The sequence below is a fragment of the Copadichromis virginalis genome, linkage group LG5, assembly GCF_057382275.1.
Source record: "Copadichromis virginalis isolate Kocher_CV1m ecotype Utaka linkage group LG5, C_Virginalis_male_GT1.1, whole genome shotgun sequence".
NCBI classification, from domain to species: Eukaryota; Metazoa; Chordata; class Actinopteri; order Cichliformes; family Cichlidae; genus Copadichromis; species Copadichromis virginalis.
In genome coordinates, this window is record NC_140622.1 from 31778904 (window position 1) to 31850254 (window position 71351).

At 39.7% G+C, this 71351-nt stretch overlaps 4 protein-coding genes across 11 annotated transcripts in view; all 4 read right to left on the minus strand.

Annotated features, from left to right (window-relative positions):
* LOC146710087 (protein SSUH2 homolog) overlaps window positions 1-5352 on the minus strand; it is an 18136-nt gene extending 12784 nt beyond the window's left edge. The window contains exons 1-3 of one of the 3 annotated variants that reach the window (XM_085457349.1): window positions 5275-5352; window positions 4887-4983; window positions 3066-3146 (exon numbers count right to left, since the gene is read on the minus strand). In XM_085457349.1, the coding sequence (XP_085313475.1) occupies window positions 3066-3146; window positions 4887-4899 (94 nt within the window). In that variant the 5' untranslated portion in view covers window positions 4900-4983; window positions 5275-5352. Of the gene's footprint in view, window positions 1-850; window positions 987-3065; window positions 3147-4886; window positions 4984-5165; window positions 5231-5274 lie in introns of those variants that run through there. The other 2 variants (XM_085457348.1, XM_085457350.1) reach the window with 2 other exon arrangements.
* Window positions 5353-15040: 9688 nt separating this feature from the next.
* On the minus strand, window positions 15041-25899 carry rem1 (RAS (RAD and GEM)-like GTP-binding 1). 4 transcript variants are annotated; one of them, XM_085457352.1, is made up of 7 exons: window positions 25738-25899; window positions 25266-25658; window positions 24146-24262; window positions 21354-21733; window positions 18131-18213; window positions 15903-16122; window positions 15041-15797 (listed from the first exon to the last, which is right to left on the minus strand). In XM_085457352.1, exons 4-7 carry the CDS (start codon window positions 21697-21699, stop codon window positions 15520-15522), a joined length of 927 nt encoding a protein of 308 aa, XP_085313478.1. In that variant the 5' UTR covers window positions 21700-21733; window positions 24146-24262; window positions 25266-25658; window positions 25738-25899; the 3' UTR covers window positions 15041-15519. The 4 variants fall into 4 exon arrangements, with proteins under 4 accessions (XP_085313478.1, XP_085313477.1, XP_085313479.1 ...); XM_085457351.1 differs by having other exon boundaries at window positions 25266-25899; XM_085457353.1 differs by having other exon boundaries at window positions 25262-25899.
* A 5619-nt stretch (window positions 25900-31518) lies between these two features.
* On the minus strand, window positions 31519-35499 carry LOC146710089 (uncharacterized). Of its 2 annotated transcripts, XM_085458084.1 has the most exons (5): window positions 35438-35499; window positions 34689-34852; window positions 32380-32660; window positions 31844-31927; window positions 31519-31730 (listed from the first exon to the last, which is right to left on the minus strand). In XM_085458084.1, the coding sequence occupies exons 2-5, from the start codon at window positions 34802-34804 to the stop codon at window positions 31600-31602; spliced, it is 612 nt and encodes a 203-aa protein (XP_085314210.1). In that variant the 5' UTR covers window positions 34805-34852; window positions 35438-35499; the 3' UTR covers window positions 31519-31599. The 2 variants fall into 2 exon arrangements, with proteins under 2 accessions (XP_085314210.1, XP_085314211.1); XM_085458085.1 differs by lacking the exons at window positions 34689-34852; window positions 35438-35499 and adding an exon at window positions 32965-33057.
* Window positions 35500-37176: 1677 nt separating this feature from the next.
* LOC146710090 (purine nucleoside phosphorylase-like) lies at window positions 37177-57163 on the minus strand. Of its 2 annotated transcripts, none has more exons than XM_085457356.1 (7): window positions 57103-57163; window positions 41876-42039; window positions 41118-41221; window positions 40158-40333; window positions 39706-39896; window positions 37831-37910; window positions 37177-37709 (listed from the first exon to the last, which is right to left on the minus strand). In XM_085457356.1, the coding sequence occupies exons 2-7, from the start codon at window positions 42003-42005 to the stop codon at window positions 37557-37559; spliced, it is 834 nt and encodes a 277-aa protein (XP_085313482.1). In that variant the 5' UTR covers window positions 42006-42039; window positions 57103-57163; the 3' UTR covers window positions 37177-37556. The 2 variants fall into 2 exon arrangements, with proteins under 2 accessions (XP_085313482.1, XP_085313481.1); XM_085457355.1 differs by lacking the exon at window positions 57103-57163 and adding an exon at window positions 43878-43956.
* Between the last annotated feature and the right edge of the window lie 14188 nt (window positions 57164-71351).

Here is a 71351-nt window from a genome sequence, read left to right on the forward strand (position 1 = left end):
CGGTGTAACACAATTTCACGCATCACTGAATGCAGGCAAAACAGAAAATACCTCGACATTATAAGTACAGTGTTGACTTTGGCCACATCTTAATTTTTTGCCATCTTCACACAGATTTTTCCCTTTCTATTTATTTTTATTTGGAATTATTAATTTTAGAAAAATGATTATATCCATCTATGGGAATATCAGTTCCTACTGACATGACATCAGAATAATGGCTCAGAAAATTAAGATTACATTTACATGACACTTTCCCCTTCTAAAAGACTCAAAACTTGCCAATGTTCCTAAAATTTAGTTCCAATGCTTTTGAGTAATTTTGAGTAAGCTAGCATAATTTTAACCTCAAAGGGGATTTTTTTCCTTCATGTTTGTATACAAGAGAAACTGCTTAATAAACAAAATCTATATGCGTTTTTTGAAAGCTTTTTACAACTTACAGACTTTGTTCAAATGCTTTTGCATATTCGTAGTGTTTCCTCCCTTAAATGAAATATCTACTTTTCAAGTATTGCAAGTTGCCCTGTTGTCTTCCGTTCTCGTAAAGTATAATCAAACTTTTTAGTGTTTGAGCCGCTTAGGCGCCGTGGTATTGCCCCTATCAAGTCAGTGAGCTGGGAGTTTGCTGTTCTCCCCGGTTCAAATATTTGAAGTTTGCACAGCTACATTCTCGCCTGAAAATTTGTTAAAAGTTTATTTTGCAACCCAGAAAGAGTAATAAGAGGGGCACTGAAATTCGGGATTGTCCGAGAAAAAACGGGAGGGTTGGCATGTATTACCTTGCATAGCCTGTAACGTTATTATGATGGACAGGTTTTATGAGTGAACTTGACTTTAAGTCACTTACAGGTTTCTTTGGAAAAATACTTTCTTATATCCAGGTTCTTTTTGCTGCCATCCTCCTCTCCTCCTTGCAGGTCCTCGCAGCGCAGGATTGCCGCTGCTAAAACTAAACAGAGCTCCCTGAAAGGCACAGCCAATCACATTGGCTATATTTGTCACATGATATAGGACTCCAGTAGAGAACGTAATTTAACTCTTTCTGCACCGCTGGGTGAATGAGAGGTTGACAGATCGCTTTTTTTATTTTTATTTATTTCTATCGGTTTTGTTTTTCTTTACTCAAAGAGATCAAATTATTGGTGGGGACAATTCAATAATCGCTGGATATTGGTGGGGACATGTCCCTTCCGTCCATGCCAAATCTACGCCCTTGCATGAATTAAAAGGAAAGGTATCATATTTCACATTATCTTCCTTCAGAAGACTCATTCATCAAACTGGTTAAACAGTGACAAGGTGGAACATGACAATTTTTTTAGATAAACTTCAGTTCATACAAAGTTACATTATGTGTGCAGCTGAACAAGCCTGATCCTGCAGAGAAATTTGTGGTGCGAATGAAAGAGGGTTCTGCCCACGCTAGCGTTAGCTATTCCAGTAAGATTAAAACCAGCATGTTAACCTCACACCCAAAAATGGTGACAGAATATTGTAATGCATCTCATTTTACTTTTGATATTAAAATTTGACCCCCCCCCCCCCCTTTTTGTTGTTGTATTAACTGTCATGTTTAAGTCAAATAAATGTAATAAATAAATAAGTCACCATGAAATCACAATTAAGGCAAAATACAGTTAATAAATTTACATATCAGAACAGAACTGTAACATGTTCTCCACTGCAACCCCGCAGGTTTATTTCTGATTCTGTCATAAGTCAGCTGTGTGCAGGCAGGAAAGGACCCAAACGCACACTCACGTCTCAAGTAAACTCAAAAAACACAGCCTTATTTGCTGGCGTGTAGGTGACACAAAGAAAATAACCTAAACTGGAATACTGGAACCTAATCGTACAAAGAGACACACAGGGAAATACACAGCCATGGATGAGGGAGATTGCAACGCTGGACAGAAGAAAACAAAGTGCTTCAATTCACAGGTAATGACGAGAGAACAGGAAACGCACACACACGCAGCTGGGGCTAATTACACACAACGAGACAGAGGATGCAAAGCTAAACATAAAACATGAGATAAGGTACCTTCAGAGTTAGAGAAGTGAAACAAAACATGGCACACACAGATAAGAGAAAGTAAAACCGGAAGTAATGAGAACATTCACAGAGACGCAGACAGACACAGAAACGTGACTGAATGGGGAAACATGGCAGCCAGGGGAAAACAGAATAAAACATGAGGAGGAAATAAGACACAAGAACTCACACAGCCTATATAAACACAGACACACAAAGAGAGACACAGAGGCCACAAGGGGAAAATACTAAATAATCAAGGAACTAAACAGGGAATATAAGAAACTCAAAACAGGACAACTAGACTAACAAAGTGGACTTCTACATAAATCATCATACAAAATGACAAAAACACAACCCCCCCCCCCTCCCCCAGAGATTCACAGTTTTTAAAGTTTCTATAAGTAGAATGGGAGGCAGAGTTTTGAGCGACAGACACACTCTCTAGTTTTAAGATTAGCTTAAGCACTGATTACTTCTCAACTCTCTTTTCTCTTTCACATACCACTATTACATACGTAGTCTAAACCAGCAGTCCCCAACCCCCGGGCCTCGGACCGGCACCGGTCCGTGAGTCGTTTGGTACCGGGCCGCGAGAGTTGAGGCTCAGGTGTGAAATGTATGCTTTTCAGGATTTTTATCGGTTTTTAGGGTTATTTTGTTATCGTTTTTATCGTTAACTCGGTTTTCCTAGGTCTTTTTACTTGTGTTATGAATAAATCTTCTTTTTTTGGTACCGGTACTAGTTTTATTTTGTTGTATTTATCCGCGACACCTTAAAGGCCGGTCCGTGAAAATATTGTCGGGCGTGAACCGGTCCGTGGCGCGAAAAAGGTTGGGGACCGCTGGTCGAAACTACTCGTTAAAAAGGCAAACATCTGCATAAAACTACAGGCTTCATATAGGCGGAGGGGGCAGGAACTGTCATCCAGCAATGATAAAGATCTTCAAGTTATGAAACAAGCTATAAAAAAAGCAGGTTAGGTCAATGCAACAACATTAATGTGAGGAATTGGGCTTTTCTTACCTCCTGCTGACACATTGCCTTCATAGAATGGGGCATTGCTGAAAGTGTTGGCTGAGGTGGGCATGAGAGGGGTATATGCAGCTGGAATTAAAAGAAATAAGAAACAAACCATTCAAACTAACACAGAGAGAACTCAAATTCATCTAAGTTTTTTTAATGCATTAATTAATTATCCTTTTTTTTGGTGGGGCGGGGGGGATGTTTTTGCTTAGGGTAAGGTGAACACTCAGAGGATGACATCAACATTGAAGTTTATTATGGATAATAAGTATTGTGTAAGCTGGGCCTCAGCAGTTGTGGGAAGGGAAATGTACCGTATGGTCATGTACTCAGGGCTGGTCTCTGTGGCCTTGGTGCACTCTGTTTAAGAGAGGTCTCCCCTTCCAGAGGGAATTATTCCTTTTTCCCTTATCAAAGGCATCAGTCGCATTTGTTACTTTGATGGACTGCCGAATCTTCAAGAATCTGTCTTAGCTTATCCATCCTTTCATGCATCTATTTTCTGCCGTTTTGGTCACTGAAGCAGCAGCCTGAGCAGAGAAACCCAGGCTTCCCTCAAATCAGCTCATCCAGGAGGACACAGAGACACTCACAAGTTAGCCAAGAGATATAATTTCTCTAGCAAGTCCTGGGTTTGCCCTGGGGGTTCCTCACGGTGGGACATTCCTGGAGTCCCAAGTCCTAGTCTGAGCTTCACTTTCCTCCACCTCTTCCCTTGTCAGCAATCAGTCTAACTTCCCTTCTACAGTTCTTAGTATTCTTTAAGATATTATTCTTCTGAGTCATTCTGGTTTGTTTGTTTGTTTGTTTGTTTAAAAGTCTTTCAGCCTAATTTCAATAGAGCTGAATACAACTGAAAGGGCTCCTATTTCCCCTTCTACATGTTGTAACAAGAACACTTCAGAGCCCTAGGTCATGGATTGCTTTTATCTACAATGGACAGTAGGTGGAGTTGCTTAGTCCTTGCTCAGGTGCTTGAATGCAGATATGTATGCGGGCAAAATAGAAGCTACTTTAGCATTATGACTTTGATGTTGATTTTGGTAGAGATTTGTAGATGTTTGTTTCTTTTTCTCTCCCATCTTCATACAGCTTTCTCCCTGTCTCTCACATTCTTTCAATCTTTGTGCCGCCATCCAAAAGATGAATGTTACAGTGTAAGAGAATTACAACCCAATAAAATGCATAAACTAACCCATATCAATTATCCATCCATATCGATAGCTATATTAAAATTGAATGAGGTGGTAATGCTGACAATTAACATAAGAAGAAAAATCATTTTGGCTTTCTTTTACCAGCACCCATTTAAAAATAAAAAAAGAAGAAGTTTATTTTAGAAAAAACAGGTATATCCATCTATGAAAAACAGAGTCATCATTTCTTTCAGGACTTAGGTCAAAGGAAAATCCTAAAACTAAAAAAATATTCACATTGGAATTGTTTCCTCAACAAAATACAACAACCTCTGTTTATAAGTAAAGCTGTTCAAGCACAAATAAATCCAAGAGAGAAAATAAAAACCAAATGATGCAATTAACAGGTTAACTGATATCAGGTCGCCATTTAACAGAAGTTTAGGCAGCAGGTTATTTAATTTCAGTGAATATTAAATTTTTTGTATTTATCTAGTCTCAGAATTAAAAAAAAAAAAACAACAACTTCAAAGAAACCTTAAAAATGCACCTTGCATTTGCTGGAACATATTTGCTGCTGGTAGTCGCGCCGACTACCAGAAGCTCATCCCTGCATCCTTCGTGTGTCCTGCTTGGACTCGGTGTCTGTGCAGGGTGACTGCTGTCCTGCTATTTCACTTCTTACCTGCGCTGTTCATTCTGCTGCAGATCAACCACTCAGTAGACCAGCTCGGTTTTATGGTAACCACACAGGATCCGTTGATTTAACTCCGCCGCGCAACCTTCGAAATACATGTAATTAGGACCTCTTTGTATCAGCCCCTACGTCAAATATCAATATCAATAAACTAATGTTTAAACGACTGTTGTCATTTCTATTCCCTCACCAGCAGATTGGTGGTGGGTAAAGGTCTGAGGGTAAAGAATAAATATAAAGACAGAATTAAAACTATTCTTAGTCTACCTGAAAATTTGATATTGGGTCAGAGAGAAAAATAGCGGCTCTATTGTCTTCTGTCTCCTCTGTGACAGAAAGGAAATGAAGCCCTGCCTCTATCGTATTGCAAACATACCAACAAGTAACGTGTCAGAAGCTGTTTTTTTCTTCTCCAGGCGTGTTGGCACAGCTTTTCTATTCAAGTAAAATTGTTCTCAGGTTAGTAGGAGGCGCCGACATTCCTGAAAAGTCATTTCTCATAATCCGCCCTCGTAGCCTCTCCCCCCTCCCCCCTCGATCCATGTTGGACTTTTCTACATGTTTAAGGAACTTTCGCACATAAAAGCTGTGCGAATATTTCATGCGTATTTTATATTTCGCACGAAATATATATTTCGTAATATTTGTAAGTATTTTTCGGACTCATCTATTCTTCATGCAGCTGTTCACACCGACCAAGCTCGATTTTCCCGATGTTTCGAATCTGAATTAACAGATCTGACCAATCAGAACACTGCATTTGGCAACCAGCATAGCTCAAATCGCGTGCATGTACTGAATATACAATGAAACGGAAATAGTAAAATAATTTTAATAGTAAAAATAGTTTAAAAACAACAACAACTATTTTACCTCAGGCACACAGCAAAATAGGCCTTCTCAGGTGTGTGGTCCCCACTCTGCTAACAAGAGCTTAAACTGCACTGACATCTTGAAATACGTTCAAAAGCGGCCATCGTACAGTTTCAGCTCCTGGATCAAAACATAAAATGCCTTCTCTAAGAATCTGATGAACTCAGAATCTCTGTCTTTTTCTTTCCTGGCTTGGGAACATCAGGACCAAATTGCGCAAAAGCGCAACGTGTTCGGTGTGTCTGTATGATACAGGGCAAGTTACAACCTATAGGCCTACATCAGTGGCAAAGGCGGTGGTAGTTAAGGAAAAGACAGAAAAAATAGATAAACAAAGATAGAAATTAAATGTTAAACAGGATGAGAGGAATAAATACTACAATTATTAGACCCACGTCTTAACTGTGGGACATCTTCAAAATGTTTTTCTTTTGCATTTGCGCCAAATGCAGAAAAGCAAAACTGAGAGGCCATATATGAATAAACATATTGTGGGAGAATGAAAAACATAAAGTAAATCTGACTTCTTTGTTTGTGTATTGCTTTTACAAACTCGTGTATTTAAAGAGAAATGCACCTTTTTCAGTTTAAAGTGTGTAAATTCTTACCACTAGAGGTCACAAGATTACAAACTGCAGTCCACTGATTTCTGTTTTCTTACCGCCTAGCTATAATGGCTCTTGTAGGAAAAATGTGCTTTAGTCAGCAAAAAACAAGAAAACAAGAACAAACAAATAAACAAACAAACAAAAAAATGGACTCAATAGCCATATTTTGCAGTATGCGTTTTTACCCCCAAGTCACCGCAAAAACTGGGGTTCCTCAGATCTGTCCTATCATATTTTTTTTTGTTTAGGTCTGCAAGGTTGTCAGTTAGCTGTTTACCTTAATATGCCAGGTGAGTCTCATCTATTTACTCTAGAGGAGGCTCTAAAACGTTTTAAAAGGAGTCTAATGCCAGTCAAATACACTGTTCTACTTCACATGTTGTTGAGGATATCCTTAAATGTTCTGTTGGTAAGCCCCGCTTTTTTCCACTGTTAGCTGCTGTTAGCCAGCATTACTGAAAATGTCTTTCAAGTGGATCTAACGCGGTTGAACTTGACACTAACTTAATAAACTCTCATACTGTATGAGAATGTGGTCAAACTATTTATTTATCAGAAGGAAAGAGTTATTTTTAGGACACTCGAGTCTAACATTAGCTGACATAAAGTCATAACCTGCTGTGTTGGGGGGTTCTCGGGGCCCTATCCTCGGCTTGCCGCAGGGTCAGTTGCCCGCTGCCTGTAGTCCCCTGGCACTCATGCCTTTTGCTGTGGGAGCTCCATCTGGGACGGATTGATTAGTGATTGATTAATCATCAAGGAACTGACCTTCCAGCCCATTGTTCATTCAGTAGTGCTAGTTTCAGTCACTGTGCAATGTATTGTTTATAAGGTTGGGAAACCTGCAGTCAGATTAGACTAAAGAAGTCACTTGGATGAGTTATGAAATGTTTCTCCCACTGAAAACACTGCATCAAGATGGCATTTCCTTACCTGGATGATTGAGCATGCATCAAGACGTCTGGGACCTCCCTTTCCCTTGGCTTCCCTGGGGTGGACACGTTTGTCATTAGGACATGTGGCCTCAGATCTTCAGCTTACTTGGGGTCCGTCGGCATCCGGTTTCTTGTGGGTCTTTTGTTTCATCCCCCATCCCCTTCTTTTCTGTCCTTTTTTCCATCCCCCCTTTCCCCTGTTGTCTTCTATCTTTTGCCAATCTGGCCTTTATTCCTTGTCTGCTCCAGCATAATATCCACACAGATAATAACACCAATAATAGAAATTAAATAATTAATTAAACAAAAACAATTAAAAACACTATGGTGCTCCTCTTGGGAAAGTAAATAAGTTTGGCTCAACAAAGCATTCAGACCATGATTCTGCTTGCTACAACTGATGGACAGGTAAAAAACAAAAACAAAAAAGATGTAGGGGCGGGGCCATATGGCAGGTTCCAGGAACTGGGTTACATGTATGTCATCAGTTTGCTAGAAGTAATTACAAAACTTTTTTTTATCCCCCCCAAAAACAACAAAAAACCCCAAAAACCAACAACTCAAAAAATGGCTGAGTACATCTTTAAAGAAAACAACATTCAGCCTCCAGGTGGAGCCACAGTATCATGAAGCTAAACTGCAGTCAGTTTACATTCCTGTAGATCTTCATCGTGTCACAGTGAATAAAGAGGCAGAGTTACAGGACTGATGTCTGCACACTGAACCAGAGACATGGACACATACAGAGTGGAAACTGTTCAGTTTAAATAAACACAGGCGAGTGCTTGATTTTCTCTCTTCTGTACTCCATGTCGGCAAATCAAACGCACCTCAAAGGGTCTGAAATGTTTGAAATGGTATTAAGAATAAGCCTGAGGTCAGTGGCAGCGTGTTAAGGTGCAGATATACCCACAGAGGGTTTCTCTCAGTCTGTGACATTCAGGTTTGCCTGTTGCTCAGCAATTAGCCATGTACAGTGTTTCATGATTTTACAGGTAAAAGAACAAAGGGCCGAGCAGAGACTATTTTACTCATCATAGCTCATCAGAGACTTTAAAGGTGGGATGCCTTAGCCACATGTTAACACATTAGATGCCTTTTAGCAACATGTCGGTATGTAGGGTTTAGATTGCGACCCAAAAATGTGATCTTTTCCTAAACCAAAACAAGTAGATGTAACCCACCTAGATGATAAGTGCAAAAGCAATATTAAGACACTTGAGGCATAATATGTGGTGTGCTGGTTCGCTGCACTGTTTCAGCCTCTGTCACTCTGGCTGACTCCTTATGTGGGCGTCATCTGTTTTTGCTGGTGGTGGACCTATTATGCATGCTTGGGATTTCTCCTGTTACAAGTGTAAGTACAAAGATAAGTGTCTACTGGTAGACACTTATCTTAAACATGACCAAAGCTTTAAATAATGACATCAGTGCAAGTACAAGTAATAAGCTAGCTACAGGGAGGGATGCAAGACAGTTTACTTTAAGTGCCGGTCCCAAGACTAGATAAATAAGGAAGGTTACATCAGGAATGGCATCCGTCATAAAATCTTTGCCAAATCAAACATGAGGATGCTAAGATTTTCTTTGGGGGTGACCAGGATGGATAAGATTAGAAATAAGTACATCAGAGGCGAGGGGTCAGCTCAGGTTGAGGATTTTGGAGACAATGTTCAAGAGGGAAGGCTGAGATGGTTTGGACATGTGCAGAGGAGGGATAGTGGATATATTGGGGAAAGAATGGTAAATATGGAGCTGCCAGGCAGGAGGAAAAGAGAAAGACCACAGACAAGCGCCATAGATGTAGTGAAGGAGGACATGGGGAATGTTGGTGTGACAGGTGAGGATGCTGGGAATAGGTAAGATGGAGGCAGATGATCCACTGTAGTGACCAGTGTTGGTCAAGTTACTTGAAAAAAGAAATCAGTATCTAATTAGTGATTACATCCCACCAAAAGTAATCCCGTTACTTTACTGATTACTTATTTTCAAAAGTAATTAATTACTTAGTTACTTAGTTACTTTTTAAAAACATAATTCACAACCTGAATAGGTGATAAAGCAATAGATCTTTTAGCCCAATTCTACTTTTTCTGCATAATCCATCATACAAAATGTAATCAAATGGAAACGTCTCTTTTTTTCCATCTACACCAAGCGGTGCAAGACCAAAGCTAGGAAGATTATGATGGACCTCTCCCATCCCAACAATGGACTCTTCTCACTGTTGAGGTCTGGGAAGCGCTTCCGCTTCCTTAAGGCCAAAACAGAGACAATGGAGCTTCTTCCCCCAGGCTATTCGGGCCCTGAACCAGGTGTAGGACTGGACTCTCCCACACACATCACATCACCACACGCACTCTGGTTTTTCTTCATGCACACTTCCTATAATTTACTGTAAATTTCTAAGTTAAATCTGTAAATTTTGTAAATACTGTAAAACCACTGTCATCTAATGGTCGGGCATTGGATTGCACAGCTACAAGCATTTCACCTCATGTCATACTGTGTATGGTTGTGTGTGTGACAAATAAAATTTGAATTTTAAAACTTGTTTTATTAGTTTTAATCTTTTAACCTCTTAAGCCCCAACGCCCCCTGATACGGGGCAAAAGGCAGGAGATCAGTTAGGCTTGCGGCTTAAGAGGTTAACTTTATGCATCAAGCAAAAATTTAATTATATGCAACATTCTCTGACTTGAAGAAATTAGTTTAACATTTAAACCTATTTTCTGCACATTCCAGCACATAAAATAAAATATTTTTTTTGTGTTTACACTCAGTCTTTCAAATAGATGCAAGTAAAACACAGCAGAAAATAAATAAAATCAAAGACTAGCGGTCCTGTTGCTCTGTTTTCACCTGTAAAGCAGGAGTGGGGTAGGCGGAGGTTTACCCTGGTGCAGGTGTGCCACAGCGGTCAGTGGAAGAATCCGTGAGTTTCTCTGTGAATTCCCCATTACGTGGTAGCGCACTCGAAGCTTGTTTAGGGGGGCTTTTTTCGCTGTAAAAAGAAGTTTTCTTCCCAAGCACAACGGACGCTAATGTTTTTGTCACTTTTTATGGAATCTAACTCAAAGTAAGCTCAGTACTTCCACGCTTCAAACGCTGCATGCTCAAACTCTCTCCTCCACTCATTATATTATCCATTGTTGATCTGCACACAGCTGTTGTCACGAATGTCGCTCTCGCTTACGTCACTGTCATGAGACATTCTCGCAAAAAAATCACGGTTTTAGTAACGCAGTAACGCAGCGTTCCTACGGGAAAGTAACGGTAATCTAATTACCGTTTTTGCAATAGTAATCCCTTACTTTACTCGTTACTTGAAAAAAGTAATCGGATTACAGTAACGCTGCCCATCTCTGGTAGTGACAACTAAAGGGAGCAGCTGAAAAAAGTACATGCACACGTATTCTCTGAGTGAAAATCTTAAGCTTCAGGATACTCAAAGTGCTTAAGTTTTGGACAGTTTTTGTCTATTGTTGGTTCTGTACAATGTAAATGAGTGGGAATATTCGTCATATAGCCACGTGTTTCTCTACTACTCTGGAAGAATTTAGGAATAAAAACTGATGGCGCTAGATATAAGCATAATAAGTCACTTTAAAGTTTCTATTCATAACAGATTCGGGAGGGAGTTGAACTCACAGTTCAGTCTGGTCCTCCTCCACTGAGAGGATGTTTACACCTCATTGTGTGTGTGGTGTGTGTGTGTGTGTGTGTGGTGTGTGTGCGCCTGGGAGCATGAGTGTGTGTATGTGTCATCCGGGTTGAGCAGAGTCATGCATTCTTTCCATTACCCTCATCAAATCAATGTTCAACAGCCCTCCTCCATCTACTGTCCCTGTACAGCTGCAGTGTGCGAGTGAGTGTGTGTATTTGTGTAAATGTATGTCACTGGAATGCTTGATCAATAAACAGATAGGATATTTGATCAGGAAAAACTGGGACGACCGCCCTGTCGATGTGGGTTCCAGATAAACTGCTGTTGATGGAAAGCTGCTTGATGTTATTTCACAGCATGTCGGCTTCAATTCTGTGAATTTTTTAGTGACTGGTTCATTATTCTTACTTTTCTTTGAGCATCGCCAACAGTCTGTGATCTTTAGCTTTGAGAGAAATACCTCAGCAGTGACTCAATAGCATTTTACACCAGGATAAGCAGTAAAAACTCAAACTTGTGTTTAGTGCTAAATAGCAAAGTGCTACACATTCGTGATGTGCGGCATGATAAAAAGTTATGAATAATTAGTCCTCACCATATCTCACAGTACCATATTTTCGGTGCTGTCAGACTACAGGCTTTCTTCTGGTTTCTAGAGTTTATTAAAGAAGGAAGGACGCAGAACTTTCAGCTTTCACGCCCCTCGTCTGTGGAACCAGCTGTCAGGAAACAGACACCCTCTCTAATTTTAAGATCGACTCAAAGCTTTACTTTTTGATAAAGCTCATAGTTACCGATTAGGTGACCCTGAACCCATCCTTTAGTTATGCTGCCAAAGACAGTTTTTTCTTTTTGTAATAATGTTTTTTGAACACTACTTTTATTTTGCAGGATTTTAGCCAAAGGAAAATTTGAATAACAGTGTAGTATGTCTATGCTTCAGGACTTCATGTGATGCACTGATAACTTCTTTTCCCCTCTCCTCACCTCTTCTTTCTCTTGTTTTTCTTTCCCTTCACCCTCCAGCTGTTTGCTGCAGAGAACCCCCCCTCCCTGAGACAGTTATAGGGACTTTTCCTGTTAATAGGGAGTTTTTCCTTCCTACTATTGCAAAGTGCTCAGTCATAGGGTCTTTACCTTATGGTATAAAACAACCAGAGGTGACAGTTGTTGTGATTTGGTGCTGTATAAATAAAACTGAATTGACTTGAACTGATTCAATGAAAATTGCCTTTGGTGTGATAAAATGACCTACTCTAGTGCCATCCTTTTATTCTGGAACACCACAAGAGTAGCTTTGCATGAGTCACAGTTAAAAAATATAACTAAAACCTTCCTTTGAATGGCCAATATTTAGAAATATGACAATGTGTAGCAACCTAATTTTTAAGTTTTATTTTTTAAGCTTAAATCTTTTAGTAAATCTTACAGTAAAACCTGATTAAAGGAGTTGAATATATGTTGCTGAGACGGTGAAGTTCAGAGGTGTCAAACATATGGCCCTGTACGATAGACTTATATCCATCCTGCATGATAATTTCATATGTCAGTTATTAATGACCTGTCGGTATCTGGGAACCGAATCTTCAGCCCTGCTTTGAGTAGCAGAGATGCAGAAATGTGTGCATGTAGCACAGAGCCATGGCTCAGTGTCTGAGTGTTTAAATGAGTCTCACAGGCCTGAATGTGCGCTTGAAGCCATTTTTAATTCTTAATTTGCTTGATCTGCTGCTCACCACAAACAAGCACAACATTTTGGACTTTTAACTGTATTTTCATAAGTTTTCAGCTTTTCCTACTTATAAAAAACTTCCTAATGGTTATTCATACTATTCAAAGTAATTAAGCAATAAACAATTAACCTGTTGAACCCCAATCTCTGTACCTCTCTGAGGCGAGAGGGAGAACATCTGGTTTAACACGATATACTGCTGGATCTGTTATCTAAATATAGACATGTGTGGTATTGACAGAAATGTCAGAATATCAGCTAAAAGCTCACAAAACCATTTCAACAACCGCTGAACAGCTAAAACAGCAAACAATTAAAGTCCAAACAGATTCTACAAAAAGATGTAAACACAAAGTGCGAACCAACAGCAGAAGAAGACCACAACTACACTTCACGTTTGAAAAACATTGTAATGAATTACCTGAATTTGACCATGATAAAAAGTGCACTTCCTGCATAGCTCTCTGTTTGCTTTGAGACCAGTTTTCCATAAGAGATCTCTATTTCGTGCATTATTTGCTTGCTTATTACCACTCTACTGTTGTGTACAGTGATGTTGGCCACTGTTTTTTGTTTTTCCGCCTCCAAAAATGACCTCTGACAAAAGATTTTGCAATTCAATTTCAAGGAAATTTCAACTTTTACAAATTATGTCAAACCGCAAAATGCTTAGCTATTTGAATAATAAAACCTCTGTAACTTTGTGAAAAACAGAAAAATTTCTCTTGTTCACTTTTTACTGTAAAATTCATTTTTTATGAGTACAGTTAAAAAAAAGACGAAAAACAACAACAACAACAAACTGGACAGTCTGGGCAATTAGCTGCAGGAACTATTTCTGTAATTTTATTTTTTTTATTACAATGTAAGTCCAAAGAGTCAAGCTGACAGATGTTTTGATTTGTCACAGCAGGCTTTCATTTATCGTGTAGAAAAAGAGCCCAACTTATGATCAAAGTGGGCTGTATGTGGCCTGTAAAGTGTAAAGTGGTTTTAGAGTTTTTCAGGCCTTTGTCTATGTGTAGTAGCTGTGCACTGTCACCAGGGGGCAGTGTCAAAAATATGTGGGACAACTGATCCCTTAAATTAGCTCCTGAAGTAAAATATTGTTTTTGTCTTTGTTGTTGCTCTCTCTCCATTACAACCTGCTTTTCAACCAGTCAATATATATATTTTTTGGAGGCTTGCATGCAGGTACATCCGTGTTGGTTGCATATTCATAATCCTTCATGTCTGTCTTACTTGTGCTCACAACATTCATATTTTAACAGTGGAAACTGGGAGTTGCTGTAAGTACTGTGTGTTTCCAGCAGGTAGATGTTAGGTTCAATCCCATAAAAAGTCACCATCCCAAACACTCACCTGCTTTATGTCAACCATACAGAGATGTCAAGATGTGACTGTGTCGTCATGGCGACCTCTCAGTAAACAAACTCTTCTTCAATGGGCCACAGCTCACCAAGACAACAGTAAATATCCAGCAGGCCTGACAGTGTGTTTATGTGAAGTGAAACACAGATTTGATCCCTGGGTCTCCTGCAGAGAAAAGATTTTAACTGGAGGGAAAGAATAAATCGGATGAGAATATTTAACTAGTATATTTCAAAATAAATGAAACTGTACACTCTGAAAACAAATATGAAACTGCGTACACTGTGTGTGTGTGTCCTTTGCTTTTTCAAATTTAACCTGTAACCCAACAAAATGTTAGTTAATGTTAGTTTATGATGCGCCAGTGCTTGGCTTACGCTAGTTAACTGAAATTGCTAATGTTAGCAGCTTATATTAGATGAGAAAGCAGAAGAGCCAAATTCTGAACAAATTTCAGGTATTAAGAAGCAAATCCGGAGATTGGCGCTTAAAATGCCAATCATCCATCCACCATTCATGGTGGTTAGATGATTTTAAAAAATCCTTTTCAATTTTAGGGCTTAAAGTTGAGGTGTACCAACACAGGTAATATCTGGTATCTGTTTTCACACCACATCTTCTTATTCAAGTCAGTGAAATTGACTTCTTCACCATGTTTGCAGTGTTGGTGTCCTGTCGGAGGCTTTTAAATTTCCGGTAGAATTGATTGTTGTCTAATAAGACTACACCCTATTCAGTAGGGTGCTGTTGAGTTGGTGAGTGAAAACTCAAATCAGCAGGAATCTACATCTGTGCTATGATGCTACATGTCTTGTGGATTTAGCTTGTTAACTAAGCTGTCTAGCACTCCATTTTCTAACTATGGACATCACTGGTTTCAAAAACCAAGTGACAGTCTGAGTTGATGGCACAGTGGCCACATGCATCCTTTAAAAATAGACACAAAAAGCAGTTAGTAAATTCAAATAATTTTCAAAAAAGGAGTTAACTTGGAAACAAATATGGCATCATCATAAATAATAACATATCAATATCATGTTCTTTGTGAAAAATGTGATTTTGAGATTACAATTCCTTTAAGACTTAATTAAGACTTTATTCTGCACAGTGGGGAACTAAAAACAGTCAAAACCTCAGGAAAACAACACAAGCGACACATGATCCACACACACTGAACACACTATCACAATGAACATTGAACACTTAACTGTTTGGTATCTCAATATTTAAGTCATCTGCTGTTATAGTTCCACAAATGTTAACACCAGATGCTCAAACATGATCAACAGGATCATAGTAACTATGTTACTGTCTGATGTAGTTCACTGCTGAACTTGTCTGGCGCTGCGCGTTAGAATCACCGGAGACTCTAACGTCATTATTATCACGACCAGAGAGAGCTCTAGTGAGTCAAAAAACTTGCTGGCGGACAAATTCACAGAACGGCCAAGTCGTGGCAGCTCTTGGACCGCACTTTCACTGCCATGCGCTGGTTGTTACGTGCCACCAGTCGGTCCAGGAAGCGCCGGGCCTTACAAGTGAGGCTCTCTTTCCGTTTATAAACGGAGCGCCTGCGTTGAATGGCCTCGGTGCTGTCTCGACGAAGGCGGATCTGTCGGACCACGCCCTCAAATAGCTCGGTCACGTTGTGCTGAAGCGACGCTGACGTCTCAATGAATTTGCAATCAAACACGACTGCACATGCTCGGCCCTCTGGGGATAAATGACACAGACATATTAATATAGTAGCAGGAATTCATTATTAGTACTTTTGTAGTTTTTATTTGTTTTTATGTACGTCTTGCACTTGCACTCCACCTTCCACAGCAACTTCTCTCGATCGGACTAAGTCACTCTTGTTTCCTACGAGGATGATGGGAAGGTTTTCGGCCTGGCGGGTACGTCGGAGCGTGATGCGGAGCTCAGCAGCAGAATCAAAGCTGGAGCGGTCGGTGACCGAGTAGACGATGACGTAAGCACTCCCCACCTTCAGACAGTCATTGTGAGAGGGGCCATCCTCCCCCTCCTGACAGGAAACCTAAACACAGAGAAGGTTGAACCCAGACTTTAAATCAGATGTTATCAGCTTCTTTGTGAATACTCACATAATGAATGCCTACTTCTTAAGCTGCTTGTGCTGGACAAAGTTGTCCAACTTTTTTAGTGACTTACACTGCACACATGTCTGTAGCCCCTGCACTGGTTTAACTCATAATCCTCTACGCATAACCAGAGAGCTATGCAAATGGCCACTATAAATTATACTGCTTTGCAGCTCAAGAATCTTTTTTTAATGGTACCAAGGTAGAAAGAACTTTATTGTACAGGCTTTTTAGTACATTTTAGGGCATTTGCAACATGTTTGTTAAATTTAGTCATGAAATTTGCTCCAACAGAACACTTTGTTCTGAATTTCACATTAATGTGAAAAAAACAAACTTACTGACACACGTGTTCATATTATTTGTATTTGTGCACACCTTGAGATGTTTACTTTTTGTGGTAGTTTTTTATCAACCATATCTTATTTCTTTTGGTAAAATTCATTTTGCTGTGTCAAAGCGACAAGTTTATGTTTTAGAGATCCTAAAATAAAACCTTAATCAACATAGGAAAAGTTTGTTTTAAAAAAAAATATTATCATCTCGACACAGTTCCCTACCATTGTTATTGTTTTTTTATGTGGCTGTGAAACCCAGAGATTCAAACACTGTAAATTTCCTGGCCTGCCCTACAGCCTTACTCTGTAACACACGGACACACCGTGGTTTTGAGTTCAGTTTAGTTTCAAACTGTCGCTTAGTTTCCACAATAATTTTTATTTTTTTAAATAAAGTGTAGTGTTTGTAGCATAGTGTTTGTCTGTGAGATTAAACGATTTAAGGAGTTCAGAGCGATCCAAAAAACAACCAAACAATGGAAACATTTGAAACACAGTAATACTGACATCCTCATCTTAATGAACAGATTCACAGAAGCTGGTTGTGCTACCAAATCTGACCCGACTGCAACTAAACACATTTCCTATACATTGCTGGTTTAGTTTGTTTTGTAGGTACACGATGCTATTTTAGTTAGTTTTTGCTTTTTATTTAATTCAGTTTTGTTAATCTCTTAGTTTTATTTTCAGTATTATATCTCTTTTCATTGTGCAGATAACTTTGAATTTTGGAAATCACTGTACCATAATAAGGCTCAATAAGGGCTTTTTGGGTATAGAAAATTGGGATGTCTCAGTTTTCTGCAGCTGAGCTAGTCCAAAACAGAGATCATATTGTTTGTCTCTCCACTTTTAACTGAGAGGTTAAAAGTATCTTTGACTACCCTTTTAATGAAATAGAGGTTAAAACCAATGGAAAAATCTTTTAGAAAAATGTGAAATTCAACAAACAAATCAATGCTGTGGTTAAAAACTTTCTTTCAGCTCAGAACATTCTCCATACTAAAATAATTTTTTTAAACCACTAGATCTGCAAAGGGTTATGCATGCTTTTGTTACCTGTAGACTGGACTACTTTAATGCACTGTATACTAGAGTTAGTCAGTCACTCTTGCTGGTCTGCAATTAGTTCAAAATGCTGCAGCCAGATTAATTACTGGGACAAAAAAGAGAGATCACATTACTCCAGCGTTGGCAGCCTTGCACTGGCTCACTGTGCTCTACAGAATCCAGTGTAAAGTTGCACTATTTATATTTAAAACCTTAAATGGTCACGTGCAGCCATGCTGTATGTGGTAGACATGTTACGTCCCGATCATTAAGCCTACTTCCAGATCACTGGTGCCTTTGCTGTCATTTCAAGACTCTGTAACTGTCTTTAAATATGTTTTTTTTCTCCATCTTTTAGAAACTGCTGATATCTGCAATTTTGGTTAGAGGATATGTTATTTTATGTAAACAGCATGAATGTATGTAGCATGATTTTTTTAGGCTCCTTATTGTTTTTTATGTAAAATCATTTTATTGAAAAGCACTTTTCAATGAGTGATATAAACCAAATGTACTTTCTAGTTTTAGTTACTATATTGATATTAACACACTGTACCAGTTTGTCGTTCTCCCAGTTGTCCATGACGATGAGCGTCGTTTCCTCTCCATCTACTGTCAGTGTCCTCTCATATGTGTCTTCTGTAACATACAATAAATACAAAAAAGACAGGTTTGAGAATTTGCTTTTGAGCTAAACGCTGTGATCGGCATGCTAACGCGCTCACATGTCGGTTTTTATTTTGTTTGGCATTTTAGCGTGTTTGCATGCTGACACTTGCTAATTGGCACTGAAAGTACCGAAGAGCAGCTGAGGCTAAAGGATATCAGCTCCTACAGGGCTGTGAAAAAGTATTTGCCCCTTTGTTGTTGTTTTTTGCTCATTCATTATATTTAAATGTCTCACACCATGAAACTAATTTTAATATTAGACAAAATACAGTTTTTAAAGTACAAAGCTAAACCTATCCAGCCCTGTGTGAAAGTAATTGTCCTCCTTGATAATCAGATTTATCAGTGATTACAGTCAGACCTGTTGACTCAAGAAATTGCTTAAATAAAATCTGTTTAATGAAGTAAAGTAGGCTAAAAGATCAAAACCAACATACCATGCCACCATCAAAAGAAACTCAAGAACACCTGAGAAACAAAGTCCTTCATCTGTCGGTCTAGGAAGGCGTGAAGCCATTTCTAAAGCTTTGGGACTCTATCGATCTGTGGTGAGAGCTAACGTCCACAAACGGAGAAACTTCATAGAAGTGACCGGCCTACCAAAATTACTCCAAGAGCAGATCAGCGACTTATCCAGGAGATGACAAAAGAACCTAGAACAACATCTAACAAACCGTAGGCCTCACTTGGCTCAGTTAAGGTCAGAGTTCATGATTCAAAAGTCAGAAAGAGACTAAAAGACATATATGGGAAAACTAAGGCAAAAACTACTGCTAATCATAGAGAACACACAGGCTTGTCTCACATCTTGATGGTCCTCAAGACTTTGGGAAAACATTCTCTGGACAAAAGTTGAGCATTTTGGCATAAAAATAACAGCATTTCATAAGAACATCATACCAACAGTCAGACAAATGTGAGGGTAGTGTGGTGTTCTGGGGATGCTTTGCTTCAGGACCTGGACAACTTACCGTAATTGATGGAACCATGAATTCTGCTCTCCATCAGAAATTCCTGAATGAGAATGTCTGGCCATCAAGCTTGCGCCCTGAGACTCAAGTGCAATTGAACAGGACAATGATCAAGAACACACCAGCAAGTGTGGCTTTGTCACAGTCCGGACTTTAATCAGATTGAGCTGCTCAGTCCACGCCGGAAAACCCTCTGCCCTCTTTGAAATTAATGCGTGTGAGCAGCAACACTGATCTATAAAACATAATCTATTGGTTGATATTGAATTAAAGGGCAATGCAGGGAATTGTGCATTTTCAGAAATGCTAGTATATAACCTCTCCTCAACTTCATTTTCATTGGATGCGTGAAAAACTGAGCTGTGTGTCTAGGGTGGACAGTTGTTGCATTTTGCACGTATACAAACATACTGAAGCAGCAGTAAAGAAAGCAAAGAGGAAAAAAATGCAGGCAAAAGTTAGATGTTCAATTATTATGTGTCAAGCTATGCTCAGAAATTAGGCTGTAGGTGAACAAGCTGGAGATTCTCCTGATGGTGTATTTTTTTCTTTTTATGTTTGAAGGGGGAAATAAACTCCCTTGGCTGTTTTTCTTTTTCATACCAGTAACAGTTAGTTTGTCCTCTTTGTCCTTTTTGGAACATAAGGCTACAGCAGCAGTACTGCTTCTTTATTGTGTATGGGTCGCACACACTATGCAACATGAAAGGTGGATAGTGTTACCCTAACATGAGCCTGAACCTGTCCCTCAGTCTCAGTGTTGACTGGACTATAGCGAGATCACCCAAATCTAGTCCAGAGATTTTAGTTTGAACCAAAGTGGAGCACTGACAGAAGCAGCTGAACATCTCTGTTAGCCCTAGAGCTATGACTAAAATAATAAACAACATGGTGGACCAAAAAGAGACAACAATAAGGTAAACCCTGACAGCACAACCCACATAAAAATGAAACAGAAAAAAGCCAAAATGTTAATGTTTCAAAATGTTCTGTATGTTTCGTTGGAATAATACTCTGTAATGTCTGTGCTATGAATTACTCAGAAAAGAAGCCTTTTTGCATTCATCTCTCTGAAAATCAAACAATTACGCACAAATTATATGGATGTTGGAGGCAAATAAAAGATCACTTTGAAAAGATAAAAAAAGGCCAATCAGTGATTAACCAACAACAAAAAACAAAAGTAACAAAACAAAACACGTAAACCCATGGATGTATGACCATTCGCATCACGTCAGACTATCACCTGATCGATGCAGCTTATCAATTATGGCCTGAGGCCAGTCAACACGTGACAGATGATCAATCTCAGGCCAGCCAAGGTTGATCTCACAACAAAGTCAGAGACAGAAAGTGTGTGCTGATCCACCGTGCACTGAGTCTGAGTGTGAAAGATTGTGAAAGCATGGTTAAAAATTGTCTGTGGTTAAGGAATCCTTTTGGCTAATTTCTATTTATACAGAGTCAGTTGTCAGTTAACATATCTGTGGCTTGTGCTAAAGCTTTGCAGCCACCATGAAAAGAAACTCAAGAACAGCAGAGAAACAAAGTCCTTCATCTGTCGGTCTAGGAAGGCGTAAAGCCATTTCTAAAGCTTTGGGACTCTATCGATCTGTGGTGAGAGCTAACATCCACAAACGGAGAAACTTCCTAGGAGTGACTGGCCTAACATATCTGTGGCTTGTGCTAAAACTTTGCAGCATTTTTGATTTGACATTATGGTATTGCGCAGCAAAGGGTAACATACATCTCCATTTGTTCTTATGGGGCTGAGTTAACATCATGAAGTTAGTCTGGGATCATATGAAGACAATGAAAACAAAGAGACTGCTTGAATCCTCTGACAAGTTCTCCAAGAAGACTAGAGGAACCCTACCTGTAAAATACCCTGAATATGTGCACTGAACTGAAATAGTTTATTTTTTTACAATATTGAACAGAAAGAACATCTTTCAAGGTGTTAAGTCCATCATTTTTCGGGAAACTTTAACCCTGTCAACTAAATTAAACAACACCTATACTACTACTACTAATAATAATAATTAACTATCTTAACTAACTAAAAACTATGAGTAAGTGTGACGATTTAGATGTAATGACCACCAGGCACTTAAAAAACAAGCACTCATAATGTCCCACCTCCAGGTTGTTCATCCTTGTCTGTTATCCCGGCAAAGATTCCTGCGAGGCTAGTCTTTCCGACTCCATGATCACCAAGCAACACTACTCTGTAAACACAGTCCGAATCACTCTGTGAGTCATCATCAGAGTCTGAACTCCACTGGGCACGGTAATGGAGGGACTTGTCTCCAGGGTGGTAGGACGCTGACTGTCCCAGAGGGGGGTGGTTGCGCTGGGGACGGGGCTGCTCTGGGTTGGGTTGGGTGCTGCTGGGGATCCAAGGCGGTTGCTGGTAAAGGGGATGAACTGGAGTGCTGCCTCGCCTTTGGAGGGGCTCCTTCTCTCTCTGGGTGTTGAGGGTCATGTTCCTACGGTAAAGGCATTAGGACAGGATGGGCCTGAGGGAGGAAATAAGACTGTTAATGGTTCAGAGGAAAATCTGGTCCAAAAAGGTCCTTGCAAACTTTTTCAGAGAGGCAATTTGTTGTCTTTCCCAAATAACCACCTCTGTTTTTGCCACAGTGATGTAGAAATGCGCTCTGTTTTTAGGTTTACACCAGAGAAGGTGGAGAAACACAGCAAGACCTTCATTTGTTTGCTAAAAGCGTAGTCTATTTTTGTGGCATAATGTTAACTACTCTACACTATAAAATGCATAATAAAGCACCAGAGATTTCCTTGTTAAAAAAAAAGGTTAAATAAATAACAGTATTTCAAAAGGAGAGCGTGACTGTGTTCTCCGGATTTCCTGCCTGGTTTTATAGACTGACCTCCACAAGTGTATCCAGAGGGATTGTGGCAGAAACCCTGATTCACCGGACAGGAAAATGTTATTCCAGTCTTTTACTCTACAACTTTGGTGAACGTGTGCAAATTTTAGCCTCCATTTCCTCTTCTTAGCTGACAGGTGTGGCACTTGGTGTGGTCTTGTGTTTTTACAACTCATCTGCTTCAAGATTCAACGGGATGCAAATTTGCATATCATTATAACCAGTGTTTATTTGAGTTGTTTCTCCTCTGACCTCAGACATTAACAAGGTATTTTTGTCCAGAGACCCACAGCTCACTGCATAGTTTCTGTTTTTCAGACCATTCAATCCCTGTAGATAAGTAGTCTCCAAAATACTCAAACTAGCCAATCTGGCACCAACAACCATGCTGCATTAAAGGCACTTAAATGACCTTTCTTCTGATGTTGACTGCTATGTGATTGGCTGATTAGATATTTGAGTGGGTGAAAAGTTGTACCTAATACAATGGACAGTGAATGCATAGAAAGAGCCTACAGATCAGAAAGGTGATGCCAATTCATGAAAACTTCATATCTGGATTTTTTTTTTAATGGCCAGCAGTCACCACTGCTTTGATTTTAAAAAATAAATCTGATTGTATGCTGTATAAAGTGCAGGAGAAAATTAGTTTGCAGCTTACAACATGTGATGATGACAATTTACTTTAAATTAGCCACTGAGCTAATTTAAAGTCTAATTTATGGCAACATGATTTTCATTCAGTAAGTTTTCAAAAGTACTTCGTTCGTTCTCAGTGACGTCCACACCTCACCCGTGACATGTGGTTTAAAAAAACCTATGATCATGGCGGCCCAAAAGCTCACCTTGTTGCTTAAAAATAGGTGTCCACAAATTAGTGAGTGACTTTATAGTGACTATGTCCATCATTTATATACAGGCTATATGTCTGCGTGCAGGTAAATTAAAAGCTGAAAGTACAGTTGATTATTTTTAGGGATTATTAAAAGATTGCAAGGCCATAGAAGGACTCAAAATGTGATAACTTTGCTGTGGACAGATAGCTGCCGAGCTAACCTTAAATAGTGTTTGTTTTAAAGTAGTTTTTTTTTAGTTTTTTTTTTTAATAAATGCATTTTTGAAGTGGTGTCTGAGTGACCTCACTCACTGATTTATGTACAGGAGAAAGCACTTTGCTAGGGAACAACACAACAAATAACATGCCCTTGCCAATTAAGAAATTTGTGAACAATTTGTACAGTGATTGCAGTTTCAGACAAAATTTACACCTTCATTACATTTCCATGTATTCTGTGGTATCACGTATCACTATCATACACAACACTTCATGCATTTCATTCAGTCATGTCATTCTTTGTTAAAAATGAGTTAAAGAAACCCAAAACTTTGTTTAATTTGATTTCTCTGTGAAAACAAATGCATTGAGACAATTAATACTATTATAACAAACATCACAGATGGGAATCAAAATTACAAACCTAAAAACATATAAACTCAAGAAACCTTCTGGAAAATGTCAAACTTAGGTCTCAAGTCCAAAATCTAGCTAGAGATCAAAGAAGGAACCAAAAGCGACTTCTCCTATGCACCAGAGAGCAGAGACACACAAAAACCCTCCTATAATGAATAATTAACACATTTGAAGGTGCCAAGTACAACAGTTAGTGGTGGTGAAGGCCGGGCAGACCAGGTGAAAGCTGTTGGTTGCAATTAAAAAGTTACAGCATCACCAGTCCCACAAAACGGATAAACTTGAAGCTAAGGATGAGCAGTAACAAATCGCTCATGTAATACATACAATATACAGACCAAATAACTGTACTTGACTAGTTAATAAGAGGTGATGAACAACATTATTTGGTTTTACTTAAAGCAAACCAAACAAACTGAAAGAATGAGAACTATTTCAAACATGATTTTAGCTCTGAAAGTGAAGTTTTTTTGAATGAAATATCTAAAACTCGTTTATTATATGACTAATAGCTAAAAACAGGACAAAACACACAGCATGTCTATAGATAGATAGATAGAGAGACTTACCATATACACTCCATGCACAGCTGCTTCCGTCCAGCTTCAGTAAACAACAGAACTGAACTGAACCCTGTCTCTCTGACTCTGTCAGTGTAACAGTACCCTGGTGCCACAGTAACCCGCCTAGAAAAAAAAAGTTCCACAACAGCGTTAAAAATTCAGCAGTGGAATCACGGTTATCTACCTCCTCCAGTGTGTGTGTATGTGTGTGTGTCTCAGAGTGACAGCAGAGGAGAAACAGATATCTGAGGAGGGAGTGTGTGTGTGTGTGTGTGTGTGTGTGTGTGTGCGTTTGAGAGAGAGAGTTTTATCAGTGTGGAGGGCAGGCGGTTTAGGAAAACATTTTGGTCACTTCCTGTTTGACCTAAAAGACACAGTCTGGAGTAACAAAACAGCTCAGTTGGAATAGTCTAGTTTACAATTGATATGACAACTTTTTTTAAAATTCTGGTTACATAGAAATAAAAGATACAGACAATACTTGCTCTAATTTTCTCTCATATGTTATAATGGTGGACACTTATATTAAACATGTTTAATCCTATGATTGAAATAATAATTTAAGGATGCTAAGGAGACCAAATATCAGGCTTATTTTTACTCTGCTTAGGTTTAGATAAAACAGACTTACAAAGTGCTTTGAGTGGTCAAATTGAGTAGAAAGGTGCTATGTAAGTACCAGTCCATTTACCAGTTTATTAATGGCAATTTATCAGCTCCCTAACTACTGAAGATATAATTTTAATGCCTTTCTAAGGAATGAAAACAGCTGATTTTTAGGTTAGCAGAGAAATATTTCAGCTCTGAGGCTATTTTTTTTCCCAGTTAATACAGGTAAAACCACATGTTGTTGTGGCATTGTTTAGTGTTTGCGTGATAAAATGTTGATGTCACAGCTGAAGAATTTCGTCACGTGTAGTTTGAGGCAAGACAAGTTGCATGTATTGACCAAATACAGGAAGTTCATTCACAGTAGGAGCACAAACTGTTAAATATGTTTTGAGACACCACCCTGTCGACGTACTAACACTAAGTATAAGTTGTAGTTTGCTCCATTGGGGGTAATTTCATAATGGAAATATCCAAATTGACATGGAGGGGACAAAAATAACACATTATTACCTGCCAGTTGATGAAGTCGCCAGTTTTGTATGGATTAGTAGCTAGTAGTCCTGGTGAGTTAAAATGATGAATTAAGACTTAAGGATATCTCTGCCTTTCGCAGATGACGTGGTTCTGTTGGCTTCATTGGGTAATGGCCTCCAGCTCGCACTGGAACAGTTCACAGCCGAGGTCAGAGACGCGTTCCTGCCCCAAGTGGAGGAGTTTAAGTATCTCTTGTTCCCGAGTGACAGGAGAAGGGAGCAGGAGATCGACAGATGGATTGGTGAGAAAAGTACTTAAAGACGTTCGGGTTTCTAGGACCTGACGTTAGCTGGCACGACGTTAGCTTATATTTATGTTGTTGTTTAGCTAGTTCTTGTTAGCTGTCTGGAGATGGGAGGGTCGCATGTCTGATCTGAAATGATAACCAGACCCAACGATATTAAGAGTAAATAAGCAAGTTCATCTAGGATTTCTCATGTTAGAACCCTTACTAGTTCAGGAAGAAGTTGAAATGGAGTAGTAGCGGAGGATGCAGATGAACAAGATCAAAAGGAAAACACTAAACACCACACTACAAAACTTCTGTACAAACAGACCAGAGGAGTCGCCCCCTGCTGGTCAGTGGGAAACGAGCAGGTTTAAGGCATTCAGTGAAGGCTTAATTCAGATCCAGAAGTTAGAGTAGGCTAATAACAATTGTCCTGCTTTTTGCTTACATTTTATTTGAATAACCCAAAGTTCCTAGAAAAAGTTATTCATGATTTTGTTACTTCCTGTCTGGACTACTGTAATTCCCTGTGCTTTGGTATTGAACAGTCATCTTTACGCTGCTTGCAGTTGGTCCAGAATACAGGATGCCGTTATACGATCTTCCATGTAGAAATGAAAGAATCATTTTAAAAATGTGAAGCTTTAATAGCATGCCAAAGTTGGGATAAATCATATTCAAATTAAATATTCAACATGAATATTTTCATATTCATTATTCTTAACTTTTTATACCTCTGGTAGAAATGGATTCCCACAGTTTACACATGAGCTGAGATGGAAAATTCACTTCCTCTGTGTCAGTGTGAGTGTTCTGACTGAAACTCAACACATCGCAGATGTTTAGCTTTTGTCCACCCCCTCAGGTTAAGAGTTTGAATATAAAAGGAGGAGTTTCTCTGTGCATTCCCATTTGTTTGAAATGTCGTTTCCTAAACAGCACAGTCTGGCACAGTTGATTCATAACTTTATCAGTCAGCTAGTCCATATCTAATCGATTTCTGATTTGAGACCAAAACAACTCTACCTTTCTACCCCCTCTTTTTGATTTTGCCATCCGCTGAGAACTGCATCTGGCTTTAATCAGGTGTAGACAGCTCATAGAAGACTCATGCCATCATTAGTTTTATGAGCTGGTTGAAAGCTTTCAGTGTTTCCACTTGTTTTAAAAACAAAAAGCCTTTAAAGGGCTTTAAAAAACAAATTTAATTTGCAGGCTTTTATCAAAATAATAGACTTGCTTTATACAGTACAACCTTTCCTTATGTTGTGGCTATTAACCTTCTCCTTTTAAAAGGAAAATTTACCAACAATCAACAAATAAACACTAAAAATCTAACAGTTCAGACTAAAAACAGCAGGATATCAATTAACCTGTTGTGCAGATTCTATGGATGTACACAACAAAGCAGAGTACCCCAATGACGAAGTGCCCCATTTTGAAGTCAATGGCCAGACTTAGTCACATCAGACCATGTACAAAATTCCAGTCCAGAGAGGTCGATTGAATCCACCACCAGTTGCCAGATTTAATTAAATCCCTCAATATTGTCCTCTAAGGTGAATGTCAGTTTTTCCAGGGGAAGAATTCTCAGAATCTTGTAATACAAATCGTCCATTATGGGTACATACCGGGAGGTCCAGTATTGAATCACCAGTCTAGCTATGTAAAAAAAATTACTATAACATTAAATAAACATTATTTTTAGCCACATCGAATGACAGTATACAGTGGATGGAGGGCATGTGCAAACTGCACCATGTCAATATGTTTTTTTTAACTTCTTTTCAGAAGCTTTAGATCTTTGAACAATCCTAAAAAAAATATGCATGTTCTAGATTTTATTGCACTTCGTACAGAGGGTTTGTGTGCTGAGACTGCCCCACAGCAGTGATATGCCGTGCAGTCTGGATTATTTTAAACTGGGTTTCCCAGCCATCATTACTGTTAAGCATGGTCCGGGAATTTGTTATATGGCAGATCTCCATGCCTGATCATCAGTCATGTGTCTCATGTCCTTCTGCCACTGATTTGTGATATGTAAATAGAAAGTTTGCATGACATAAATCTGTCTCATAGAGGCTGAGATATGATTTCCTATAAGCACAATGTTAAAGGCTTTTTAAGTTTATGCTTATATTGAGATGAAACAGAATCTAGCGTCAACATCGTCACACTTGATAATGCTCATGAAAATATGGAAATAAAGACGTGGCATAAAAAAATAGGAAAATACGTGCTATCTTGTCAAAATGTTTACTTAACTAAGACACCTCTTTGTCATTTAAAACTCTGTTTCAGTTTCAAAGTTACAGAAAAATAATCCACTAAAGTTCCAAGAGTTACTGGGAACTCTTAAAGAAGAGCTACTAGCTGTAAAAGCAAATAAAGTACATCTATCACAACCTAAAAAAGAGATAAAACTATTTAGTAGGAAATGAAGTTTATGTTAGAACAAACATACGGTTCATTTTATCACCCTGATTTTTAAGCTCTTATGAGAGCTCGATTTGCACTCCTTTACTGAAAATCTGTAGAGGGCGACAGGCCTGCACTGCAAGGTTTAGAGGTTTAGTGGACAGCCGATTCATATCAATTTGTCTCTTTTATTTGCAGAATGTGAAAAAAACCAAACATTTACCGTAAATGGTAACATACATTAAGGACATTATCATACCTGTAATATACAACTCACTCTATTACACACAGTTTTTTTTATGGCATTTTCTTGTCTTAAGTTTCTTATTTTACTTTGTGTATTTTGGTTTTTGTATTTTTTATTTCTATGTTTCTACAATTTTCTTCATATTGGAGCTGACAATAAAGCTAACTTTAATTTCTTTCCTTTTGTAAAAATCTAATCCAAATGTCAAATAACAGTTACTGCCCAGTGATCCTAACCTTATACTTTGAAATCATCCTATGTGAGACATTTTGTAAACCTTAAAGTAATCATCAAACATTTCCGGGAGACAAAGTGAAACATGTTGAATGTTTTTCTGCTTTCATTTGTAAGTTTAAAGCTGCGTTTTGTTTATCATATTGAATTGTTTGGCTAAATTCCTTTCCTTTGGTTAACGAAAATTCCAGATAGAGTCTGTATACATGTAGATTAGTTCCACTAAACAAGCTGTACATATGTTTCACTGACAGTAGTATGAGTATTAGTAGTAAGTCAGATATTGAGTTCTGCTGCCACCACATGGTCAGAGGAAGTCAAGCAGCGGAGAGTTTTTAAATATGTTTCTTCAGTTGCACAGTGAAAATCAAATTATAGTAAATATAGCAAAAAGAAAAACTAAAAACTGTTCTCGGCTTGTACCAGGGTGGCCAGTCTCTAGCGGGGTCGACTGCCTGTTGCTTCTAGTCCTCTGGGACTCTGAAGCTTTGTCCAAGTGTGGCCCATCTGGGGCGTCCTTGCTTCTCCTGCTAGGATGGACATGCTGTATGCTTGTTTTTTTTCTTACAGGTGCAGCAGTTGGTGATACACTCTACATGTCTATTTGTATTTGTGCTCTGTCCATTTATTATATTTTTCCCCATTTTCTCCCCCCTTTCCTTTTTCTTACCTGCCTGTCCTGTCTCAAACATTGTCATACTATGCCACATATAATGTAATTACTGAAATAACAATTTCCAGCTGTCTTTTTGTGACCTCAAGCTGAAGCGCACTTGGGTTCTGTGAGATTATAATATTATTTTATGCCATGTTAGACCCCTAATTAAAGATTGAATTATTATGTAGTTTGAGTTTGCATTATTCTCCTGAATTAGAAGGTGATAACTATTACATTTGTTAAACTGTATTACATTAGACTGCTGATTTATTGTGAATGAATGATATTGTTTTATGATGCATTATACTGCTGAGTTATAAGAAATACTGTTCGCAGAAAGTCATCGCCTTATTTGTCTGATTAGAAGAGAACAGAACATACTGGAGTTTTCTGCCACATCTCAGCAGGAGCAGATAAACAGGGAGCCAAGGTCGTAGCTTAGGCGCCGTGTGAGAGAAAGAATGTGAATGTTTAGGCTTTTATGATTAGGTGGGGGCCACTAGAGGCTATAAGAGTTTGATCAATGCTCCACCATTTTGAGATCTGATGCTGTCTGCGTACGGTGTCCATCTCCCACGAGTGTGATCATTAAAATCATCGTTTGACTCAACCCGGCCGGACCAGTGTTGTTATTTTGGTTTTTCCTCTTGTATCCATCCCCAATATTTGAATCCGTAACAGTTCTGCAGTAGGACAATGATCCAAAACTCTCCAGCAAGTCCACCTTTGAATGGCTCAAGAAAAACAAAATGAAGACTTTGGAGTGGCCTAGTCAAAGTCCTGAAATGAATCTGCTTGAGGTGCTGTGGCATGACCTTAAAAAGTCAGTTCATGCTCGAATACTCTCCAGTGTGGCTGAATTACAACAATTCTGCAAAGATGAGTGGGCCCAAAATTCCTCCACAGTGCTGTAAAACACTCATTGCCAGTAATGCTTGATTGCAGCTGTTGCTGCTAAGGGTGACCAAACTTGTTATTAGGTTTAGGGGGCAATTTATATTGCCTCCCTGGAGCTTAGATTCTCTTTATTATTTGACTTTGTTATATTTATTTGGAGCAAACAATTTAAAAATAGTTGTATTCTTCTATAAGCATCTTAAAGTATGACACCTATCCTGTACTTGCTCATCTCACATCAAATTTGTACATAGACCAACTTGTAAATATAAAAAACAGATTGTAAATAATCTTCCAAACCCTTAAACATCTCTGAGTCTGCAGCTGGGAGAATAAAAACTAAAACTGTCAGAAGGTGGCTATGCTGACAAACTCCTTTATTAAACTGTGGGGCAGTATTATTTAAGCTTCAGTGTTTAAATGGGTCTGTCACCTTAGAAAGAAACAGTAACATAGAGAGCGTAGTGGCTAATTAAGCTGAATTTAAATTGTTATCACTTTGTGTGCTAAATCACCAGATTAATGATTTTCTGCAGCATTCATCACATTGTCTGTGGAGGTTCTCAGTCATCCAGGTCAGAGTAATCTAAGGAGCTTGGAACGAAAAGCAACTGGAAGTTTCTTGAGAGGTTTCTGTGTTACACAGTTTCTGTGTAGGAGAAGTCATCTGTTCCAGAAAATGCCCCTTCTAAATGATCAGACACTGCAACACCGCCCCTTTCATGAGAATATGCAGGAAAAACCCTGGGTTGCCTTGGCAAGCTGATAATAGTTTCATGTGACTGCTTATAGCGATTGCCAGTGTTAATGCCAGTTGATACAGATAATGGAAATATACCCTTGGTATGTTGAACTTGCTTTGTAGTTCAGGGCCCAGAGTTACAAAATCCATAAACTGAAATGGCAAAAAAAATCCAGATAATTCCATGTCAGCAAACACAAAACGATGATAACAGATAATTAAAAACACAAGACGACTGACTAATAAAGTAAAACAGGAAGTAAGCAACGAAAACTAAGCAGAGAATCACAGATGTAAAAGTAAACTTAACATGGGGAAGAGACAGAACAAGAAAACTCAGTGTGTCCGAAACCCAGGACAACATTTCCATGCTGCGTTTATGCTTCAGATACATTCACACACATTGATTTACAAGTGATAATGATCTCATCATTATTGTATTTAAAATGCATTAATGTATTTTAGTCACACTTTAGTTTTTATTGTATTCTTTTTAGATTATGATTTAGTGTGCTAGGTTACGCTTAACGTTTTGGCTGCTGTAACACAGAAATTTACCAACTTTATTTATCCCAAAAATTGGTATCATATTTGACCATATTTTATGTATAACTGTATACCATGCTCACTTTTCTGTACTCGGCACCTTTAATACTGCTGTACATTATTCCAAATTAGTTTTCTAAATGATCATTTTAAAAGAAAGACAACTGATATTTATAGATTTTGGTGTAACTCCTTTAACTTCAGTAAAGAACAAGAATTCTTCCTCTAATGCTGCGTGTTAGTGAGGTCGCCAACATGACTGTTATATGCTCTGCTGTTTTATTTGACAGATTCTTTCAGAATCTGATCAGTGTTTGTGTTTCTGATCTTCTGTCCCATCGTGCTACTTGTCTTCCTCTGAGGATGCAGTGGATGAAGGACCCTTAGATGAGGAAGAGCCATGCTGGGATTCATGGGACTGCTGCGAGTACGTGTTGTTGGTTTGATCCACAGAAGATGTTTGATGGGATGCAGCTGGAGTGAAGGATATTAAAGCAAAAATAAGCATATGAATAAATGACACTTAATATGTGGAAATATAATAACAGCTGAGTTTTTGATTTATGTAATTTGGATTTCATACAAACTTTTGAAATGTCTTTTTTTCTCATGTTGACCAGGAGCAGTCACCTGGAACCACTGCTGCAGTCTGTTATGAAGAGGATTCACAGCTGCACGAGAGAACAATCTGGATCAGTCTTCAGTCAAAATTCATTTCTTATCTGAAGCATTTCAGTATGTATTTCCAAATTAGTCAAAACTGTAAAATCTGCAGTTCCCTTTAGTTACAGGAGGTGGCGATGCTTCCACACTGTCAATAAGGAACAACTAAAACTCTGGAAGAAATTAACCAGTATTTGTACTACACCAAATCACAGATTTAATTCAGTCTGACTTAATTCACTGCATGCCAGTTCAAATGCCTATTTCAGGACTATTGAAGCTATTTTGGGGTTTCAGCTCGACTTTGAGACACATTTTAGTTTGTGTTATTCAGATGACTAAACATATATTCCTGACTTTTTAAATGTAATTATCATTTTTTAAAATGTATTTATATTTCTGGACTGCATATTAACTACTTATGACAATGAAAAAGTGAAGTGAATTTGGTAACACTTACCTCTTTGAGGATGAGAAGTGGATGTTGAAGCTTCTGGGTATGATCCAGATCCTTCTCTAAGGTTCTTCTGAGGTTCTAATCCAACTTCCTTCTTGAATTCTCCTCCAGTTTGTGATTCAACGTCCGCTGGGGATTCTCCTCCAGATGCTAGTCCTGCATTCCCCTGGAGAAACACTCTGTCCAGCAGGTGGTCCAGCAGCTGGTCTGCATGGTCGGGCTTGGTTCTGACAGTCAGTTTACAACTAGGTTGTTCTGCTGAGATCTGCATCTCGGTGATGTTTCTGAGGAATCAGATCCAACCGATTATTTACACCTAATGAGATGATCAATATTTGTGGTCTCTACATCGTTGTAGCTATATTCCCTAAGGTCTGAATGAGAGAATTTGTTTCATCTTGGAAAAAGAAACACAAGAACTAGCTCTGTCCTCTGGATCCATCCAATCAGACTATACTAGTATAAAAATCCCATTGAAGGGTAATTACACCTTCATATTCTCCTTGAATCCTGCCATCCAGTAAGAGGCTATTTAACACACAGCAAGGTCAGTGGATATGGGAGAGACTAATCACTGCTCAAAGTTACTTTTTGGGTCCTTTTTTTCTCCACTGAACACACAGCCAGACCTTTATGGCCCCTTGAGTCAGTTCCATGTTGGTATCTGTAATGTTACAGATTTTTGTAATTTGGACTATATTATCCAGTAATACCAACAGTAAGATACTATAAAAAAGGTTATAAAACATTCATTGTAAAGGGAAAATCATTTTGAGAAAACATGGGCTCACTAACTTCACTACTTTCATTCATTTTTACGCTAGTAAACCAGCCTGGGAAAAACTGACCAACAGCAGAGGAGATTTCCTTTAAAAGTCATAATTTTAACCTAAAATATCATTTAACCAAATACTTAAATCTATTTAATATCCATCCATTCGATATACTGGCATTATCCTGCAGAGGGCTGCTGTAAGCTGGAGCCTACCCCATCTGATGAAAGGTTTGCCTGAGACTTGAGCAGATCACCAGTTAGGCTAACACATAGAACGAGACAGTCTCAGTTTAGATTCCTCAACTGTGGGAGGAAACCACTGCACCACCTCAACAAGTCTTGAAGTGTCTACACATCTCCAGTATGCAAGCCAAAGACTGACGTCACCAGACTGGTCATGATTGGGTCAACCATTACATCTGCTGAATTAATGTCAGGCTGCCCTACTTACCAGGGCTATTCATTTTCTGACTAAGGCTCGGCCTCAGTGTGAGCGCTGAAGGGATAAATGCTGCCTGCAATGTCACATGTTATTGAATTGAATTTAAGGCAGACACACAGATCCAAACAAATCCTCACCAGGTGTGCAATCCAGTTTCAATACAAAGACCTGGGTATTGTTAGAAATAACAAGTGATCATAATCAAAGCTGAAATTATAATTTGGTCTAAGTAACAGCATTTTCATACAACAGCTCTTGTGCTGGAACTGCAGTAGCTGGGACATAGGCTCAACTGTGACACACGAATCATGTCGATAGCCATATGTACTACAAAGGGATGTCTTTGTGTGCCATGTCAAGTTTAAAGTCAAAGTGTCGCAACAATGGCTGTTTTTATTCTTTTACCTGGCTAAATATCCATGATAAATTATGCTGAACATATAACTTGGTTGGGAGCAGGTAGCCATAGTAGCCACATCTCTCTGTTACGTGTCCTTTAAAGACCATGGGTTAAATTTCCTGTTTGCCACCTCAGTTATAAGCAGTCACATACTTTGGGTCTAACAGAGATGTATGAATCTTATTTACACTGTAATACTCCTATGACTCCTGTTTAGAGCTAGCTGCACCATTGTAAGAAATGCACTAACTGGGAATTAAGTCAGCCAGTGTTGTGGTTTTAATGCTTAGCATGGTAGTTGTAATATTACATACAAAGACTCTAGTGTCTTATGTATCTATTATTGTAGGATCTACTGTACAACATAAAGCGCCTTGAGGCGACTGTTGTTGTGATTTGGTGCTATATAAATAAAATTGAATTGAATTGAATTGAATTGTGCCTTTGTCAAAAATAGGAGAGCGAGTTTGGCTAATCTGAAATGTTAAAATCAATGCCAAAGTTGTATCAAAGCAGTTTATACAAACATATGTTCTTGCAAAAAGAACCACGCTAAAAACACCAGAGATTATTGATAATTGAAGGTTTAAAGTGACCTCTAAAATAAACATAGAAGAATAGTAGTTCAGTGTAAATCTAAATAACTCTGAATTGCAGAATTGAGCGGCTGATTTTTATGAGGCAGCTGCTTTTACCTGTTTCTGATTTGTTTGAGGACGCAACAGAGCAGCAGGAGCTCAATCACAGCCAGCACCAGAGCTGCCAGGGATAAACAGAAGACTTCGTAGGTCACCTGCTCAGGCACTGTCATGGCGATATTTGGAAAGCAGGCAGCAGCAATGTGATGCAGATCTCCACACTAAACAACAGTTTGAGAGGTAGAAAAGGTAGAATAACACTGAACATGAACATTTTTTTAGATCTTTAATTCTTAGGACTAAATGTAAAAAGCCCTAAAATCAGAAAGCTCTACAATTTTTCATGACATGTGACGACACTTTATCTGGTGATGAAGATCATCTGATTCACCTGAAGGCCTTATGTTAGGGTGTTTTGGTTAAAGATTTATTCTGTTTAAGGAATCTATGCCCCAAATTACTTTTTTATGGGAAAAAAGTAATTTTTTTCCCTTTCCTCTTTTAAAGCTATCAATTTCATCCTCATGAGAAAATGTATAAAATTTTAATGGTGACAAAAGCATCAATGTGACTGAAAAGAAAGCAAAGACACGATGAAAAACATACAAAGATGCTTCAGTCACAGGCAGCAGTAAGAGGGGAGACACACTTTACAGTCTTAGTTCACTAGCCACTAATAGCCTGTAGTTGTTTTGATGAACAATGCACACTTCTACACTTGTAATCTAGTTTAAAATAAATATATTATCACATGTACACATATCAGTCACTGCTGTAAAGCATTTTCTGCTAATCTGTTTACGTACCAATGTCCGTTGTTGGTATTCTGCAACTGAAGTTTTTTCTGTTGCTTAGAAATGAAACTGTGCCATTCTTAGAAAGTTGAAAGTAAACATTCCCAGGCCAGGACTCTTCTGATAGTCATGGTTAGTGACAATGATAATCTGCACATGGCTAATGTGAAAACATGGAAAAAAAAAACATGACTCCGAGGCATACTGCAGTCTCCACGTGTTACTGTTTGCAAATTTTTGGAGCACTTGTTGTAGTTTTTGGCTTTTGTTTTTATTGCAATAAAAGAAGCTGTGATTTGGCTGAATTACACACACGGGTGTAGTTTATTAGTGCAGGTGTGAACATACAAATACCAAAACATCAGAAATGAGAAACAGCTTTGTACCTTTATCCCAGTTTCATGAAAAGATTCACTAAATGAAAACTAAAACCAACTGACTCATAGCAGAGAATTGCTTGATGGCGAACTTGCATTCAAAATCTGTTAACCTCTTTTATAAAGTATTCATAATCATAAAGTAACTTTTCCTTTCCTTTCCTTTTATTTTTTTATTTTTTTTTACATTGGTCTGTGTACTCCCTTTGACTAGTGTTCTTCTGGTTAAAATGATTAGAGCTTAAAGGGGAATGTATCTGGAGTGGTTTGAGTCACATGTTTGGTCTGGAGTCATTGTTAAGCCATTCGAAGGAAGCAGGGCAGAAGGATTATTCAGCTGAAAACTCATGCTCCAGGCAGGGTGTTTTGATTCAGTTATAAAGCCAGGGCTGAATTGGTGTGATGTGGGCCGAGTGTTGATACCTATTTTTACCCTTATTACAAAATGCCAAATACATGTAATGCATTGGAACCTGACCTTGCGTGTTATTTTGTCATCAGTTGTTGGTGAACTAGGCTTTGTGTGTTTTACAAGTAGTTTTGCTTTATGTGAAATTGTTTTTATCTGCTTTTGGTTCACAATAATTATGATGGCCATAAAAGGATTCTGATATCATCAACAAATAGCTGTTTATTTTCTTGATGATTTCCAGGTTTACTGCACTTTATTATGCATATATATATATATATATATATATATATATATATATATATATATATATATATATATATATATATATATATATATATATAACACTCTCCTTGTTCCAAAATATAAGTCCTGGCCTTGATGATCTTATGATCTTATTTCTGCAAAACTGGTTTCCAGTTTACGTCATTTCATTTAGAGCTGGGATGTCAAACATGAGGAGCCAGACTCCATTCTGTCCCACTGGTTGGCTTTGGAAAATGTGAAGCAGGGCATACATTTGGGACTTTTGTCTGTATTTCCATAACTTTTGCAGCTTTTTCTGCTAATAAAAACCTCCCCCGTGGCCTTTTATAGTATACCAAAGTAATAAAGTAATAACATTAAATGACAGAAACATTCCTGTTTTTTCAATATCTGCTATAGTAATGTATGTGTTGTGTGGACCAGTTTTTCATTTAGCAGCAGCATTTCTTTATCATGTAGAAAAACAGACATACTGTTGAAATTGAGCGTCTTTGTCTTAAATTAATATATCTCAGGGATTAAATGTGTATTTAAACTTCTGGGCAGTTTCACTGATCTGGTCTTGATGTGTCCTGTGGCCTGTCATGTAAAATATCCTTGATTTACAGGTTTATTACAGTAGCATCTAGTGGACAATAGAGGAACTGCAGCTACCCAAACGAGCTAATCACAATAAGTAGGAAACGGAAAGCGTTAGATGTGGCAGTTTGTTTAATCCGATTAACATCAATCAGGAAATCTGTGACATACTTTACTAATACTTTACATTACATACAATTCTACAACAAAAATGTGCAAGACAATAATACAAAAAGAAAACTGTGTCTCATGTTTTTCATATTAAAGCACCTTCAAACACAGCGGTTATTGGTATATAAAGTTTTAGGATTTAAAGTCAAATATCATAAAAGAATACTTACACTCTGATTTACCCTGATGGAGAATATTAGGCACCATGTTGATATAAATAAAGTTTAATTACAGCAAAACAAAACAGGAAGAAGTGCTAAAAATGTTGTGAATGCACCAGTGAAATATGTACACAATCTTCATGTGTTTTTGTGTGATTGTACGTTTTTCAGATAGATTTATTAGGGTTGTCGTTGTTATTGATCTCCATCCTGTCGATCAGCTCAGTCACCAGCTGCTGCACGGTGTGAGAGCGCAGCCGGCCGATCTCCAAGACGCCCTCGTGGTTCACGCTTTCCGTGTCCTCGTAACTCTTCACCACCTGAAGCAAAGTGAGATATCACAGAGTCTTTGTAACAGAGTTACTTTTGTAGCCTGCAGCTTTGTAAATGATCACAGTTATAGCTAATCAGTTGTTGATCAGTGACTCGGATGTGTACTACCTTGTTGGTGATCAAAGAGAGGCCAAAGACTCTCAGACCGCAGTGAGTTGCCACAACCACCTCAGGAGCTGTACTCATACCTAAAAAAAACCCCCAAAACAGACCAGGGGATGTTACTAAAACTAGTGATGAAACAACTGATGATAATACTGATGCTACTGCAACAAATTTTCCCACTCAACCCTATAAATAGCGAGCATTTTAGTTAAGATGGCAGATAACAGGAGTGAGATTATCTGATTTTAGTGCAGTGGGATCAGGGAGGGAGCTGATAAGAATTTAGTGATTCCGATTCTGTTATTATGTTGTGGGTCAAATATTTGTGCATGTTTGTTGAGCTATTTCCCACCTTTGTTGTGATCAGTGTTGGAATCGTTACTCAAAAAAGTAATTATTACACATTACACATTACGTTACTTAGTTAGTGCTGGGAAGAAGTAATTCATTCTACAAACTCATTACTCGTTACTTTCATTTTACTCTGTAAAATAGCTGAAACACACTGTCTCATAATCACCATTTAACAATATACATCTGAGACTAAAACCCCACAAATCAACACAAATCCTTAATGAGGACACATATCTCTAAGATCTTTCTCTTAGTAGAATACAAAGCTGACCGCACAAAGCATGTATCGATATAGGTCACATCTTCTCACAAATACTTAACTAATACTGAGGGAAAAAAGCAATTTCATCAGTAAAATCTATATACCTGTGACCTGCCAAGAGTTTGGTGGCTCTGGCCTTAAAACTGTTATGTCCATTATCTAATGACTATCCTGAAAGGCCATGTAGGAAAATCAAGAGTGCTTCCAGTTGTTCCAAAGAGCTGATGTGAGTCATATTTAAAACAGGCATAACAAGAGAGTTGTTGTAACAAATGCCACAACACTTACCAGTGCAGAGAGTAGACTTCTGTGGTTTAGGGACTTGGCACTAAGCATAAATCGAGCCTTAGGGGAGATTTACAGTCTAACACATGTAGGTGTTTTCTGTTCACATCGGAAATGGCGATGTCTGATCTCACCAGGCAAAGCTCATAATGGGCTGGTCCTCACACCTGCAAGCAATTACTCCCCGGAGATTCATCATCCTGTTTACCAGCCGCTTCTTAAGGCAGCAGCTGTGAGTCCTTCGTCGCTGGACTATTGTGCAACATTCGTTAGTGGAATTTTAGTTTTCGAAATATTTTGATTTCTCTTCATGCTTTGTTTGGTATTGACAATTTGTCTTTGTATAGAGATTCTCTGTGCCCCGTCCTGAGACCCCGTTCATGAGTGTGGCAGTTGCAGTGTGGCGTGTGCGTTTTCCGTGTGGAGTGAGCTGACTGGAAGCGAGCGTGTGGAGCTGTGTGCGAGAGTGAGGACCCCGTTCCCCTGTCTTTCCTCGTGGACCTCTGGATTCCCTGGATCCCCTCTTCCCCACCTGTATATAATGCACTCGGTGTCGTGTGAGTAAAGAACTGTTTATTGTGATTCATAGTCTGCGCTTGAGTCCGTGCTGCTCTCAGACATGCTGGGGCTTGTCTTGTTCTTGTGCACACTATAGAACATAAACACTGTGTGTGATATAACAATGATGTGACAATATGACATTTTCATATTGTACAAGTTTATACCAGTATTATCGCAGTTGATATGACCCAGCCCTGACAAAAAGTGCCACTAGTTAAATAATAAATATAACAATGGTACCATTTTCTGAAGTTGTCTTTTTTCCTGTTCTCCACAGAATCAAAACTCATTCCTTTTGTGCAGAAGATGACTCTTGTTGATATTTAAAGATCTCATGGCTGTCCATGCGGTGCTAACCTTAAGTAAAACTTTACATTTTTAGCTTTTCCATGAAAATGTGGCTGTACTGAACGTACCAACAGCGTCCACACCAAGCCGATGCAACAGTCTGGCCTCAGCAATGGTTTCAAAGTTGGGGCCACCCACCATGGCGTACACGCCTTCCTGCAGAACACTGGCCACACCCAGCTCTTTGGCGATCTCCATAGCAAGGCAACGTAGACCTTTGTCATAGCAACCAGACATGGCTGGGAAGCGAGGACCAAACCTGCGAACAAAAAATAATATGAAAATGGACTCGCTCTTATATAGCGCTTCACTACCTAAACCTCATTCACCCCCTGACACCCATTCACACAAGCACTTTTTTCTATGCTTAAATGCTTTCTGTCTAACAGTCACACACACTCACATGCTGATAGTGGTCAGGCAAGGGCCTAAAACAAATTTCACAACAACAGTAAAGAGCAGTAGACACAAAAAGACCTTTAAAACGGTCGCAACAATACATAGCCATCCATGTAATTACTTCTCATCGTTGGGCCCACACAGCGGGTTCAGACCGACCAATCCGGGAAAGTTGATGTGGTCTTTGATGATCATGATGTCTCCAGTCTGGAAGCCATCGGCCAGTGAGCCAGCAGCATTTGTGACAATCAGGGTCTCCACTCCGAGCAGCTTGAAAACTCGAATGGGGAAGGTCGTCTGATGGACAGACAGGAAGTTGGAGCCTCAGTAATGAATTGACAAACACAGAAGCCTCCTGTGAAGCTGTAACTCGCACACAGGCCTCTAGCTTTTAGTGAGCTTCATTGCAGATGGTTATCTAGTAATGGTGCCCAGGAGTGAAATGTGTTTATTGAGAAGCAGCTTAGACAGAGTTCCATTTACAGGAGTGTCATTATTTTCAATATTATAAAAAAGAGAGTGGGTGTGTGTGTATGTGTGTCTGGGTTATAGAGGGAAACAATGACACCATTGAACAGCTAAAAGGCTGCATGTGACCAAACCCATGCATGACTTGGGCCGGCTTCTCACATGCGGGTGTATGCACGCACACACACACACACACACACACACACACACACACACACTACAAGTTCAGTCTCATGCTGCTGATTACAGTTACATGTGTGCATGACTAAGCTTTTTTAATCAGCTCACTATGAGTGTGTGTGTGTGTGCATGTGTAAGTGTGTGTGTGTGTGTGTGTGTGTGTGCGCCTGGTGTATGTGAACTTTATTACGTGCAGTCTGTAAAAATCTGTTTCTCTTTTCAGAAGTTTTTTTTTAAGAGTTTTATAATTTGTGGTTTGATCTTTAAGAAAATGTTAACTTATGAATTGTTGGTTTGGTTGGCTTGGTTCACACGTCTTCACAGAGCTGTCATGGAATTGAGGGAGTTTTGGGGTTCTGGTTTGAATCAGATTCATGAGGTCAGAAGGAAATGCATTATTTCAGCGAGGATCAGTGCATTTGCGTGCATGTACCTTGCAGAGAGAGTGTCCTTCATACATGTGGAAGCGACCCTGCATGCACACGCATGTCTTCCCCTTCAGTTCCCCAAAAACAAGCCGACCTGCATGACCCTGGACTGCAAACACAAACACATACATACAGTAACTTCTGATGTAACTATGCTTCATATATATATTTCATATAGGCAGTTCATGCATTCTTTCCTTGTTCATATTAAAATGGTTTTAACCATTTAACTGCTTGTCTTGGTTAATTTTAGGATTTATTTTCTATAAATCAGCAGGTGAACTTACAAAAAGTTGCTGTTCGACAGTCTGATATTTGTAATCCCACATATCAATTTAATTAAAAAAGAACCTATAAAACAATATAACATATTCTTAATATGTTATATTAAGAATATGATCAATGACCATTGATCAATGGCTATGATAATTCGCATTTTAATGACCATGAAACTGACCTCACAGTGCATTCTTAGTCAGTGGTGCTAGTGTGAGTCATTATGCAAATGTAATGTTTATAAGACTGAAGAAGTCACTTGGATGAGTGAGGAGATGTTTCTCCCATAAAAATAAATTAACCTCCTAACATATATATTTCCACATATTTTAGTTAGTTTGTTTTGTTCAATATGTGCAAATAGTAACTTCAAACTGCCTTGAATCCCATGTTAACATGATTAATATTTAGAAGATATGGGAACCAGTTCTTTTAAACAGAATAATGTAGCATATTTATCAGTCATTAACCTGAATATTCAGTGTACCTGTGCTCTGAGGGAAGCCTGGGATGTCAGAATAAGCAAAGGAGTCTTGACACTTCAGTGTGTCAGCGAGCATGCCCAGTCCGGATCCACAGATGATTGCTACCTGGGGTCGGTGCTTTGTTTGGGCCATCAGCCAGTCAGCTGTCTTCTGGTATTCGTCATGACTACGGACACAAAAAAGAAAGAATAAATATTATTTTGCAACATCATCATGATTCACCTCATCTTGCTGTTGCTGTTGCTGTTTCCTCTCCGCTGGGATCTGTGTAGGCTCAATACATTTTGGATCAGGTCCATAACATAAAGCTTACTTTGGACTAAGTCTGGCCTTTTATGTTCATGTTTTGCAAGACCACTGCCTCACTGTATAAAGTATTTAACAAATTACTTCAATGTTGAAGGGAAATAAAATATGGGTCACAAATAATAATGAAATTGGAGGGAATTATTTTCCAAGTTCACTGAAAGACCTGATATGAGTTTGAGTTCAGTTTGTGGCCGCCTGTCCTGCACCTTTACTGTTTCTGTTTACCCTTGCTGCCCGGCAGCATTTTGAGTTGGAGCAGGAAGCTGTTTTTTTTTTAACTCACTTCTCACCACTTTCTCAGTCCCCAACAACAGATGGAGTCAACTTGTGTAAAAACAGTTCGCACAGCAGATCTGTTACAGCTACATCTCTCAGGGAAATATGCAGGCCACAAACAGAGACTGTTTGTATTTCTCAGATGGAGAAAAACACGACTCCAAGTGACTGACATTAAGCAACTGTTTGCCAACAATTTCACAATATTTCTTGAGAGCTTAAAAAGAAGACAACCTGACGTCTTTAGGTTTTTGAAGATATTTTGCCTCTCAACTATCATTACCTGGAAGACTTAGAACCTACACAGACTTCACAATATGTCAATTTTCAGTTCACAACATGTTTTTACAAGTTTTAATCAAAATAAAGAAAACAAATGAACAAAAACAAAATCACTTTTGGGCCTTTTCTCATATAGATATAAACAACAGAGGATGCTCCTAGCAAAAGTTTGAAATAATGAAGTCAGCATATATGAGTAAATATTTTATTTATCTCAAAATTGGGAACATTTATTTGTTACAGCAGCCAAAGGATGAGAAAGAAAATGGATTGAAAAGATTATAAAAATGACCAAAAGAAAGAATTCAGTTATGAATGAAGAGCTCAATAAATCACATAAGATAAAATGAAGAACTTGAACACTATTGTGGTATGAGCTGGTAAAGATTTTCCATCTTTGTGACTGATGTTAGACAAAGTGTTGGTCAACTTCCATTAATTATCCATAACCATTCTCCAAAGCTACAGTATTTTGAAAGACCTCTGTGTCAGATGAAGGAGGAATTAAAAACACTCCAGCAGCAGTTCAATTAAATTCGCTTGAGAAAAAAAGTACGATTTAAAAAACTCACCAAGGAAAGCAAATGAAAATTAAGCTACATCTTTGCTGTCTTTTAATCTTTATTTCTTAATGTACACTTTACCTGTTAAATAAGTCAGTAAAGGACCTTAAAAATATATTTAAAATAACTTATTATTTCTCCATAGACTTGATCCTTTCAACTCTTCTTCTCTCTTCAATTTTAAGGCTGTAGTAGTTGTGTGTGTGTGTATTTTTTTTTTAAATAAATGACTCAATATTCACTAAACTAAATGACTATGAATTGTGGACCATTATATAACATGTTACCAGGTCTACCAAGTTGTAGCTCATGAGCCTAATAAGATGCTGAAAGCTGATTAACAGCTAAGCAGGCTGAAAAATATAATAATTTTTCTCTTTGATTTTCTTCACATAAATCAGTGAAAATGTAAATTTACATTTCAGGCCTCAGAAAACGAAATCACAAACATACAATAACACAACACTGTCCTCACACAAAAAGTTTAGAAACCACGACTTAGTTACCTAATGGCACTGTATCAAGAAAAACACAATATTATTACCTATAATACACAACAAAAAAAGTTTCTTACCTGATGTGCTCTTTGCTGTGCATGATGGAGCAGCCTCCGTTACTGTTAGTTTGTGTGTTTGTGTGTCTGTGTGTATGTGTGTGTGCGTGTGTGTGTGTGGGACGAAGAGACGGTGCGAGTGCAGCCGGTTGATGTCGACCAGCCTACATATTCACATAGTCACATGCTCCTGATTGGCAGTAGCAGCCAATTGCAGCCGTGTTGTAGTAGTGAATGTGTGTGTGGATACGTAAAGTTTTTTTTGTTTGTTATGTAAGCAGACCCCCCCCCCCCCTTTTGAAGTCAGCTGTTTCACATTAGAGTTACTGTAATTCCTGATGTTTTTATTAAAAAAAAAAGCCAAAGATAGCAAAGATAAATAGTTTTGCACCAACAATGTGGTTATTAAAAACTTTCAAGCATGTTGAAACTACCTATTACTTTGTTTTTGCCTTACCTCCCTGAATTCATTGGCCATGTCTAAAAAATCATCTTCAAGAAATTGCTCTTGTTACGGGTCCCAGATGTGAAGACCACAATAACAAAAAGAATACAAATCTGTAAAAATAAAGGTAGAGTCTCAGAGAAAGAATCACAGGAGCACTCGTGTCTTTTCCCGAATTGCATCTCTTATTTCAGATCAACAAATATAATTTACATCCAGTGCTTTCACTTGTCAGATATGCTCAATAACTGTAAAAGGTAAATAAAAGGCATTTGGCAAATATATGCATCTATGGTCATTACATTTCTCCAGTTTACACTGTTAACCACACTATTCCTTCACTCATTTACATCAGCAGTGCAGATAGCATATAATGCCTTAAACGTCTTATTGCTCTTTCTCACATATAGGGCAAACTCAAAATAGCTTTTCCACAAATCTGATATAAGTGCATAAATCTTACTAGATTAGACAAAACACACCTGGATGTATTACTTTGCAATGTAACAACATAAATGTACATTCATTCTTAGCTTATTCTTAACATTTCCACATCACTTGAACCATAAAGTATATATAAGATATTTTAATCTCGAATAATCTGATGTCAGGGCCTTTACAGTTAAATTGGAGCACCACACACACATATTTGCTTGTTAAATGGAGTTTACCAAGTTTAAATACATCCCGCGGGCTGGCGAACTCTCGCGGTAACTCTCGCGATAACTCGCGGTAACTCTCGCGAGACTTGGGGCTGCGCGGCTCGGCTTTACCACCGCTGCGGTGCCGCGCTTCAGTAATTTTCAACTAAACCCCACTTAAGGTTACATCGGCGGTGTCAACATAACTCTCAGTAAACACCGAAGTAGAACAAGGCACAAAACCCTCATACACTGTATTTTTAAGACGATACTGACCTGTAAAAATAAAGGTAGAGTCTCAGAGAAAGAATCACAGGAGCACTCGTGTCTTTTCCCGAATTGCATCTGAGAGGACAGGAAGTTGGTCCGCTCTAGGCAACCGCGGGCGAACGACTACAGTGTCAACAGTTCCGCTTATTATTTCTCACTTTTACTCTCCTCAATTGTTATGGACTACACGTAATGAATGTAAAATAATAATTGTCTTAATTGCTGACATATGTTTTTCTTAAAAATAATAAAATTTCCCAAAATGTGGTAGCACATTTGTGTTCACCACACGCTCCCCAACAGCAAAAGTGGCTCCTGACACTTATAAAAAAAACCTTTAAACTAACAAAGTCTCTTTACAGAAGTCCCTGGAATATTCCTCTTGCCCAGGTGTCCTTAGACTTCAGGCATTCTTCTTCCTGAGATTTCTGTTCGATTCAATAGCAAGGAACAACATATGAAACAGGTAAGTAAGGGCTAAGGGTGAGGGGAGAGGGGTAGGGGGGTTGGGAGTAGAGAAGAGGGTAGTAGAGGGAAGGATATGGCGAAGGTTGGACGTTGATGGTGTTCACCGCAGGATGAGCCTGATAGGCTGGTTGACCCAAGGATGGGTAGGTGAAGAATGTGGTGGGACGTCTCTGCCTGCTGGACTGCCTAAGATGAGATGGTGGCTCTGGATGGATGTCATCCCCTGGCTCCACCCTGGGTTCTGGCTCTGGGTCAGGAAGCTCTACTGGATCAGGACTGGACTCAGTGACGTCAACTTCTTCTTGAACCTGAGGCATCTCCTGATCGTCACTTAGTTGAGGTAGGTCTGGGTCTCTTAACACAATTAGATCCTCTTCCGGAACCATGGCACTTTTTTTTCTAGGTTGGACACGAGCCCTTAAGACTTGTCCTAGTTCACTTGGACCGGAGCTCCGTTGCGCTCCACTTGGAACTGGTGTGACTGGAGAATGGCCCCCTCGAGGGTATCTGGGTACACCAAGCCAGTACAATGGCTCACCCTCTTCCGAGTCAGTTGTGTCAGGGTTCGGCTCTGGTGTCATTGGTCTTCCGGTGGACTTCTTGTTTCTCTTGTGTGGTCTTGTAGCCTGACTTTGGATAATGTCCACTGGCAAGTCATTCACTTGTAACAACAAGTTCCTGTGCAAGGTGCGAACAGGACGGCCTCCCGCCTCTGGACTCACTTTGTAGACGGGGTTGTCGCCCACTTGCTCCCTCACAATGTAGACCGTTTGCTCCCAGTAGGGTCTCAGTTTGCCAGGGCCCCCCCTTTCACTCAGGTTTCGTACCAGTACTCGGTCTCCTGCCTGTAGCATTACTCCTTTGCATCTTTTGTCATAGTTTGCTTTGCCTTTGGAACTTGACTGTTGACTGTTTGCATTTGCAATGCGGTATGCTTCTGTCATCTTCCCTTTCCATCTTTCTGCATACCCATGTGGTGTCTCAGTGTTGTTTTCTGCCATGAGACCAAAGAGAAGGTCTACTGGAAGACGAGGGTGTCGACCATACAAGAGGTAGTACGGAGAGAAGCCAGTCGATTCATGCTTGGTACAGTTGTAAGCATGGATAACATGGGGTAGATGTTCCTTCCAATTTTGTTTCTCCTTTTCTCCCAGTGTACGCAGCATCTGTAACAGGGTGCGATTCAGTCTTTCAGTAGGGTTGCATTGGGGATGGTAGGGGGATGTCCTTGAGTGACCAACGCCTGCGAGTTCTCTTAGGGACTTGAATAACTGATTCTCGAACTCGCGACCCTGGTCGTGGTGGAGCTTGGAGGGGTAGCCGAATTTGGGAATGTAGTCATTGAAGAGGCGGTCTGCCGCGGTCTTTGCGGCCTTATTCTTGGTGGGATACGCTTGTGCGAACCTGGTAAAATGGTCTACAACAACCAGTATATATTCAAACCCACCTTTACAAGACTCTAAGTGCAGGAAGTCAATGCAAACAAGCTCAAGAGGGGAGCTGGATGTTATGCTACCCATGGGTGCTCTCTCGTGTGTTGTTGGCTTCTTCTGCTTGATGCACTGACACTTCCTTGTGACGTACTCTTCAATTTCTCTCTTCATGAAAGGCCAATAGAACCGCTCTCGAGCCAGGTTCAAGACTTTCTCCACGCCGACATGGCCCATGTTGTTGTGGAGGTGTGTGAGAGCTACCTGTCTGTAGAGAGTAGGTAGGACCAGCTGCTTGCGTCCTGTAGTCTTTCTATAGAGAAGGTCATTCTCCATGTGCAGCCGACTCCACTCTCTCAACAGTCTCTTTGTGTTAGTGTCAGCCTTGTCATCTTCTGTTGGTCTTATGTCCTTCTCTACCATGTCAATGACTTTTCCGATTGCTGGATCTGCTCTCTGCGATTGTACAAGTTGGTCATGACTGATTGACTGTAGGGGTTCTTTGATGGGTAGGTTTGGTGCGGTGAGGTTAAGGGCTGCAATCCATGCTACGTCTCTTTGCTTCGCTCTTCTGCTCCCTTCCCAAACTGCACATACGGCTTCCTCCGACAGTTCCTCTGAGCACTCTCCCATGAACCTCTCAATGTCAAGTGGGCAACGTGACAGCACATCTGCATCAATGTTTACTTTTCCCGGCCGATATTTGATGTCGAAGTGGAAGTCTGCCAATTGTCCGACCCAACGGTGTCCAACTGCATTGAGCTTTGCTGTGCTGAGGACATATGTCAAGGGATTGTTATCTGTAAAAATGGTGAAATGTGGAGCATAGTAGAGGTAATCCTTAAACTTGTCACAAACTGCCCACTTGAGGGCGAGAAACTCTAGTTTTCCGCTGTGCAAGTGGTAGTTTTGTTCAGCAGGTGTGAGCGTGCGAGACCCATACCCAATCACTCTCATCTTGCCTTGTTGGTTCTGATATAGGACGGCACCAAGGCCCCTCTGGGATGCGTCCGTGTGCAATATAAAAGGGCGGGTGAAATCAGGGTACGCTAACACTGGTGGCTGAGTGAGCATGCCGATCAAGCGCTCAAGGATCTCTTGGTGTTCTTTGTTCCACTGTATCAGGGCTCGAGAAGGCTGCTGAGTGTGTTTTGCTCTGCCTCTAGTTGGCTTTGGTGGCAGTGTGTTGGACGGGACTTGGAGCAAGTCATACAACGGTTTGGCTATGCGGGAGAAGTCCTGCACATACGTCCGATAGTAGCTTAGGAATCCCAAAAGCTGCCTGACTTCTCCGACGGTCTGTGGCTTTTTGTGTTTGAGTGCCTGTACTGCCTCGGTATCTTTGGGGTCCACCTTTACTCCATCTGCAGATACCAATCGGCCGACATAGCGAACCTCTTTACGGAACAGCTCACACTTCTCGGGTTTTAGCTTTACACCATGCCGTTGTAGGGCTTGGAGGACTTTCTGTAGCACTTGGACATGTTCGTCAAACGACTTGGAAAAACAAAGCACGTCGTCAAGGTAAGGGATACAGCACTCGTCTCTGAGGGTGTCAAGCATTTCTTCCATGCTCCGTTGGAAGGCTGCTGGGGCATTAGACAGTCCAAAGGGTATCCTCACCCATTCATAGAGGCCCCACGGGGTAGTGAATGCCGTCAGGTACCTTGAGCCTTCTGCGATGAAACCTTGATGATAAGCTTTACCCTGATCCAGGATCGAGAACCAGCTGTAACCACCTAGCGAGTCTGTGAGATCCTGGATCCGGGGGAGTGGGTGTCTGTCTGGCACAGTCTTGTTGTTTAAGAGACGATAATCGATGCACAAACGTAAAGACCCATCCTTCTTCCTTACGCAAATGACTGGAGCAGCATACGGCGACTGTGACTTCACTACCCATCCCTTGACAATCAGCTCTTGAATATACTCCTTTACTTCCCTGTAGAGGGGTTTAGGGATAGAAGCATAGGCCCTCTGGACTGGTGTATCATCTTTGAGCCTGATTTCCATTTGTAGTGAAGGGATACAGCCTATGTCTGTGCTGCTACGAGAGAACGCCTCACACTCTTCCCTTAACACCTTTTCAACTGACTTCTGTTGGTCCGGACTCAGGTGGCTAAGATCAACTGGGGGTAGCCATGACTCAGTGGACAGTTCAGAAACAGGGGTGGCTGCGCTTACCTCAGCTATGGTGATGGGGCTCTGTGTGGGTTGAGTCAGCTCTGATGTGTTTGTGGGTCGGTCTGCCTCAATAACTTTAGCGACATGTTGAATAGTACCCAGGGCTGTTCTCTTCGGTAGAATTATTTCGTGTTTGGAGTGGTTAGAGATGGGGACCTTAACAAATGGCCTTTGAGGGTTGTTGATCTCAAGGAGCCCTTCCCCAACACTCAGGTGTCTCAAGGCAGTGTTCTCGTCGGGTTCGTACAGCACCAGGGGGTCACAAATGTCAAAACTTTGGGGTACTCTGCACCACACTTGGACTGCTTTTCCAGCAGGAATGGTCACATTGCTCTTCCCAATTCTCACTATGGCTGGGTCACATTCTGCTCTTTGTGGTACTTGTATGAAGTTTACCATAGCCATCACTTGCTCTTCATCTGTACCAAAAGCTTTGCGTAGGAGACTATACAATAGAGCACTGGCCTCTCGGTCTGACTCTTGTGTTTGGATAATGGCGCCAAGCACGTTCGCTCCCAGGAGGGGCTGAGGGAGTGACAGCTTACTGACAAGGAAAGGGGCTTGCACAGTAAGATTGGGATCTTCGTGACCAGCGAGAGTGACTGTAAGTTCAACCCACCCATCATAAGGAACTGCTTGTCCGTTAACCGCATAAACTTCAAGTCCATCATTTAACAGCTCTTGGAGGGGTCGCACCTGATAGTTAGGAATAAACCGCTGAACCCACTGTCTGTCCACTAAACTCACTTGTGAGCCAGAATCAAATAACACTGTCACTGGATAGCCACCAATCAAACACTTGAGGAGGCTTTTCTTTCCAACTAGGGGGACTTTACAGCTGTTTGGTGTTAAACTTTGGCAAGAGGTTACCTGTTGCTTTCTCTGGTCTCGCTTTGGCTGCTTTCTTTTTAGCTTACTGCGACGTCTTGCACACTCAGTAGTAAGCTGTGCAGAGGAGGACCTTACTGGCTGGGACTGTGACTCTGCGCCGGCCTCTGGCTGTCCCTCGACAGAGACCGATTCCAGTTTCCCTGAGTTTTGGTCCGCTTTAAACATCCCACCGCTCTGTGTCCTGACTCGCAGCATACAAAGCAATGACTACAGTCCTGCAAGTTCTGTTCAGTACACTTTGGACAAAGGAACGCTTTCTTTTGAGGAGGTCTGTTGGGGTTGGCTGGGGTTTGGAAAAGCGGGTTGGGAGGTGGTTGTGGGGACAGCTGGCAAGGCTTTGCCTCCTGTTGTTTAATTAGGCTGGCGACCATGTTAGTTAGAGTCTCTACTTGGGCGGCAAGTTGTTTGATTGTTGGTGAGGATTGTTCTTTGGCTATCTTGTCATTTGCTTCGATCCCAGCACTTTGGGCTTGTGCACTCTTTTGGCGGGCGACTTGGCCTAACCTTCGCTGGTGTTCATTTTCATCACTGATAATCTTTGTGACCTCACTAAGAATCTCTTCGTCAGTGACATTGTTGTTTGAGGTGAGAGGTCTTAGTCTTTGTCGCAAGTCTGCGTACTTAGCCCCCAGGCCTTGATAGATTGTGTGGAGGAAAACTTCCTGGACAGTTCTTGGGTCATAGGAGATCTCAGTGTTGGCCTGCTTCGACTGAAAAATAAGCTTCTGTTTAAGTCCAATCATGCGATACAGAAACTGCTGGGGCGTCTCTTGTTCACTTTGTCTAGCACACATTAACTCCTGGAGCATTTCAGTTGTCGCTTTTTCTCCGAGATGAGACCTCAGAAAGCCCTGAAGTTCATGGAGAGACAGGTCATCTTTGAGCATTAACATGTCCCGGAAAGTGCCAGGCTTCACAATTCTCAACACACCTCGAACAATTTCAGCCTCCACAAATCCTTCTTTAACTCCTTCATTAATCTGCTTGGTGAGACTGTTGTAGCTGATTTCGGAACTGTTGTCTCCAATCTGTCCCCCAAAAACTTTGAATTCTCTGCGTGGTAAGTACGAAAAGTCTCTTACAGTGACTGGCTGCTTAGGGCTAATCTGTATGATTGGTTGTGGTTGCAAATTGCTCTGCTGGCATGCTACAGCAGGTGACTGGGCCCTTACAGTTCCACATAGTCTTAGCCTCTCACCCAGTGTCTCATACGCTTTCCTCAACTCCTCTAACTGTTGTGTTTCTGCGTTTGCATAGGGGTTTGGTGATATATCTGGTGGATCTTCCGGCGGTTGTGGGTCTAGCACGGTATTGGATGGTTGTGGATTGGGCATGGCATGTACTTCATTCTCACCAGCTGTTTGCACGGCAGGATTACTTCCCTGGATGACTAGATTAATCAAATCATTCAGCGTCAACAAATGACTCATGCCCTCATCTTCAAGTTGCAGTAGTGTGTTTGACTGTATGTAGGAGGTGATATAGTCCATACAACCTTCTTTATCATCCTGACTGAGCTGTGTAGTGTCTTTGTTTTCTGATGCGAGGCTCTTAGCGAGTTCGAAGAGGTCTTGACCTTGGAGTGAAAACAAGCGTCTCCTGATATTCCAGGCGAGTTCCTTTCTCTCGGTCGACATGTTGTATGTATTTCTGATTATCCTTCAGCTCGATAGTGACTAGGATGCGTCACACTCCCCTCACTGAAGTACGGTTCCACGTTGAGGCAAAGGTCCCCTTTTCACCTCACTACCTGGACACCTACTCGCTGGCTTGGCTGGAGTAACGGCCTTGTCACGATTGTGTCGTGGTTCTGGTATCACTGGATCTGCCCTCGACGACTGTAGAGGAGAGATCCCGGACGAGCCCCCACAGTTTGTTACGGGTCCCAGATGTGAAGACCACAATAACAAAAAGAATACAAATCTGTAAAAATAAAGGTAGAGTCTCAGAGAAAGAATCACAGGAGCACTCGTGTCTTTTCCCGAATTGCATCTCTTATTTCAGATCAACAAATATAATTTACATCCAGTGCTTTCACTTGTCAGATATGCTCAATAACTGTAAAAGGTAAATAAAAGGCATTTGGCAAATATATGCATCTATGGTCATTACATTTCTCCAGTTTACACTGTTAACCACACTATTCCTTCACTCATTTACATCAGCAGTGCAGATAGCATATAATGCCTTAAACGTCTTATTGCTCTTTCTCACATATAGGGCAAACTCAAAATAGCTTTTCCACAAATCTGATATAAGTGCATAAATCTTACTAGATTAGACAAAACACACCTGGATGTATTACTTTGCAATGTAACAACATAAATGTACATTCATTCTTAGCTTATTCTTAACATTTCCACATCACTTGAACCATAAAGTATATATAAGATATTTTAATCTCGAATAATCTGATGTCAGGGCCTTTACAGTTAAATTGGAGCACCACACACACATATTTGCTTGTTAAATGGAGTTTACCAAGTTTAAATACATCCCGCGGGCTGGCGAACTCTCGCGGTAACTCTCGCGATAACTCGCGGTAACTCTCGCGAGACTTGGGGCTGCGCGGCTCGGCTTTACCACCGCTGCGGTGCCGCGCTTCAGTAATTTTCAACTAAACCCCACTTAAGGTTACATCGGCGGTGTCAACATAACTCTCAGTAAACACCGAAGTAGAACAAGGCACAAAACCCTCATACACTGTATTTTTAAGACGATACTGACCTGTAAAAATAAAGGTAGAGTCTCAGAGAAAGAATCACAGGAGCACTCGTGTCTTTTCCCGAATTGCATCTGAGAGGACAGGAAGTTGGTCCGCTCTAGGCAACCGCGGGCGAACGACTACAGTGTCAACAGTTCCGCTTATTATTTCTCACTTTTACTCTCCTCAATTGTTATGGACTACACGTAATGAATGTAAAATAATAATTGTCTTAATTGCTGACATATGTTTTTCTTAAAAATAATAAAATTTCCCAAAATGTGGTAGCACATTTGTGTTCACCACACTCTGAAACTGTATCCTAGAAAGTTGAGCTTTCTAACAAGTGTTTGATGATATAAAAGGGTTTGGGTTCTTTAAACCCAAACATGAAAGAATCATATGTTCTAATGTTAGGTCAAATTTGCCAAAATAACTTCACCTATCAGATCCTCAGATACTCTGTCCAAGCTGCAAACTCTGGGACTAAAGAAAACTAACCCAACGGTGTAGCCACAAACTGCAGTTCCTCTAATAGCCAGTAGACTCCCGTGCTAAAAAAAAATCGAACTTCAGCTATGAAATTCACATTTTTACAGTCTTGTAGAAAAAAACATATCAAGCATCCATAAATTTGAAAGCCTTTAAGAAGGACTGTAAATATTTTTTGGCTGCTATAATAGACAAGCAAGCTGACATAGTCTCTTGGTTCCCTTTCGGAGCATTTTTAATGGAATTATCAGGCTAATAAAATGGCTTTCTGTGTGGTACAGCCTGTTCAAGAAGCTGGCACCGAGCCTGGAATTATCTACTTTGAGATTTTCTTTCATAGCACATAACATGCAGCTGGATTTTAGGTAATTTTCTATAGGCTGGATTAGCAAGATGATATTTTTTTTTATCAATAGAAAAATGTATACTCTTCTTATTTAAGTCTTCCAGCATTAAAATCATGAACATAATGAATTAAATACCGAAAGATGGTATTCATCTGATTCACTGAAAATTGCTTACCTGGTATATGTCAGCAATGTTTTTTAGCATTTAGGCTGTTAACCCAGTACACGAGCACTTCAGTGTTTCCCCATCCAAAATCTTTCGTTTGTGCTGCTATCCCAAGAGTAAAATCCACCTTTCATAGAGACAGGATCAATTAGGAAGCTAATTAAGCTACATAGTCCATAGACAGGTTAATTACCTGAGAGCAATAATTCTCTTATCTGTTTAATTAAAGGAGGTATTCCCATTACATTTGGGATGTGGTGTCTCTAAGAAACTCCTGAAATATAGTCACTATAGTAACAAGACAATATTAGGAAAACTCGTCCGTGCTAATGGCAGAAATCATCAGATCTCCAGGCTTTGTCAAACCTGTGCTTCTCCTGAAAGATTTGATTGCATCATTTGGATATTGTGAGGAACACATCATTGTTTTAGAAAACAGTTGTACAGACGAGCTGTGACCTAATAATTTAAAATGTCAGCATAAATGTGAGGTTCCCTTTCTATGGTAATTGGATGAATTTTAACTGCATTTGTATGTATATAGAGATATACTTGAGTTTTTCTTAGATCTTGTTTTATTTTTGTAAATCCCTTTTTGCAAACAGGGTTTCTTTATCAATTATATGTGGATAAGGTTTTTTTTTCCTGACTTTGGTATGTAGTTTTTTAAACGTCTTACTGATCCCCCTCCCAATGTCTCTAAAAAAAGTCCTGGCCTGATGTGAAGGTCTTGCATATCATCTCGGCCTTCCAAGGTGCAAAAGTTGGTCGAGCAGTACTGCTCAGCCTCGTTCTTTGACTTCACCTGGCATCAGCGTGCTTCAGTGTTTCAGCTTTGTTAGTTTATGTTTACATAATTATCTTGTACTTAAGTGAACCTCTTGCATGGACTCGCTCCTTGTTACATAGCTGGAGGCAGTTGGTGGCACACCACCTCTTAGCTTAATGTGTTTGAGTGTGTCTGTACGTTCTATTTTTTAATGACTGTCTCCGTCAATGGGTGTGAGGATCATTAATGTTAAAGAGACAAATATGTTTTATAGAGAGATAATTTTGTATAATATTTTCAAACTATCAGTATTATTGAATTCATACCTGAACAAGGCTTTACATATGTATTAATAAAAAAAAGTGTAGAATGCACAAGTGTACACTATAACATAAGAAATAACCACATATGCCTACTGGTTGAATATTTTTCTTATTACAGCACTTAGGTGTCATTGGCTAATGAGCTTCCAACATCTTGTGTATAAATTAACATGTAACAGATTTTTTTGTTATATGCTTTCACATTGCAGCACGATTAGAAACATGTTTAAACTGTTTAAGTTAAATCTTGTCCACCTGAAGTCCATCAAGTCAAGACTCAAGAGATGTGGGAGTTTAACGAGCAGCAGCTCGTCAGTCACTTCCCTTTTAATTGAAGCTCCACGTCCAGTCTCATGACTGCTAACATACCTCACATGCTCCCTCGCTGCTGCCCTGATCAGCTAATGCTAATGAGGCTCATGTGGGTTTGATGAAGGGGTACCAGAGCTGGACTGCAACCGGAGGAACCAAGCCTGCGGTCAGATCTGATACCACATATTAACTGCTTTGTTAAAGAAAAACGCTTATGGCAGCTGATTTATGTGTGCACTACAATTCATAAACATGCCTCTGATGATTGGATTATTGAATAAAATTATTCCCATCTGTTTTCTTCTGCTTTACCACTTCAGGGTCACAGAAACTGGAGCCTATAATCATTAATACATAAAAACATATTTTGTATATATATATTTACTCCCTGCAATCCTAGCTTGAAATGTGTGCATTGTCATTATCCTGCCCTGGATACTGAGAAAATACAATCATTTAAACTTTCTAAATCCACCATAAATCAATTAATACAAGACAGTTGTTGTTATCATTGTTGTTTTATTAAGAGTAGGTCAAAATAAAATCATGCATTGTTTAAATGCTGCCGTTAGCTCTGGGGCAAACCACAGCCTGTTACTATTTCTGCATGGAGTAAGTGGGTCACATTCATGAATGACCTTCAAATATGTTGCCTTTTAGCAAAAGCCTGAGGCACATGTGTATCTGTAAGGTCTTTATTACGGTGGTGGGTAATTCACAATCACATATACAAGTAAAATTCTGGATTTAGGTAAGAAATCAAGTTCAACACAACAAATGAATGCTTTTGTTTCTGTTAAGGTCTCCAGAAATAAAGGCATTCGTTTTAGCATCCTGTGACTTTAAATGCAACTTTCACATTGAATTCACTCCTGTGTTTTTGTTTTCCTACGCTGCTCTCTGTTCTGACTCTGCTGCATCTGTACGTTTAATGCTCAGCTGAATGTTCAGCATTACTGCATTCCTTCACAACCGGCAAAATGTGAAAAATGTGACAGCGTCCATTTAAATGTCAGATATCTGGGATTCTTCTACGTACAAGCAGCCGAACCTGCTAATTTCATTCCTGCTGCTTCAGCCCTGAGGCCTGGAAATGTCTAAAAGGTTAATTGTGTTCATGTGCACAGACGAGACAAAAACGTGACAATTGTGAAACCACACACAGGAAATAAATTCCTTTTTCGTGACCGGACTGGATGAGAACAGGACACAATGTCTCTAAGCACTAACAACCTCTAATGTCTTTAGATTTCTTCAACATCTCATGTAAGATCAAAATGCATCAGCTCAAAACTGACTTTTCACACACGCTGAAGCAGAGTAGAGGCTTCCCACAGTACATGCAGTAAAACAGGAAGTCTGCACAAGTCACAATTTTAGTAACACTTAAGCAGTGTTGGGAAGGTTACTTTTAAAATGTATTCCATTACAGAGTACAGAATACATGCCCCAAAATGTATTGTGTAACGTATTCCGTTACGTTACTCAATGACAGTAACGTATTCTGAATACTTTAGATTACTTAATATATTATCATGCTTTTTACAACAACGTGAATGTACTATTGCTGTGTGATTTATTACTATTACTGAAGGTCCGCGACTCCGAACTGTAGTAAAGGGACCTCTGACTAATACGGCGGGGTCCCTGTCGGCTCGTAGCCGAAAAATAGCTTTACTTTGTTGTGTGGGTCAACTTTTCTTGCTAGAGACAGAGAGAGGCGTTGAAAGGCTGCTCCAACGGAACTTATTGTTTTCGGAGGAAAACACGAACACGGTGTACAGTCGAGTCTTAATAGCTTACTTACAACTGGGCTCGTCAGGCACTCTTCTTGGCTGCAGTGGTTATTATTATATTTACATGCTTCCAGCTCCCGTTTTTCCTCGATGACAACTCGTACCTTTCCACTCCCCTTTTTCTCCCTCCTCGCGCTCACAGACACATAACGTGTATGGCAGTCCATTCTCCCTGCAACACGGACTACACTGCCCATGATGCTACATTCTTTAGAGCTATGCTTGTAGCATTCTGCCTGTTAGCTTAGCACAACAACAACAACAACGAAAAGGCGCTCTCTCACCCAGGAAACACACAGTCGCAGAGAGAGAGAGAGCGTCGCCCTGTAACCATGGCAACCGTAACGCTGCCGCCTGGAACAACAGAACGTAGCTGTCAAACAAAACCCAAACAGTCCTGACCCACGACAAAATGAAACAGGAAAGTACCGCAGTGTAATCCATTTATTTCAACAAAGTAACTGTATTCTGAATACCACCTTTTTAAACGGTAACTGTAACGGAATACAGTTACTCATATTTTGTATTTTAAATACGTAACGGCGGTACATGTATTCCGTTACTCCCCAACACTGCACTTAAGGTATAGAGAACAATGTTATCGTTAGCCCAATGTGCAGCCATTATCTGGGTCATCCTGCTGTTAAACAAGTTGCATCATTAATATACCAGCGTCCTGAAGTTATTTAACAGTTTTACTACAATGCAATTTTCTCATTTTAGCTTGTTAATAGACAACATTTAATCTGGAGAAATGTCAAGCTTAGATCCTAAAACCTGAAATCATTTCTTTGTCTCATGTAATGCCGTAAAAACCAGCATCTGGTTTATAGCTGAGGAGGGTGATTTCAAGTGACCTCTGTCGACGGCTACTGGTTGATTACCATGAAATTTGTAAACAGATAGTTATGATTAATATTTAGTACCATTGTCACCATCATTAGGTGAAATTTCAACATTGTGTTAAATATTATGTTGTACAACAGCGTGGCAAATTTGTTTTAGTTCATAGGTCACATAACACTTGCCTTAGCAACCCTGTGTGTTTATACAAGGACATAATCAGTAATACTTCATACAGCAATTGATTAAAAAAAATGTGTTTGTCTCCAAAATCTGTTCTCAGTCCCTTATGCATGCTAATATCAGGGTTATGGTTTTAATGGATGAGTCTAATATATTCATGTAATTCTTATGCATCAGTTTCAATTAGTTTTTTCTAGCCGTGGCCCTGTCTGATGTCTTAGAGAGAGAATATCCTCGATATGATCTTCCCACACACCTGCTGTTCAAACCTTCTGTTTGCAAGGGGTATCCACTCGGAGGAAAGTTCGGTTAATAGGAAAAGGCACTAAATTGGCTTGATTCAGACAGATGAAAAACTGAAGGGCTGCACCAAGGCTAAATATAAGATCAATCAAGATCATTGTTAGAGGTATCATGGTGAAGTGCAAGAATAAAAATACTGTGATGAAAGTGTCCATGATATGCCCACTTCAAGTACAGTGTACTTATTATTATCATGCTAACACATAACACTGAGGTGGTAACTGTTTTAAAAATATTGAGTGATCTGGAGACTGTTTCATAATAGAAAGCCTCATAAATAAAATCTCTTGGGCCACTTCTGCTCCCCAACATGGATCTCACAATCTCAACAGTAAAATAAAGGATTTTACTTTCAAACCTGCATTTTTATCCAGGCCAGACTTTCTGCAGTAAGGCCATATCTAGATTTCCCTTTAGACAAATATATAAATCACTTCAGCATGAACAATAGCTCATTCATTCAAACCTGATTCATTCATAAGTGATATAGGGCTTTTTTTAGACTTCATATTTTATCCTGGTTTAAACTGTGTTAGTAATTTAATTTATTTGACCCATTTAAAGCTGTATGTTATTGTTTTCTGTCTCTTGGTAAGTAGGACAAACTGTCGAATTCCTCGCAGACTGACGGGTTTCTCTAAAAACAAACGTGTGTGTGTAAAATCCTGAAAACGTCAGAGAATATTTCGGATTCTCCAGGAGCTGACTCAGATCATCTCCTGATGGAAGAACGTCTTATTTTGTTTCCGACTCTCAGTGAAAATGAAATTTGCTCGTGTCTCTGCTGAGTGTCGTATGCTAAGTGCTTTTTCTGTCAGTGTGACGTCTGAGTGAAGCAGGAGAAACTGAGAGAGTTGAGATCTAAATTCCCGAAATAAGAGGGCTTTATTATCCTATTGTTAAAAACTTATTTTTTTCTGCAAACCCTGAGTCCACCGACGGAAGTCGACCCTTGTGACTCGGATGGAGAAGACCTAGCAGTTCAGCCGGATTCGGACTCAGAGCTGTCTGATCAGTCTTCCGGTTAGTTTCATTTCATGTTATTTCCTTTTTCATTTCAAACAAGTAAGTGGATGTAGTTAGTAAGTAAGATATTTCAGACATTATTCTGATACAGAGGAGGAGATACTGGAATTATAATTAGTATCTATGCATGCATTTGTGATTTTGTTTGACCTTCCCATTTTGCTCACAATTTGAATTTGTTCACACTGCAGATGAGGAGACTGCTTCTCCACCGAAAAAGAGACCTTGTTTGGGGACTGAGACAGCGAAAGATGGCACAGTGTGGCGTGAAGAACATGTGGGGACCTGTCTCCCTTTCACCCCAATAGAAGCGTACGCTGCAGATGGAGAGCCAACGGCTAAGGCCAGGAGAAGTATCTCGAGTCGCCTTCAGAGCTTCCTGTGTTTCGTCACTCTTGACATGCTTCGTAGCATTCAAGAATGGACTATTCAACATGCACAGCAAACGGAGCATGTTCATTGGTTCATGGACCTCCCTGAACTAATGGCATTTATTGCAATTGTGATCTTGCGGGGGGTTTGCAGGCTTCCATCTGTAAATGACTGCTGGTCAGCAAACCTGGGAAACCCACAGATAATTGGAATTATGGCACGAAACCGCTTCCAAAACATCATGCAACACCTACGCTTTGATGACAAGTCCACCCGCTGTGATCGAGCAAAGACTGACAAGTTTGCTGCAATTTCCAGTGTGTGGGGATCATTTGTCACCAACTGCATCACGTGCTACAACCCTGGTCTACATATCACCGTTGATGAACAGCTTTTCCCATCAAAGACTCGTTGCTGTTTCCTGCAGTATATTGCAAGTAAACCTGACAAGTTTGGGATCAAGTTTTGGGTGGCTTGCGACCTAAAATCCAAGTACATTTGCAATGTCTTCCCATATCTTGGCAAGGACCCCAGTCGTCCCACTGGGGAGAGACTTTCTGAAAATGTAGTAATGAGGCTGATGGAACCATTCCTAGACAAGGGCAGAAATGTTACCACGGACAATTTTTTCACATCGCTTTCACTGGCACAAAAACTTCTTAGACGGAAAACCACCATCCTCGGCACAGTCAACAGGATTCGCAGGGAAATTCCTCAATCCACTAGACAGACAGATCGCAATGTATTCACCACTCAGGTATGTTGCAGGTCTTTTGTGGTTCTATGTTTATGTGTTTCATTGTGTGTAAAAGGGCTATGAAAATAACAATTTATCTTATTTCTTAGGTGTTTTCAACCTCTGCTGCCACGCTGACGGCGTATGCGGCCAAACGGAAGAAGACAGTCTATATTCTTAGCAGCATGCACAGCGTGGTTCAGACTGATAACACCACCAAAAGGAAGCCAAACACTGTCACCCTTTACAACAAAACAAAGTATGGCGTGGATGTGATGGACCAGATGGTTCGGGAGTACACTGTCCGCAAAGGAACACGGCGCTGGCCAGTCGCCGTGTTTTATAACATGATTGACATGGCAGCACTGAATGCACATGTGCTGTATCAAGCATGCACCGGGACGAAGGAAAGACGGGTGGACTTCCTGGTGGCGCTTGCAACAGAGTTGGCTCGCTCTCATGTAGCTGCGAAGAAGGCAAGAAAAGATCAGTTGCTTCGGGCAGAACCCTCCACACCTAGCCCTGGAAAAAGAGCCACGTGTCAGGTCAAACACAAATGCAAGAAAAATCAGGCCACTGTGCGATGTGTTCACTGCAAAAGATACACATGTGGTAAATGCAGACTACAGGTACCATGGCAGTGCCAGGATTGTGAGTGATTGCTGACAATGTTGAATTATTTGTAAATATGTGTACAAATGGTTGGTTTTTTGTACTGTTTTTATCAATAAATGTCAGCAACAAAGGACATACACCCATGTGTGTTGATTTCTCCCCAAGATGGCAAACTGAAACACTCCACTCCACTCCCCCACCCCCACTCCCCTCCCTCCAGAATTCCTACTTAACAGCCTAATATACATATGAATGACTAGCCAATTTAGCTTCCACTTCCACCATTTGACTGCTCTCCGGGTTTTATAGGTAGGAATCCCTAAAATGATGGCTCGCGGGGGTTTAAGTGCTAAAGAATGCTCCAGCCGGACAGAAGGATAACTGCTGCCTCTGTTCTAGGATGCCCTCTGGACCCAGTGGAGGTGGTGAGTGACAGGAGAATGGCGGCTAAGCTGTCATCCCTGATGGACAACATCTCCCACCCCATGCAGCAGACTGTGACAGCACTGAGCAGCTCCTTCAGTGGGAGACTGCGGCACCCACGGTGTGGGACGGAGAGATTTCGCAGGTCTTTCCTCCCCACTGCTGTTAGACTCCATAATAAAGACTTTAACTGATCAAGCACACACATCCACACATATGCAATAACACTAAGTGCAATAATCCTTTCTGTCATCGTTGTATTTTTACTCAGTTGTATATAGTATTTGTATTTGTATTCTATTTTTATCTTATTGTATATTTATTTTTATTTTATTCTACTGTATATAGTATTTTATTTTATTCTATTCTGTACAGTTGTGTACTGTATTTATTCTTATTGTATTCTAATTTTTGCCTCATAACTTTTGCACTGTCCACTTCCTGCTGTGACAAAACAAATTTCCCACGTGTGGGACTAATAAAAGTTATCTTATCTTATCTTATCTTAAGCAAAAACCCGTAGTGATCCCGTATATGTCAGGAGTATCGGAAGAGTCTCCGTGGCTTTTAAACCTCAAAAACACACTGCGCCAAAAACTGGTCCACCCCAAGGATCGGGTCCCCCGACACAAACAGAGTAACATAGTGTACGCTGTCAAGTGCCAGGATTTATACATCGAGGAAACCAAACAACCTCCGGCGAAGCGGATGACACAACACAGAAGAGCTACCTCGTCAGGCCAGGACTCTGCAGTCTATTTACACCTACAGGCCAGTGGACACTCTTTCAATGATGAGGATGTACACATCCTGGACAGGGAGGAATGTTGGTTTGAGCGCGGAGTCAAGGAGGCCTTTTATGTGAAAAGGGAAAGACCATCTCTGAATCAAGGAGGGGGTCTAAGGGTACATCTTTCGCCATCTTACAATGCTGTGATTGCAGCCATTCCCCAACTCTCTGTGAATGGTACTCATGGCCATTGATCAATGTTCATGAGAATTTGTATATTAATGATCAAGGAACTGACCTCCCAGCCCATTGTTCATTCAGTAGTGCTAGTTTCAGTTATTATGGGGAAACCTGCAGTCAGCTGAGACTGAAGAAGTCACCTGAATGAGTGATGAAATGTTTCTCCCACTGAAAACGCTACGGAACAGAATCTACTTTTTGGGATTTGCTTACCTGGATGATTGAGCGTGCATCAAGACATCTCCATTTTGTTTTTATCTGTCCAAAGGACATTGGTCCAGAATACTTGTGATTCTTCCAGATGCAGCTTTGCAAACTTAAGCTGTGCCACTAATATGTTTTCATTTGAAATCTTTTTCTCTCCATTTCGGCCCTCCGTCCACACTTAGGGCAAGGAAAAGCTTAGTTTCCCTTGCCCTTTTTGGGCACAATCAAGGTTCAAGGTTCAAGGTTCTTTATTTGTCACATGCATAGTTATACAAGTATAACACACAGTGAAATGTAGCCTGACACGCTCCTCGACATGTGCAAAAAAAAAATGTGTATGAATGTAGTTAGGAAGCACTCAGTTTAGAGCAAGTGTGTGAATTTGGCATGTTGTATAGAGCATTTTGAGTAATCTGGGAGAGTGAAAAAAAAAAAAAAGTCCAATCACTCTCTGAACAGAGTTTCGTCATGTTACTTTTGCACTAATATGCTTCGGCACATGTTGTTATTACATGGCTTGATCAAGGCACACATTAGGCTGACATCTGGGGCCAGAGCTGAAACTGTTTTGGGCCAGCAAAGGACCACCAGTGTGTCTGCAACTGGCCTTGTGCTGGCCCATGTGTGGGCCACCTCTGGCAAATCAGATCTGGGCCACCATCACTCTTTGCGGTATGTGGGCCATGTGTAATCACATTGTGTGGGCCAGATCCGGGCCATACCAATGTTGCTATGTGGGTATTGGTAGCTGGCTTAAATGTTTTCTATTTGTTAATAATCATTCTCAATGTAGAATGATGAGCTTTTGATTGTTTTTAAATGCCCTAATAACCCTTCCCAGATTGATGTGTTTCTAAGATTATTGCTCATTTCCTGATTGGCATTGTGTTAGCATACACCTGAATGTTCTAAACCAGCAAACTGTCCAGCAAATGTCTGCTCCCACGGATCAAGTGCATTTGATTAAAGGCATCTCCTGCTACTCACCTGTTATTCCCTAATTCCTGTACGCACTACTTTAGCATCTTGATTTAGGTTTTTGATCAATTCTGTATCAGTTGCATGAAGCTTTTTCATTTTTGACTGCACCCCCCCCCCCCAAGAAAAACCCCACCTCTCGTGCTCACTAAAATTAAACCCCCTGCACTCCTCATGCTTGCAGATGCCTGCAGCTTCTTACTAAACTCACATAGAAAATTGTAGCTGCAGATGACTTGTGACCATCAGTTCCAAGTCACAAGTTTGGATGCCAGCTTGTGTGTGACTTCACTAACGTAAAAAGCACAAGATTTTTAGTTTGTATTTGATTTGAGATTTTTCTTTTTTACAGTCATTGAATCCAACAACGCAAGTGCTTGAAAATGAGTTTATTTGACGAGTCAAAGAGGAAGAGTGGGCATTCTTTTACAATGAAAACATTTTCTAAAATTCTTTTCTTGATAAAATGTTATGAATATGGATATATCAGAGAGTAAAAAATATTGCTTTTTTTAACCATAGGCATTCTTTTAAAGTAAAAACACTTTTGTTAAGTACAGAATTCTTCCAAAGCGAGAATACTTGTATGCATAAAGGTTTACAAAAGCAACATTTGAAGAGAGTAACAAACATTTATTTCATGTAGTTAATCGAGAAATTGCTTTCAGGTTTTTATTATTACATTGTTGAATTTTGCTATGATCCTATTCATCTATTAACTCTGATGTTGGTCACTTAACACCGAAATACAACCTGAGGACTCCTGTTACATTAAATCAAACTTCTACGTGTGTAAAATAGTTTATTACGAGTGTTTGTAAAATTTGAGTGGGAGCCATGAAATTATATTTGCTGTTATCAACAAACATACTTAGCAATCAAGGAGAAAAAGAGAGAAGGCTTTTCTCACTTCTCTGTTGTGAACCTCGTCGGCTCTTTCCTCCTTCCTGTGAGCCTGAAATTTACCTTAAGGTGACATGTTGATAGATGTCTCGGTTCCTAAAACGAAGAAGAGCAATGAGAAAAGAGGAGGCTCGCTGGAAGAGCTCTTCACTCGTGACGTATCAAAGAGGCATGACACACAGCTGGAAAACACATGCTAGGAGAAGACCGCATAAATAAGTGATGCTTTTGTATTCATGACCTTTACCATTTGTGTGATAAAAAAAAATTATAATAGAGAAAAATGGATCATATTCAAATCCTTCCTTCCTTTAAAATGAAACCTGTGAGCAAGGATGTCTCATTTCGTTAATTTCCTAGTACTTCATGTTCTCTGTTTGAATGAAGGTATGAGATATGAGGGCAGAAGTGAGTAAATGAGGATGTAAACTTACACATGAAGCAAAGGTGGAGAGAATAAGAGTAAACTAACAGAGTAGGGGTTTGTCTCCCTCTGGTGACTGGAAGGCACACTTCTCTGCATCTAGTGACAGAAACAAATCCTGACTGTGAACACTAATCAAACAGCTGCCTCCTTATTATCAGAGTTGATGAAAAATAGACCAGCTTGGTTTTTACATCACAGTGGAAGCTGAGAAACAGAGTTTTGAGTGAGTTAACAGTCTCTGAGATCTCACTGAAGTTCACTGTCTGAGTGTCAGAATCAGGAATTCTCCACTGATCCATCACCGCTTTGGTGATTGTGTGTGTGTTGCATCATGCCTACATTCTTTGCAGATCCCAGTGGTGCAAACACACACATGTTCACGCACACACGATCAAGCAGGTGTGAGAAAACTGGGCTGCTTTTATTGTTGTTCAAAGTGTTTGCATCAATGATCAGACGATCCATATTTATTGCAACAGCCAATCAAACCACTGCTTTTGTTTGTGCTTTTGCTCATGCCTTTTATTGTTCACTGTGATCAGTAGTTTGTAGACTAGACTAGAGCAGTGCCCACTTGGAGAAAGTGTACCCCATGCTTTTTTTCAGATTTCCCTTAAATGCTTTACAATCATAAGGTGACTGTTTTAACTCTTTCCCCCATAAAGATGACATTTGAAGACCTCCCTGTACCATTAATGTTGAGTTTTCATACCTCAGTTTATATAGATAAAGATGCGGTTTGACAGCCATTTGAGAAGTTTCCAGGTTTTTCCAAGGGTAGCTGCATAGGCAGAGCTCCCCCTCACTAACTTCTGATGCAAACCAAGTGATTTTGTTTTGTAAGCAAGCCTAAACTACAATACAAACCATTCAGTTCAAAAAGGAACTTGTAGGGTTACTCCTAGGCTTTCCAGAGGAAAAGAGTTAACAGAAACAACACAGCTGCAAGGATACACTCGCTGAAAAAAGTGTGTGACCGTGTTTCTACAAAACAGGCAGATCATAATAAATTAAATAAAACATTAAAATATGCGTCGTGTACCTGTCCAGTTACCTTTGAAACCAGTGAGTAACGACATTTTTTGAAAAGAAATGTTAAGTACTTTTTGTTCAGCTCTCATATGTTTTCACATCCCTTTAAAAGCCTGTTTCAAGGTAAAGACTGTTTGAGAGTTAAAGCTAGAAATAGCTTTTGGTTAGGGTTAGGTATGCTCGAGCCCTCTCTGGAACCATAAATCAGTTCCAGAGAGGGCTGGAATCTTTTTTTTTTTTTTGGTTGGTTTTTTTGGTTCCTTATTCACAACTCTGTGAATCTGCATCACTCAGTGTTTATTGGCCTTTTTTTTTTTTGCATAAATGTTAAAAGCTCTAAAGTGTTTGGAAGTGAGGACTGCTGCCACTGTTGTTAGTGCAACTGTTATAGATGTGACATCATGGCAGTATGAGGTCAACACACATACAGGAACAAGTCAACACTCTGTAACTCTTCTGCAATCAGAGGCTGACTTCATCCTTCAACCAGCCTCTCTCTGTGTGTGTGTGTGTGTGTGTGTGTGTGCGCGCGTTGGTCAGCGTTGCGTGTTGATTGCACCTCGTTACGGCAGAAAGCAGCTGGATGGTGATGGTGGGAGTGTGTGTGTGTTTGTTTTGTTTGTTTCAGTCGGAGGCGGATGGGTGAGTGAGTGTGTGTGTGTGTTTATAGGGTATTGCCTCAAGTTGCATTTGATGGTTGCACTGGAGAGCAATGAAACCACAGAGACACACACACACACACGCACACACACACACTTGAGATATAACATAGGCGTTAATGTAAATACAGAAGAAACATAAATATTGTTTAGGTTTATATAAACTGATGTCAAAAACTTTTCTCTTTGACTCTGAAAATTCAAACATTCTTTCTTTTTGTCTTTTTTTTTATACATTTAAGAAGCTTTCATTTATTTTCTTAATTAAAATGAAACATCAGGAAGTCAGAGTATCTGTTCAGCTGCATGCAGCTTTAATACGAGTCAGTGAGGACAAACTGCTCGTCAGTCTAACTGAGCAGTCACAGCTTCTCCGGTGAATCATTTGTGTCATGTTGCAGTTTTGTTTTTGTTTTTTTTCACAGAGCATTTGGTGTTTTGAATTATTTTGTGGTACAGTTTCTCGGGTATCCTGTCAGCCAAACTTTTGCACTTACATTTACACCATTGGACTGTCCAGAATCACCATCAGGCTGATTCTAAACTGTCCAATGATGCAAATACAGAGGCAAGCTTTAGATGGTCTGGACATGTGCAGAGGAATGCAGTTTCCAGGTAGAAGGAAAAGAAGAAGACCACAGAGACATGGTAACCCCTAAAGGGAGCAGCCGAAACAACATTCACACTGAATTTTGGAAGACGGGATAAGAAAAAGATCCGTTATTGTGATTGAGGAGTAATCACTGAGCATTTATGCCTTTTTCTTATTGGGATAGTTGCCCAAAGTTCTGAACCTCATTTTTAAATAGAACACTGCAAGCTAAATGGACTGTATTCCTCTTTTTTTTTCACCATATGAGGGAAACTGTCACTGTTAAATATTCAATCTCCAAGACTGAGCATGAAAGGAGGAACTGGGGTGGTTGCCAAGTGGCTTGCAGATGTAGATTATATGATATTTGCCAGTAGGGTGTGTAGAAAGGCCGCAGCTGATTTGGGCTAGCACAGAAATCAGCAGATTTCACTTTCTGGCTTCTGTGAACTAATGTGACCGCACAATTACATCAGATTGCAGACAGTTAACATTTAGATGGCTTTTTAATGGTGCTTTCAATTCATAAATTTCATGACAAAAACACCTAGTGACTGTCATATACAATCCTAGATCCCAGCAGCGATCATAGAGCAAGACACAAAGTACAGACGGAACAGGTTGCCATTCTTACCCACAGTCATTTTAGAGTCACCAGTTAACCAAAGCCCATGCATGTCTTTGGTACCTGGAGAGAATCCAGGGAGAACATGCAAACTCCACAAAAACCCCAGACTGGATCTGAACCCAGGACCTTCTTGCTGTGAGGTCACAGTGCTAACATGTGCTACACTGTTCAAGGACACACGGTTGCTTCTGAAATGTAAATCACTGTTTTTAATGCCCACAAATTCTCTCTATGTAAAACGATTCATAATTAATAAATAATAAATCCTTTTATTTATTTAAAAAAATCTGACTTTCACCAAACAAACTCTCTAAAGAAGCAACAAATAAAACAGCCGAGCTCCGTCAGCTTTCAGCTAAAAACATCAGAACCTGAATCATTAAAATAACCCTCACGTCTGCTTCTCTGCTGCTATTTATACTGTAACAGGGTTATGTTTGGGCAAATGAGGCGAAGATCTGAGGGTCCCATGAGAGGAAGAGTCTGACTGTTAATTAGCTGCTGATGTAACACACCTGGGGAGGCGCGTGCTGAGAGGAGCTGAGTTTTATGATTGGACTGGATGAATGGCCGAGTTGGTTTCACTTTGAGTCCCGCTTAGGTTGATGTTAGGTGGAGCTTTTCTGACTTCATGCAACAATAACGTAAATCATAAAGGTGCAACCACATCCGAGAGAGATCATCTTCTAGGAAGAAAAAAAACTGCCAAATTTCTTAAGTTTAAATTGTCCTCTGTATATTTCAAAAGGAATATTGTACTTTTTCTTTTTTATGACTATATCTTTGTACAAAAATGACAGGTAAACCCCTGATTTCAATTTTTTGGCCAACATTCCTGATTAAAAATTATAATAATAAAGCAAAATTGTGTTTGGTTAAAGTTTTTTGTCACATTTCAGTTTCTATGGAATTCAGCAAGGTGAAAATTGATGTTGTGTTATCTTAACTAACAGATAAGGTAACGACTGAATGGTTCACAGAGCGACAGCAGAATTAGAGAAAAGCCCAAAAATGAAATCAGCTTTTAAGGTAAAAAGCACAAACCCAACTTCAAGCAGCACAAATCAAATTGTTCAGCTAAGCTGTCGATTTGCATTTCATAGGTCTTCCTGAAAAGTACTGAGAGAGTTTGTTAATACGTTAGTTACAGGCAGGAGTGGACAGCCTGTAACTTTATGGCTAAAGTGCACGGTGACCTGCAAATATAAAGAAAAGAAAACAAACAAATGAATAATAACAAAAAGACATGGCAACATCTGTCGTACAGATGTCCAACACACCTTATAACATTTTAAACTAGAACATTATAAGACTCTCAATCTTGAAGCACAATGTGAACAAGAACTGAGTCCCTGCATCCAGAAGCATATATCGATCACATTATTTTGGACAATGGAAAGACAATTTCTCCTGATATTTTTTCCTGTGTCGATGTAATATATATTTGTTGACAATGTGATGCTAAATTTCCATTTTTACTCTGTGTCATATTGGTAAAAAAACCCAAACAAACAAAAAACCCCAATACCATAAAAGATCCTTGAAGTTGGATTCTGACTTCTAATTCAAAAGTTAATCAAGTCTACAAGTCTCAGCTCTTTGAAATGTTTTCAGTGCAAATTGTCCATAATTTTTAAGATAGCAAGCAAACAAACAGCGACAGACAACCCACGCCATTCAAAATAATTTCACGATGAGTTAAAAAAAAGGTTTAACTTGTCCAGCCAAAAGTAAATCCACTGAACACTGATTACCTGTTGTAGTCAAACGGCTACATACAGTGAAGATTGCTTCAGTCAAACACACACATGCATATAAAGTGTTACTGAATCAGAAATGGAAGATAGAAACCATCATGTAAAAATGTTATTGTTATAACAGCTAAAATCATTTGATATCTTAGTTCTTTAGTGAGATCTACTCCCTTTCTACACACAGCGTGGAGGTCAAAGTTCAGATACCTTCTTAAAACACAACTTCACATGTGCATACACAGTCATGTCACAGAGGATGGAGTCGTCATGCCAACAGCAGACATTACCGCTGGTTTCATCACAGAGACAATCCCAGGCTGGCCTCTGTGTGTGTGTGTGTGTGTGTGAGAGACTGTTTATACAGAACTACACCCCCAACACACACACACATGCATCCATACAGTATTTAAGTGTCTTCTTATCTCAGTTTTGCATCATCCCTGGTGACCTCTGTGTGTGTATGTGTGTGTGGGGATTACAAAGGAGGCTGAGACAAGATCAGGTTTCACTCTACAAAAAGAATCAAAGGAAAAGCACAACAATTATAACTGATAGGAATAATATGTACTGTAATGAGGCTATGGTGATTTTAATAATCTGAGGGATCATACTTTGAAGGCTTTAGTTGCTTTTCATTGCGAAGAGTACTTTGAAGTGATCGTCCCTTCTTGTGCAGCAACAATGGTTGTCTTTCATTTAGAGGTGCCAAAATCAGTTTCTAAATAACAGAAGAAGCACAGGGGTCTTGTGCTTGGATATGAACTCTTAAAGAAGTAACATATTTTAACGAGGGCTTATCAATGGCATATGATAGCATAAGAAAAATCTAAAATCCTGCTGTAAGTAATTTTCAATATGTGGAAATGTCTTTAATATTTATTCACTGTGTTCACTATTAAATAAATACGTAGGCTTTCATGGGTTTTGTAAACTTGTCCAGAATTGCTGATTTGCTATCAGATCAGCATTTCATAATGAAAGTTCAGCTCATGCCTATTAAATCTTTCATTTATTTTTATTTTTTCATTTTTAACTTTTTTTTTCTGCTGCCATCCATGCAAATTCCATTCATTTAAAAAAAAATCCTGTTAATGTATTCTAATATGAAATCACACACAGATTAATTTTAGAAACAAGTCTATTAAAGTTTATGTAGCCTATTAGCACCTAAACAATATTTCATAAAGCAGGAAAACCCAAAACAGATCAGTCTGCAAATGTAATTCAGCTGTTTATAGGAACTTTTGTAATTGTTTCTCAATCATCAAGAAATCCATGAAACTGAATTTTTTATGCTCATCTGCTCATTAAAATACTTCTTCAGTCCTTTAAATAGACAAAGTTGATTGTGCCATACTGTTGTTTACAGTACATTTTATAGTGAAGTGCCCGGACTTCACAGCTCTGAGTCACGGTCACAGTGCTGTTCATTTCTGGATGAATCATTTTCTTTATTGCAAAGTCTAAAAATTACTTATTGCGTTCATGGAGTGCTAACTTTGCACTCTCCAGCTGTGGTATAGAGTCAGGGGAGTCCAGAAACTAGCTCCCTGCAGCTTTTTAATAAATGTTTACAGTCTGATCAAATGGCCATTTCTATAACATAACA

Excerpts from the sequence above, each read along its gene's own strand:
- LOC146710089 (XM_085458084.1), bottom strand. The coding sequence starts at position 34,804 with ATGACAGTGCCTGAGCAGGTGACCTACGAAGTCTTCTGTTTATCCCTG. Across the intron at positions 31,928-32,379 it reads CACTTCTCATCCTCAAAGAG|CTGTGAATCCTCTTCATAAC; the intron begins GTAAGTGTTACC and ends TCTCTCGTGCAG. Across the intron at positions 31,731-31,843 it reads GAAAAAAAGACATTTCAAAA|CTGCATCCCATCAAACATCT; the intron begins GTTTGTATGAAA and ends CCTTCACTCCAG.
- LOC146710090 (XM_085457355.1), bottom strand. The coding sequence starts at position 43,900 with ATGCACAGCAAAGAGCACATCAG. Across the intron at positions 40,334-41,117 it reads AAGGACACTCTCTCTGCAAG|ACGACCTTCCCCATTCGAGT; the intron begins GTACATGCACGC and ends TCTGTCCATCAG. Across the intron at positions 37,710-37,830 it reads TCTCTTTGATCACCAACAAG|GTGGTGAAGAGTTACGAGGA; the intron begins GTAGTACACATC and ends ACTTTGCTTCAG.
- rem1 (XM_085457352.1), bottom strand. The coding sequence starts at position 21,699 with ATGACCCTCAACACCCAGAGAGAGAAGGAGCCCCTCCAAAGGCGAGGC. Across the intron at positions 18,214-21,353 it reads CAAGGATGAACAACCTGGAG|AAGACACATATGAGAGGACA; the intron begins GTGGGACATTAT and ends TGTATGTTACAG. Across the intron at positions 15,798-15,902 it reads GAGAGAAGTTGCTGTGGAAG|AGGGCCGAGCATGTGCAGTC; the intron begins GTGGAGTGCAAG and ends ATTTATCCCCAG.